The sequence below is a fragment of the Xenopus laevis genome, chromosome 6L (genome assembly GCF_017654675.1).
Source record: "Xenopus laevis strain J_2021 chromosome 6L, Xenopus_laevis_v10.1, whole genome shotgun sequence".
NCBI classification, from domain to species: Eukaryota; Metazoa; Chordata; class Amphibia; order Anura; family Pipidae; genus Xenopus; species Xenopus laevis.
The window spans coordinates 85,940,585-86,012,673 of record NC_054381.1 but is presented as its reverse complement, the minus strand read 5'-3'; positions in this window follow the sequence as shown (position 1 = coordinate 86,012,673).

Genomic DNA, 72,089 nt, shown 5'->3' with positions numbered 1-72,089 from the left:
ATGATTTTTTTGTTTGTTGTTTTATTTATAACATATTTGCTCTGAACAATTTGAAGGCATCTATGGGGAATTTAATGCTTAGATATTTGAATTCAGTAGTGTTTATGTTGAAGACAATCTTTTGGTGCTTTAACTTTTTTTTTTTTTGCATGTTTCATTACCCAGGAGTGAATTTAATTTAGATTTACACAATTTTACAAAGTTTATATTCCTATAGCATTTTTACTTCAGAAGTCATTCAGATGAAAATTTCATTTTTTGTAAATTAATAGCATTCGGTACAGGTATATCCATTATGGCATTAATTATATACAGTTTATTAGCATGATGCTTAAATAATTTGTCTAGGGCTTGTGTGTCTTACATAATGTATATTTGTTTTTTTTTTAATGAAGTTAACTGATCTTATAGGCCTGTACGCTGTGTCTAGTGTTCGAAGTTGTGTAATCATTCATATTAATCCTTTAAGCAGTGATTATAATTTTTTTTAACTAAAGGGATCATGCTGAAGGGATTAGTACCGCAATGAAATACATGAAAATACTGTTCTTTGGTGCTGTTTCTTTCAGTGGAATAATTGGATGAAATGCATTATTTAATGTCAGATCCAAAGTTTGCAAAGGTTTACAAATGACTTACATATCCCGATATGTTTATGAGGTGATCTGTAACAAAACATCAGATATTGATTCATACATGTATTATACAATACATTTTTGAAGTTGCAAGGGAAAAATAGTCCCTTCAAAGATGCACATAAAGCTGAGTCTGATAATCCATAAATCCAGCAAAAAATCTGGATCTTTGAATTGTTTCAGTGGATTTTTGAACTTTAGATTTTTCAAGATTCACAAATTTGCTAAATTTATTACAAATATAGACCAAGGCATATTAAGTTGCTGTTCTTTACCTATGCCACTATTTAGAGTGTCATTATAACATTCGGACTGGACCAGTGAAAAAAACCTGGTGTGCTCTACCGACAAATGGGTGGCGGCTCGGGGGCCCTTGATATCATAGCCCCAGTGGGCCCCAGACACCCCAGTATGATGCTGGTAACATTTTTAGTATAGGCTATAATTAAATAGATAGAAAGTTAATTATGGTAATTATTTGAAATAAAGTGCAATGTACCTTCATGTCAATTCTGTGACTATGGAAACTGAAACAAAATGGCCACTGTACCTAATTCTGCAATGTTAGCATTACCAATTCTACATGAGAGAAAATACACAGGGCACTTAGAAACCATAATGCACAAAAGTAAACTCACAAACCAAGATTCACACTGAATTTAGTCTGAAGAGTTGTAACAAATAATAAATCAAGATGTTTGTAAATAAAGGCACAAACTTACAATCTCAATGTCCAGTGATTTCAAAAGTATCTTTTAAATAAAGGTCTATAAAGTGTTTTATTCAGAATATTCTTTTGTTTTTATGCAATATTTACATATGTAGAAAACAAAAATTGCAGGGAAAGTAACATAACTAAATAATGCATTTTAAAAAGTACATTTTGTTTAAGGGGGCAATTTATAAAGGATTGAGTTGGAGTTTTCAAGTTTATTTTCTTAGTCAAAATTCACATTTTCGAGATTTATTATACCCGGACCCTGGAAATAGCTCAAATTAAAAAATACAAAATCTAAAACCTGTCGAGGTCATGTAGGAGTCAATGGCAGAGGTCCCTTGAACCATATGAAGATGTTAATCGCCTTCATGATGTTTGAGGTTTTTTTGGAGGATTTTACTCAAAAACTGGACTTATTCAAGCAATTCAAGTTTTTTCCTGCTGAAAACTTGATTAATTCGAGTTTTTGGCTTTTTAACCCCGAAAAAGCCGATTAAATTTTCTCCCATTCAAGCTTTTCCTTAAATTAGAAACCATTTGAGCTGCAATTTCATACAAAGTACTGCGTATAAAACTCTAAAATTCGACCTTTGATAAAGAATCCTCTAAATATTGAGATCTGGATGTATGATTATAAGATAATGCTACATGATGTGTGCTTGCCTCTCTGTGCAAGTTCTAAATCTTGGCAAATATATAGGCATATACATCTGTCCGTGTATTTTTTTGTGATCACATCATTTCATGTATAATAACACATAACAAAATGAATGCAGTGCCAATTTCATAGATACTTTCAAAGTAAAACAGTAAAACATGTAATGGTGTTGTTCACCTTTAGATTAAATTTTAGTATGATGCAGAGAGTGATAATCTGAGATAATTGGTTTTAATTTTTTAGTATTTGTGGCTTTTGAGTTATTTAGTATTTTATTCAGCAGTTCTACAATTTACAATTTAAGCAATCTGGTTGGTAGAGTCCACATTACCTGCTGAATAAAATGCTAAATAACTCAAAAACCACAAATACTAAAAAATGTAAACCAAATTACCAGGTAGTATGGCAGGCTGGGTGGCACGGAGGACTTAATTTCAGTGACTGGCTGGGACCAGGCTAGTCAACCTCTTCTTGCAAAAGCACGAGTGTGCATGCATATCATCTTGGCTTTACAAGAATTATTATTACCTCACTGGTATACTAACAGGACTTGATATTATATTAAAGCTGGTTTATTTATTTTATTATTCATAAAAATATTTTATTTATTTATATTATTTATTTTGTATGGGTATACAAATAATTTTCCCATAATTGTGGTCTCTATTTGTCACTTACTGCTAAGGCATTGCACATCCTGAATGGCACCATACATAAGAGTTTACATTCCCCATTTTTAGATAAAACCTATGTTTTAATTAATACTGACAGGCGTGTAGAGGACTGCAAAAAGGCCCACAAGTGCTTCACACTACCTAGTAGCTTGCCTGGGGGTAAGATTAGAATGCTTAGCAGTGGAGGGAGGCAAGAGAACTGAATATGAGATACCAAGGTACCAGGTAGAAATATTGTCAAACAGGTCTGTAAACAGGTTGGCAGCACAGGTTTATGAGTGATATCCAGTTAAAGTCATAATGGGAGATCCGAGATCAGGTAAATATTGACACACAAGGATACTTGCTATCCAAGCAATTGGTCAGTTTCTTAGAGCCTTTTAGGGCACAACTTGGAAAAAGCTGCAAGGGGAAAATGTATGTACTGGTGTCAAAATGCAGCTGTATGTTGTAGACAGCATAAATGCTGATGTAAGCTGTGCAACCGATTATCAAGTGACATGTCTGTTTACAATTACACATCGTTGCAAATTAGAGTCTGAAGAAATCCAAGTCTATTACTGGTATCCCACATGCCTGCTTTCCTCAAATATATTATATTGTATCCCCCTGTGAGATATGCTTTTTCTTAGCTAATTTCTATTTATAGAATCATTATTATTCTGCGCATACTCTGGGTATACTTTCTTGTTAATGTCTGTGTACAGATGGATAATGTGATGAGTTCTAAGTGTACTGTCTGTGTGATGGTGTTTATATATAGTTTTATTTGTATAAATATGTGAGTATATATGAGTATGGTTGTTTTTAAAGGTCTGTGTGCATTATGATGATGATAATAAGTGATACTAAGTGTTGGTAGATGTGCAACTTAACTTAATGTATGTATCACCATAATGGAACTGCCAATTAAAGTCAGCGGAACAAAATTAGGTAGCAAACATTTGGCATGGGGAATACTTCAAACGATAACATCTTTTATGCCATATTTTAAAAGTACTGTGGCAATAAACTGGCAATGTATTTCACAATGATTTTTAACATATCTAAGAGTAATTCCAATAATTTTTTATTTGGCATTCTGCAAATCATACATATTTTAGGTTACATATGGAAAGATATGTTATAAAGTCAAACACTACCACAATTGGAATATAAAAATATAAGGAAAAAACCTCAGACACAACAGTGTTCCAATGTTCGGCGAGGACATTGATGAATTGTCTCTGTAGATCATTTCTATGATGAAGAACGACATCTACAGCAGCTGCTGCAAGAAGTCAATGATTGTTACATCTGTGCAATATGTGTTTCCAACAGCTTCTATCTTAGAATCATCTCAAACTGATTTCAAAGTCTGAATTTGACAGCATAGATATCCAATTTTTTTGGTTGGAGAGCAACCCTTTTATTATCAAGTAGAAAAAGTTTTTGCAGCTACTGTATAAAAGGATATATTTTGCATTTTTTATATGTTCATTAGATATTTTGTTACAGAATTTATTCATTTGAATGTAAAGTAGCAAACTTCTAAAATGTATTAGGTAAGTCCCATGCATTAATCAATATTCTTTGGATGGCAATAATTGTGTTCCATTCTAAGCTAAATAAACCCGAAGTTCCTGGCCCTACTCACTAAGACATTATTAGGAAGATGGGTTACTTTACACTGTTGAGGCCTAGTGAAACAGTATACCCAATTTTTGGCAAATTATATTTACACTTGTCTGTAACCTTTGTTACAGTTAAAAAAAAAAAAAGTTATTTGTAAAATACCTTTTATTACAACAAATATACTTTATGGTTTGAAATAATACTCAGACAGCTTTCTATGTGTTCTATGTTGTAAGTTGTGGGCTTCAATAACTGCTTTGCAAAAGTAAGAAGTTGTTCCCTACACCTCTTCAAAGCTGCAGTTTTATCTCTAGGTGCATTGAAATGTTTATTTAATTTAAAATAAGAAATCACACCTTATTGTGCATAATCTATTCAATTTGTCAGTGAAACAAGGATTTTTGTGCTTTGGACTACTAGGGGGTTATTTATCAAGGTCCACATTTATCTGTTAGAAATTCAAGCAACTCTGATTAGTGGAATAGACCATATTTATGAAGAAAAAAGCCAGAAAAAACAGGGTCACAAACTCATCAGATATCAGCAGACACTGGGACCTTCCCCGTTGACTTATACAGGACCTCAAGAGCTTTTAGATGCTGGGATTTCGGATTCCGAGTTTTTAGACCATCAGACTTTAATAAGTCTCGAAAAATTTTTAGTTTTATTTTTCCTCTGGAAACCACAAATTATTCGATGTTCGAATATTCGGACCTTGATAAATAACCCTCCCTAGACTTGCATATGGGATATTTTGACTGCTGATTTACTCTTTAAATCTCACTATAGAAATAAGGTAGGGTAGAGTTATCTGCCATTTATGAGCAGTGGCCTGCCTGTAACTGACAACCATTTGTCATAGTATTAGAGTGTTGTACCATGTTAGCCATAGATCAATTTGGAAAATATATATAATATATAATAATACATATTTTTAATTTAGTAGATTAGAAAATGCTATGCGACAGTTTAAGTCTCTGCTCTGGGCATGGTATAATCTGTCATTAACAGAGTATTTTACATAAAATAACACCCACATACACCAGAAGTAAAAATGCCTTAGGAATTTTTGGGACTGGGACAGAGACTGCTGTAGAATATTAGGACTAGCATGTCATCTTGTACTTCTGTTCTAGGGAAATGGTGGTCTGCTAAAGATGTAATATAGGAAATTACCCATCTCAGCATTTTCTACTGACTTTTCTTTAAAGTTATTTTAGTTCATTTTATTTATTAAATAATTTAGTTATTTATAAGTTTAAAAAAATAAATGGTAGCATACCAAAAAAATTAATCAAACGCATATTGTGGTAATGCTTCTATGTTTTTATTCTGATGTATAATGAATTCAAGTCTGGTTTTAGGCCTTAAAATCACAAATAGGCAATGGGTCTTGCCATCTCCAATGCCCAATAAAGTTCTTTCAACAAAGAATGATTAGTAACTGGTTAATTTTACAGATTACCTTCACAGACCATTCAACCAGTCAGGCAGGATAGCAAGGATTTTCATCCTAGGCTTGGACTTTACTGTTTCAAGATAAGACGGTACTCTTAATTTGCTTGAAAAAGGAGTCAAACACACTTAGGGGGTTATTTACTAAAATCCAAATTTATCTCATATTTTATTGGGAAAAAAAACAACCAAACTCCCATGCCCGGTTTTATCTTATTTATTAATAAAAAAAACTCATTTTAATTGTATCGTGAAAAAAAATCGATACATTCATCATCTTTGACCTACTGTAAGAAAACTACCTGTGCGCCGGGGTCGTCCGCCACACCATCGGCGGGGACACCCGCCGCATGGTACTTAGCTCCAGCGCCATGTTGGCTCTAAGGCGCGCACCTCTTAAAAGCGCAGGCGCACTGTCGTCTTTGCGCCAGCGCATTTTTGCGCGAATTTTGAGCTATTTAAGGCCCATTCAGTGTACAGCCCCTTGCCCGTGATAGAACTTGTTTCTAGTGGTTTCCTGAGCCTTGTGCATCTGATCTGTATCTTGTCTGTCTGATTACCCATGTTTGACCCAGCCTGTTCCTGACTATTCTGCATTCTGTATCCTGATCCTTGCCTGCCTACGACAACTCTTCCTGCTTAACCCCTTGATTGACAACCCGGTTTGACCCTTGCCTGCCTGACGATTCTTGATATCTGCCTGCCTCGACCCAGCCTGTCTGACGATTCTCTTGCCTGCTCCATTTTTACCGTGACCTTCGGCCCAAAAGACTCTGCTAACAGCCGTGCCCCTTTGCCAGCCAGAACATCTCGCCTTGTACCCCTCGTTAAGTCCAGGTGGCACCCAAGAAAGATGAGGGCTCCTCCCGAAGCCCAACGGTGGTCACACTACTGGTGAAGCCGAGCCGAGACCAGGGTGCTTGGCACTTGTTCTGGTATTGGGTGCCGGTCGTGACACCTACATTATCTTGTACCTTATCTGCTTGTCTCTTGCAGATCCCCTTGTAAATGACTTTAATACCTTACACACAGATTGATAATCCACACGTTTTTTTTAAACACTAAATTTTGGTTAATTAGTTCAGACACCCTAATTAGAACATTCTTATAAGAGTATGGGTGAGTAACCAAAGTTTGCAGAGCTATACGTGTGTATATTCAATGACTAGTGTCATGGAGAGGTGCTGACAGGGTGTTACCGAAAGAGCAGAGAAAGGGTGCAGACAGTGATGGATATGTGGTATTGGTGTGACTAACAGCTGCTAGTGTGATACAGAAAAATTTCAGGAGTTTTAAAAAACATACATTTAAAAAACATACATAAGGGGAATCTAATGCTGTGGGGTTAATGATGCACACAAGAATCATCCGTAACATAACGATTCGAAGGGATAGGTCCTTGTTGATTCTAAACATGACTCAAAGAATGATACTATAGTAATATAAGCAACATTGTTTATTGTCATTATTGATAACTGAGTAATATTACATTGTATCTTGTTTTTATTTTTAGTTCAGATTAAATGTCTTAACTAGGATTTTATAAAAGTTCTGAATATGTAGAAGTAGCATGCTATGTATGCATTGCTTGTATTTTACATTTAGCCTTAAGGGGAGTCGCTTAGTAGTGATGATACTGACATGTCAGAGATTCGTTAGCTGTCTTCCTGCCATTCTATGGGCAAATTCACTAACCGGCAAAGTGGCTAACGCTAGCAAAAATTTTCCAGCGTTATGTCATTTTGCCAGTTCGCCAATTTACTAAAAGTGTCCCTGGCAAAAAAAAGACTAGTGTAACTTTGCAGCCTAACGGCAGGCGAAGTTGCACTCTGGCGAAGGGGCGAAACTACGCAAATTTACTAATTTTTTTTTCTCAACGTTACCTTTTTCTCCAGAGTTTACTTGAGGTAGCTTGAGGAAAGGCTATTGTAAGCCTAAAACGTTGCTGTGTTGTATTTTTGTCTGAGAAAAAAGCCCTCTGAATAAAGAAAAATTACTTTATTTGGTGCTGTCTACATTCAAAAGTTTCAAAATTTCGGCTGGGAGTGGCTGCCTGAGACGTGCACCTGATCCAAATTCTATCCTGTGGGTGAGTGCTGACTTCTTATCTGCTGTACATTTTTACTGGATAACATGATACAACAACTTTACCTGCAATTAGTAACACAAAGAGACCCCTGCAGCAAGGAACAATTAAGAGTTTTGGTAGTTTTCACTCTAGATCAGTTAAGGTAATTCTGCAATGTAAGGTAAGTTGCTTTAGCACCAGAATAATTATGAAGGAGCAAGTGGTTGCAGTTAGTGATGGGGGCGAATCTGTCCTGTTTCGTTTCGGCAAATAATTTGCGAATTTTGTTGCGTCTGATTTTCCGACTGCAAATTTTCATGAAAACATTTGCGGGCTGCAAAACGTGGAAATTTGCTGTGAATCCATGCCTGGCGAATTTCTTCGCCCATCGCTGATTGTAGTAATACTGTATACAGCTGAAAGGGTTAAGCTCCCACTAGCAGTGAATGCAGAGTGTAGACTGGCTGCCTTAATGAATCAGGCAAATACTTCCAATGCTTAGTCAGACAGAACACAACTAGTTCTGATATATCTTCAACAAAGTATCAAAGTACTGGGTATTTATCTAGGTAAATACAACAGCTAAAAGTAAAACTTAGATAATAAAAGAAAGACTTGTCTCAGCAATGTAACAGCAGGGATATACACACAGGGGCAAATTTACTAAAGGGCGAAGTGACAAACACTGGCAAAATTTTGCCAGTGTGGCATCTTTTCGGGACTTTGCCGATTTACTAACGGGCACTGGCATAAATTCACTAGTGAAGGAGATTTACTGTAGCGCTACTTCGCAATCTAACGCCAGATGAATTTTCGCTCTGGCAAATGGATGTAACTACGCAAATTCACTAAGATGCGGATTTTAATGAACGTTACCTCTTGCACCAGACTTGCCTTCGCCACCTCAGACCAGGCGAAGTGTAATAGAGTAGATAGGAGTTCCTCAAAAAAAAAAAATGTAAAATTTTTCGAAGTACCAAAAAATGCTGGCGACATTTCAGTTTTTTCAGGGTAATAGGTTGCAAAAGATCGTAATTTTTTTTTTGTGTACCCGGCTTCCCCCCTACATTTCCTTACATATGGCACATAAACTATACACTGGGCACATGTGCAGGTCATTATAACAACTTTATTTTATTTTATTAAGGTTCCCTGGGCTTGTGTAGTGTAACGTATTTGCAGCAACATATACGTCCATTGAAATTTAACTTCCCACCGTATGCAAATTAGCCAACACTTGCGCAACTTCACTTTGCTTGCTGGATAAACGCTAGAGGGTCTCAGTAAGGCCGTCTTTAAGTTGAGAGAATATTTGTAAGCTAATGTTTGTACAGTTACATAGTTAGTTACATAGTTAAATTGGGTTGAAAAAAGACCATCAAGTTCAACCCCTCCAAATGAAAACCCAGCATCCATACACACACCCCTCCCTACTTTTAATTAAAATTCTATATACCCATACCTATACTAACTATAGAGTTTAGTATCACAATAGCCTTTGATATTATGTCTGTCCAAAAAATCATCCAAGCCAATCTTAAAGGCATTAACTGAATCAGCCATCACAACATCACCCGGCAGTGCATTCCACAACCTCACTGTCCTGACTGTGAAGAACCCTCTACGTTGCTTCAAATGAAAGTTCTTTTCTTCTAGTCTAAAGGGGTGGCCTCTGGTACGGTGATCCTCTTTATGGGTAAAAAGGTCCCCTGCCATTTGTCTATAATGTCCTCTAATGTACTTGTAAAGTGTAATCATGTCCCCTCGCAAGCACCTTTTTTCCAGAGAAAACAACCCCAACCTTGACAGTCTACCCTCATAATTTAAGTCTTCCATCCCTCTTACCAATTTAGTTGCATGTCTCTGCACTCTCTCCAGCTCATTTATATCCCTCTTAAGGACTGGAGTCCAAAACTGAACTGCATACTCCAGATGAGGCCTTACCAGGGACCTATAAAGAGGCATAATTATGTTTTCATCCCTTGAGTTAATGCCCTTTTTTTATGCAAGACATAACTTTATTTGCTTTAGTAGCCACAGAATGACACTGCCCAGAATTAGACAACGTGTTATCTACAAAGACCCCTAGATCCTTTTTATTTAAGGAAACTCCCAACACATTGCCATTTAGTGTATAACTTGCATTTATATTATTTTTGCCAAAGTAACTGGTTAGTTATCCATAAAGTCAGCATCAGTGTTACACATGTGTTTATCATGTATATGCATTGCCTTCGCCATAAGAGGAGGCTATAGTCCTCATACATAGCTGCATATGAGGTTACACCGCCGCAAGAATGGAGACATCATAATCCGCTGCTCTTTCGGTTTGTGTTTCCCCATCTTTTGGTTCGCTGCACCTTTAGCTAGTTAGTTATCCTCCTGAGCTAAGAATTTTTTAGCATTTGAAGCTAATTTTAAGGAGGATTATTCAGTCCTCTTCATGGAGCTCTTGGTTTATGCGTGTTCACTTAGTCATGGCATGCCACACACCCCCAACATTCGACCTTTGATAAAGCAGACCCTTAGGGGCAGATTTATCAAGGGTCGAATTTCGAGGGTTAATAAACCCTCAAATTCGACCCTCGAAGTAAAATCCTTCAATTTCGAATATCGAATTTGAAGGATTTAGAGCAAATGCTTAGATCGAATAAAAATCGTCCAATCGAACGATAAAATCATTCAAATCGAATGATTCTAATGATTTTAAGCGATCGATCAAAGGATTTTTATTCAATTAAAAAAGAGCTCAGAAAAGTGCTGGGGAAGGTCCCCAAAGACTAACATTGCAGCTCGGTAGGTTTAAAGTGGTGAAGTATGGAGTCAAAGTATTTTTTAAAGAGACAGTACTTCGACTATCGAATGGTCGAATAGTCGAACTATTTTTACTTTGAATCGTTTGAATCGAATTTGACCCATTCGATGGTCGAAGTACCCAAAAAAATAGGTCGAAATTCGAATTTTTTTTATTCGAATTCTTCACTCGAGCTTAGTAAATCTGCCCCTTAGGGGCTGATTCACTAAGGGTCGAATATCGAGGGTTAATTAACCCTCGATATTCGACTAGGAATTAAAATCCTTAGACTTCGAATATCGAAGTCGAAGGATTTAGCACAAATACTGCGATCGTATGATCGAAGGATTATTCCTTCGATCGAACGATTAAATCCTTCGAATCGAACGATTCGAAGGATTTTAATCCAACGATCTAAGGAATATCATTCAATCAAAAAAAGTTAGGCAAGCCTATGGGGACCTTCCCCATAGGCTAACATTGACTTCGGTAGCTTTTAGCTGCCGAAGTAGGGGGTCAAAGTTTTTTTTAAAGAGACAGTACATCGACTATCAAATGGTCGAATAGTCGAACGATTTTTAGTTCGAATCCTTCGATTCGTAGTCATAGTCGTTGTCGAAGGTCGAAGTAGCCCATTCGATGGTCGAAGTAGCCCAAAAAATACTTCGAAATTCGAAGTTTTTTTACTTCGATACTGCACTCGAATTTAGTGAATCAGCCCCTTAGTGTTTTATGACAAAAAAGTAACAACCTTTTAGCTGAATATAATATCACCATGGTCAGTGTCTATAAAAACAATAGTAGAAACAACTTTTTTCTCACAGTGGATCCATACTGAGCTACAGAAATCATCACCATACATTCATATATAGTATATAATAAAGGCACTAACTGTGTTAGTAATGAAAAATATTCCTCTGAATGTAAAGTGTGATCTATTAATTTTTGTTTCATTTTGCAATGATTTGTATAAATTGCAGAAATAAAATTATGATCAAGTTTTTTATGCTACAATCATATTTTTATTTTGTCAATTAAATTTTTTTCAAAACAAAAGTCCCCCAAAAATTTAAAATGACCTAACCACTTGAACCTGCTTAGATGCGGGTTTTAGAAAGGGGAAAAAAAATCATAATCAAATTTGTGATTTTTCTTTTTGTTATTTCTGTAAACTGTGGCAAAATAAAACCACATTTTTTTTGAACCTGCAAAGAAGAATGCAAATGGCCTGTGGATAAATGTTTACTGTATCCCATATGTATTCCAATTTACCACTAGTTCAACTGATGATTGCCTTGGAGAAGTGTCCCATACTTTATGTTTTGACGTACCAAAACGTCAAACTTTGATGACCTTCAGATTTTTCAAATGACAATTAAAGCTTAACATATTTGGAGGTACCTAAAATAAAATAAAAAAGCAGAAAAGAGAATAATGAAACTAAAAGTGAAATCCCTGCTACAACATAATCAACAAATGTACCAAGGAGTTTGAAAATGTTATAGTGTAAATCATCAACATTGTCAGAAAGCTCCAAAGCACTTTTAAATGGCAAAACATTAGTGCTATAACTTTCTAAAAAACAAAAAAGTATAATGAGAATTAAAATAACTCTACTTTGAAATCTCTGTATTAGAAGAAGTGAACATATTGTGCAAGCCGCTAATACACCTAGTAAAATATCACATTCTTACATTTTAAATGAGAAGGGAAAAAAATCCATCACTTTAGGTCAGAAATATAGCATTCTAAAAAGGTCACATGCATACAAAATGCCATTATGCATCTGCCAAAATCAGTTTTCTGCTACGAATGTAATTAGCAGAAACTAACAAGTTTCAGATGCATCTAGTTATATAGCAAACTGAATTTATATGTCACTTATTTTCAGTTGATTGGAAAAAGTAATATAACAATGTGATATTTGTTTTTTAACAATGTAAAATGCTCAAGGATGTATGTATTAAAGGCAATGCTGCATAAAATGATACATCCTTACAAGACTGTCATTCAAGTTTCCAGGGTCTGGCTACACTCTGCTTCTGTCATAGGGCAGTGGGTAAGTAGAGGGCTCCATTGCAGCCTGTTAGCACTACCACTTCCTACCTTAGGGTCTATTTATCATGCTGTGTAAACATTACGGGTGATGTTGTTCCCAGCAACCAATCAGATATTTGCTTTACCAGCTTTTGTTTTCTAACTGTTGAAATCTAATTGCTGATTGGTTGCTTCACTCAACTTTTTACACAGCATGATAAATAGGCCCCTTACTTTAGGTATAGGGGTTAAGGGAAGGGGACCTTAAAGGAAAACTATACCCCCAAAATGAATAATTAAGCAACAGATAGTTCATATCATATTAAGTGGCATATTAAAGAATCTTACCAAACTGGAATATATATTTTTTTTTTTCAAAATAAAATTTTTTATTGGTTACACACACTCCACAGTACAGATTAAAAGACATAATGCAAGCAACAGGTCACAGCAGTACATAAGAGAACATAGTAGCATGTCTACAGTCAAACCAGTTTCCGAGCTACCACAATGACGTGACAACAGCTAGAGCAAATGGAGAATGAGCTCGGAGTGGTCGACACAATGCTATCTAAGACAATCCTAAATTCAACAATCGACTCTCCAAACGAGAAACGTCTGGGTAATATCAAATGAGTACATATGTGACAGTGTAGACAGAAGTCAGTGGGGTGGAAACCAATATGTATTTTTGTATATCAAAAGCTATTGTAGCAAAAAAAAACAAACAAGTAAAACGGAAAGGATAGAAGAAGTCAAGAAAAGAGAAAAAGATCAGAAGGGAAAGAATGGGAAAGGGGAAAAGAGAAAGAGAATTGTCCAGGATTATTCACGGAAAAATCAGTAAATGTCCCTTAGCAACAACAAGACCATTACCTGAGTCAGCGCAGCCGAAGCCCGGGGGAAAAAGCTAGTGAGAGAAATCCCATATAAATAAAAGTAAACATTCAACGGCCCGAAAAAGTCACCTTAGCCTACTCTGACTTCAGGTTTGGAAAAGCCGCAGGTACTGGTCAGAATGTACGAATTGGGTCCAATAAAACCATTTTTTCGTGAAATTCCTCGTTTCTCTTTCCGAGGTAGGTCTCAGCAGCTCAAATCTATAGACTTCCATCACCTTGTTACACCAGTCTCTTATAACTGGAGGGTCAGTCCGTTTCCAGTGTAGTGGAATTAGCGCCTTGGCGGAATCTAGTAATATTGGTGTCAAAGATTTTTGTAAGTAGACCAGGAAAGATGTGTATTGTGTAGTAAAGCTACGAGGGGATCGTCCTCAATGTCAGTCCCGGTAATCTCTAAAATGGCATTCCTCACGGCTATCCAGAATGGCTTCAGAACGGGGCAGCTCCAAAATATATGCAATAAAGAGCCCTGATTGACCTTGCACCTCCAGCAGAGAGGCGAGGCTGTCCCATAAATCAAAGCCAACTTAGTAGGGTATTTGTACCATTTAGTATATATCTTATAATTAAGTTCCTGCAGTTTCGTACAGGTAGAGGAGGTGTGCATTAGCTGAGTAATTTTGTCCCAAGAGTCCATAGGTATCTCAAGGGCCAGGTCAGATTCCCATTTAGATTTAAAGTAAAGAGCCGGGCGCCGGGATAATTCAGACATAATCTGATAGAAAAAGGAAATCGCTTTCGGAGGGGCCTTGTCTTTCACCCAGGCAAGTTCTATTGCAGTAGGCTCGGGACGTGGAATGTGCAAAGGAAATATCGAAGTAATAAAGTGCCTAATCTGGCGGTACTTGAACCTATCCAAATCAGAAATATCTTGAGTAGGAATGAGTTCTTCTATATGTTTCAATCGATTCCCGACATAAAAAAAGCTGGCCCCCGAATGCAATTGTCGCTTCCAGCCTTTATAATAATCTAGATCTAGACCAGGGGCGAATGCAGAGTTACCAAAAACTGGGGTATGTAAAGGGGGGGTATTAATCCATTTACCAGTCTTGACCAGGCCGTCCCAGGTGTCCAGAGTGTACCTTAGCTTTAGATCGGTTTTATCTCTGAATACTCTTTGAGAGTGTGGCATCCATAGGCTAGCCCACAAGGGTGTGACCATGGAATCTTGCTCAATTCTAGTCCACAATTTGGACTGTCTATGAAAGGACCAATCCAGACATCTGGTTAAGACAGCAGCCTTATGATAGTTAACCCAATTGGGGAGACCCAGTCCTCCCTGTTTTTTGCTCGCTGAGAGCTTTTGACGGGCGATTCTAGGGTTCTTGTTCGCCCAGACAAATTTACTAGTGATGCTATTCAAATTCCGAAACAGCAATTTGGGGGGGGGGTATGGAATTGTTTGGGATAGGTACAAAAAACGCGGGAGGACATTCATCTTCAGTACGTTTATTCTACCTATCCAAGAGAAAAGTGGCTTGGACCAGTTCTGAAGGTCGCGAGAGATAGCTTGTAGCAAGTCCTTATAATTGTGTTCAGTAGTTTGCTTAGGGTCTGAGAATATTTTAAGTCCTAAATAAACAAAGTGAGAATAAGCAGGTTTTATCGGGAAGTTTTGTAAGATAGCCGCGAAATCAGCAGGAGGATAGGAGATATTGAAAGCCACTGATTTCGACAAGTTTATCTTAAAATTGCTAAATTTGTTATAGGTTTGAAGCTCCAGTAGCAAGTTAGGCAAAGAAATTCGTGGTGTCCTGACAAAAAATAAAAGATCGTCTGCATAGGCTGCTATTTTATGCTCCCTAAGGCCCACTCGAACACCGTTAATATCTGGGTTGGCCCGAACTCTATTAAGAAAACTTTCTAAGGCAAGGATGAAGAGCAAGGGTGAGAGCGGGCAACCCTGGCGCGTACCGTTCCTAATAGCAAAAGCATCCGATAAATCACCATTAATCTTCAATTTGGCTGTCGGGAGAGTATACAGATCAGAGATCCACTTTATCATATTAGGGCCTAGGTTAAATTCCAGTAGTGTGGCGCGAAGGAAATCCCAATCAACCCTATCAAACGCCTTTTCAGCGTCCGTGGATAACATTACTAGAGGGTAGCCAGCAATCTTGGAATGATGCAATATACTAAACAATTTGTTGGTGTTGTCTCTGGCCTCACGACCAGGGACAAAACCAACCTGTTCTGAGTGAACCAAAAGGGAGAGAATTTGATTGAGCCTCATGGCGAACACTTTGGCATATAATTTAATATCGGTGTTCAGTAGGGAAATAGGACGAAAGTTGCCTGGGTCTAAGGGGTCTTTGCCTTTTTTATGTATCAGTGTGATGTGAGCCTCAAGGGCTTCTTGTGGAATGGAGGCTCCAGTGGATACGGAATTGAACGCAGCGAGTAAATAGGGAGTCAGATAGCTTTCCATTTCCTTGTAGTAGGAGATGGTAAAGCCGTCGGGTCCCGGAGCTTTGCCAGATTTAGTGGTTTTCAGGGCTAAAGCGATTTCCTCCTTAGATAACGGCGAGTCTAAAAACTCACGGGTCTCATTGTCTATCACAGGAACATTGGAGCCGCGGATATAATTCCTGCAAGCTTGTAGCCTTTCAGTAAGGGTAGGGCCAAGTGTTCGGGTTTGAGGTAATTGATACAAATTGATATAGAATTGTCTAAATACTTCAGCTATTTCAGCCGTAGTGGTAGCTAAGCGGCCCTGCGGGGATCTAATCTGTGTGATATGATTGCGAAGCTGTTTTTTCTTGAGCATAGCTGCCAACAGTCTTCCGCATTTATTACCATGCTCAAAAAAAAAATTTTTGTTGAACTCAATGGCTTTGTTGGAATAAAGGGAGTAATTGTCCCGGAGTTCCTTTCTCGCTTGGGTAAGGGCTTCAAAAATGTGGGCAAGTTTAGATTGCTTATGTTGCGCTTCGAGAGCATGGACTTTGGCTATTAAGTTAGTGAGTGCAGCACGATGCTCTGCCTTTTTCCTGGCACCAATTTTAATTAGCTCCCCCCTGATCACGCATTTGTGTGCCATCCATAAAGTCCAGGGACTAATCCCTTCGGTATTGTTTTCAGCAAAGTAGAGTTTCAGGGATTGGCCTATGTCAAGTTTAATCTGTGGATCGCGTAAAAGGGTATCGTTGAGTCGCCACGTGGAGGATTTACGTATAGGCAATGAGTGCAGGAGAGTACAAGTAATCGGGGCATGGTCGGACCAGGAGATGACATCTATCGTAGCATCTTTAAGGAGTGTAACGTCAGAGTGACGAATGAAAATATGATCTAGCCTAGAATAGACATTGTGCACTGGAGAATAAAACGAGTAATCCCTAGTTGTAGGATTGATGAGGCGCCATGTATCTATTAGGGTGTGGGCTCTGAGTTGTTTTTTAAAGGTTTCAATTTTTTTATGTGAGATGCAGGAATGCCCTGAGGAGGTATCCACTAGCGGTTCCAGGGCCACATTAAAGTCCCCTCCGAATATAAGTGTACCCTGTTCAAATTCTGTAAGGGCCTGCAGCGTATCTGCTAAAGCTTTGTGTTGTTCCGTGGGTGGAAGGTAGGCGGAAGCGAAAGTGTAAGTAGCATTATTAATCAACCCTTTTACCATATTAAATCTACCCAAAGGGTCAGCTCTCGTGTCTGTAAGGGAGAAGTTTAGGGAATCAGCAAATAATATCATAGTGCCCCTAGACTTGGATGTATATGGGGAACTGGTGAAAACAGCCGAGAAGCCTCGAAATTTAAGAGCTGGGACCTTAAATTTTTTAAAATGAGTTTCCTGTACCAGCATGACCTGTACCTGGAGCCTTCGCATGTCCCTGAGCAGATTCTGGCGTTTAAAAGGTGAGTTTAATCCCTTAGCGTTGAGGGATCCAATGCGGAGTTCATCCTTCATCAGTAAAGTATCGTATGGAACGCCGCATCCCCCGGGCTTCGGCTACCCTGAAGCCTGCAAGGGAGTAAGAGAGAAAATTATACAAAGTCAAACAATCCCGGACAGAGGAGAAAGAAAGAGAGAAGGAAGAAAAGGATTTCTTGTAACATCCAAAAAGAGAAAACATCAACCATACTGCAGACGTGATGTGCCCCAGTGTCACGTCTGAGATAAACCCCATGGTATACCCTCGAGGGGGCATGAGTGTGGTTGCCAGAGGTACAGGAAGTCCTGTCTCCGACCCAAGCATCATGTAACTGAAAAAACACAGGGCCCAACTTAATGTGGGGCCTAGTAGCATAACTAAACATCACAAAAACTCAAAACCGGTAGCGATATCAGAGAAGTTACCCAGAGGTGTCCCTGTGGAACCTCTAATCAATGATTTACGAGCTTTTAGGAGAAAAGAAAGAGAAAAAAAAAAAAAAAAAAAAAAAAAAAAAGGGAGGGAAGGAGCAGAGACAGGAGCTAAAATACATTCAGCAGACAGAAAACATGAATAAACAGTTCAATAATCAGCATGTCCAAGCAAATTGAATAAACAAAAAGCAATAAGGCAGCAGAAAAAAAAAAAAAAAAAAAAAAAAAAAAAAACCCCTATCAGGAACAGAAGCAGGCTGCCAACTATGAGCATGACCAAAAAAAAAAAAAAAAAAAAAAAAAAAAAAACTGAGTGAAAAACCAAGACAGTGCATACAAAAATAACATAGTCTCACATATGTAAGTCCAAATAGCGAGAGAGATATGCATGGAACCCAGGGCTTAGAGAAATGCGTCCATATGAAGACAGGAGCAAAGGGTCCATAGAATAGCCGAGGTGAAAGTAGGTGATGTTCCGTCATCGAAAAGCAGTTCCACACTGAGATTAGCGGTCGAAGTGCCCAGTATCAGAAGGGTCAATGCAGCAGGCTCGCTAAGAGAGGGGGGAAAAAAAAAAAAAAAAAAAAAAAAAAAAAAAAGGGAGGGGGGGGGGAAGGAAAGCAGGAAATCAGCAATAGTGGCTCCAGGGAGGACAAGTATCCTCCGAATCTTCTCAACTGGCGACTGATTTGCGACAAGTAAGGCTCCAACTCAAAATCAAAGTATCATCGGAATGTAAAGTGACCCAATTGTAGATGGAGGATCAATCCAGGCCCAAGCGTATGGGCAGCGTTCAGTCAGCTCTATCCGGAGTGCTCGCAGGGGTATGCCTCTGCCGTTTAGCAGATTTCTGCCAGTGAGCTATATCCAGTAAATCCAAAGAATCCCCGCAGTAGGCCAGGTCTCTCCATTCCTTAAGATCCAGTAATGGCAGGCCAATGCGTTCACAGAAAGCCTCCAAGTCATCAGGTTCTTTAAGGCTAAATACCCTCTCATTCTTCCTTACAATCAAGGCAAAGGGAAAACCCCATCTGTATACAATACCCTTGTTGCGTAGGGCTGTAGTAAGGGGTCGAAGTGCCCTCCTCTGTTGGATAGTGAGCCATGCTAAATCCTGAAATATGGAGACGTCATAATCTTGAAATTTAAAGCTTTCAGTATTGCGCGTTTTGCGCACAATGTCCTCTTTCAATGTGAATTTGTGAATACAGCAGATCACATCTCTAGGTTTTTCAACTCCCAATCTAGGGGTGCCCAGGGATCGATGAACTCGGTCAAGCTCAATAGGGGTAGTTATGTCCCTGTCTAGAATGGTATTAAAGAGCGAACATACCGTTTGGCCCAGTTCAGCATTGGGTACGGTTTCTGGGATGCCGCGTATTCTCAAATTGTTGCGGCGCCCGCGATTGTCCAAATCCTCCATGTGTTTGCGAAGCATGTATATGAATTTGTGATGGTCATTCACCCGTTGCGTCGTGTTGTTATGGGCCTGTTCCACCACTTCCAGCCGGGCCTCTATTTTACCGGTCGCCTCTCCTATGGCACGTAGTTCGGCTTTAATGTCTGCCATATCAGCCCTCTGCGATTCCCGCAACGTCTTTGCCATGGCGCGCAGGTCTTCCTTAGTTGGGAGGGAGGATAAGATCGCCCGCAAGTCAGAAGGGGCTGAAGACGAGCTGAACCCGGAGCAGGCCGAGCCAGTGGGACTGGGGCTTCTGGTAGTTGCACGCGCCATCTTGGGATCACGTGTTCCAGTACGGGCGCTAGATCTCCTACCCAGAAAGGGAGACATTGTGCTTTGAGCGCTATGCGTACTAGTTTGGGAAGATTGCTCACCCTTCTTATGGTGTTTCCCCATGTCTTCAGAAACGTCCGGAAAAGAAAAAGGGCTCTGTATTAAGCTTTATAGAAGGCTTGGGTCGGGAGCTCAGACAAAGTGCGTCCTCTCAGCACGCCATTACGCCACGCCCCCTGGAATATATATTTAAGTAAATATTGCCCTTTTACATCTCTTGCCTTGAGCCACCATTTCATGATGGTCTCTGTGCTGCCTCAGAGAGCACCTGACCAGAAATACTACAACTCTAACTGTAACAGGAAGAAGTGTGGAAGCAAAAGGCACAACTCTGTCTGTTAATTGGCTCATGTGACCTAACATGTATGGTTTGTTGGTATGTTTGTGAGTACAGTGAATCCTACGATCCCAGGGGGCGGCCCTTATTTTTTAAAATGGCAATTTTCTATTTATGATTACCCAATGGCACATACTACTAGAAAAGTATATTATTATGAAAATGGTTTATTTACATGAAGCAGGGTTTTACACATGAGCTGTTTTATGAAATATCTTTTTATAGAGACCTATATTGTTTGGGGGTATAGTTTTCCTTTAAATGGGTTAGAAAGGCTGGTCAGACAGTTTAGGTTAGGGAGGGGTATGTGGAGGGAGAAGGGGAGGTGGAGTGGAGAGTTATTACAAGGAGGAGTTAAGGAAATTGTACCCAGGACAGCAGTGCTGGGAGCAACATTGTCCCCTCCCACCATTGTTTTTGTGTATGAGAGGTTGCTTGTTTAGTACCAGCAGGGGCATGGAGTAGGGAGGGAATGCTTGTCAGGTGGGAAGGGGTTTGTATTCCCCTGTTTTGTTTAGTACATTTCAGTACCTCATTAGGTAGTTTTCCCAAGAGGTAGTGGTACGGAGGCTTACTCGCCTTCACTTTCCCAGCAATGCACGGCTGTGCCTGGTGGCTGGCATGGCAGGTGATCCAGGGCCATTCCTGCCATGAGGCAAGGTGAGCACCTTGCCTCAGGCGGTAGTGAATGGCCAGTTACAAGGGGCAGCAAAATGCCGCCTCCTGTAACTTTAAGAGCCGAATTTCCAGTTTTTAAACAAGAAATTTGGCTCTGCTAGTGCAGAAAGCGCAGTACTTGCTCGCTGCGCTAGCGATGCAGCCCCCTTTGACCCGCTCTGACACTAAACTTTTAAGTGCGGAGAGAGTGGCGGCATCGGGGTCGCTGCCTCAGGCAACACTAGTGTAGCATTTTCCCAGGTATTCCCAGGGTGATGATTACCATGTTATTTATATACCTTCCTGTTGCATATTATTGTTATATCTGAACTGGAACACATAGACCTGTGGCAATAATTATACCAGTAGGACAGGGCACAATGTAAAAATAGGTGCAGTTTGCCATATTTTTTGCAATTTAAAGTGTGGCCTGAAGGTAATCAACAACGACTCTTCTAGACTATTTTTCTCTGCATTAAAACAATACTGGGCCACTGAACATTGTGGTGTTCTTAAAAAATATACATTAATACATTTAGCTTTATGTCACAACCTAACATTTAACATTTAAATATTACCATGGGGTCAGAAACTCTAGTTTTGTGCAAGGTACGGTCTGCAGAAATAAATATAAATGTTTATTTTTACAGAGATCTACCTTATTCCACAGTATTACGGCAAGAAACGTGTTAGTCTTTTCTGCACACCCACCGCATAAAATTTTCCACTGTTTGTCTCAATAAAGCTGCTTTTTTAAGAGATGGGCCATGTCCCTGTATGAATTCCGGATCAGCGCCCACCAATGCGGCGTTACAGTTGCACATGAAGTAAACTGGCATGGAGTGACTGATGTCTCGTGAGGGCATTGGCTGGGAGGACACGGAGAGCAGGGTGAGCTCCGATGCGGTCTGCATCATTTCCTTTACTTAAAATAACATTAGTATGCATACCAAACTATAATTCACTGAGAATATGTAAGGGGGCTGTATATTGTATTGTGAACTTTTTGTTCTTATTTTATAGTTTATAACACAAAAGCATTTCTTACTAATACTAATAATAAAGATAATGGTGAGCAGCATTTATTAGCATACGTAAATTGCCATGACAATAGCATGTTCTTTGATTTATAAAACCAGAAGGCTTTTTGGATTTCATCCACACAAAATACTCATTTGTAAAAAAAAAAAAGTGCTTAACAGTATGTAAGGTTTTTATGAGAAAAAGACAATTTTACAAGAACAAACACATCCTCTAACACCTTCAATACATTAAAACCCACATGTATTTTACTTAAATGATGCTTTTTGACAGAAACCTGCTTTTGAATTCAAGTCATCTTTCCCTCTGCAATGCTTTTAATGCACCTGCCCGCTGATATCCGACTAGTGACAGACAATCACTTCACAATAGCACAGTCCAGCTAACCATTTTTAAGAGCTGTTTATAATATGGTGCTTTTTCATTTTTATTAATTTTTATCAAGAAAAATGTGCCATTCCCAAACAGATGATTTTACCTGAAAAGTAGTTTTGTTCATAATCCATGGTAATTCAATAAGAAACAGATGTGGGCAGAAGTCTCATAAGTTTCAGATAAAGCAGAAATACCACATACAGCTACTGTCAACATTTTTGATATACACTAGATTGTACAGTGATACCAGATAATCATTATTTATACATTCTAGGGCTCAGTTACAAACACAAAGTACAAATTTCTGAAATGGCTCTACACTTGTGTACTATTCACAAATGGGCTTTGCTCCCATACACACTCCCTGTAAATTTGTTGTAGCACCAATGCCGCTATGTAGCCTATTTGGATGTAGTGTAAGACTGGGATGTCCGGGGCCCATTGGGGCTGTCATCTGGGAGCCCCATCCAATTCACCAGCTGCAGTTCCTCCATAGAATACTGGCTAGCGATCACCCCTGCAGGTGCACTGTGTGGACCACATTTCCTTATGGCAGCTGCAATCTTCTGCGTCCACGTGTCCTGTTGTTTCCCCTGGTTTTTTTGCTGGTTCAGTCTGACCCTGCTTGGATGCCTTGTGTGAAAAGACTACTAACAAACTAAGGAATTTCGTCTCCACCTACTGCAATTTGTTCTTACTGCTGCTGTCTGCATAAACACACCTGCATCTATATCTCTCCCCACCACTTCAAAACTAAAGTCACTCTCCTAACTCCTGGTCATGGGGCGCATAAAATATAAAATTCATACCCTGTGCTTCAGAGCCGTACATTTATCCGCTACACTCTATACACGCTAAACTGCCACCCTGTCTCTGAGCTTAACCTGGAACAATTTATTGACCATACAGTTCACCAGAAGAATCGAGCATCAAACCTTTCTCAATGAACCCATAACACATCAAATGCTCTAATCAAAAATACTAACTCTATTCTCCAAGCTCCCTAAAAACATTTCCTATAGGAAGTATTTAGCTAAGCTTTCTCAGAGAAAATTTTAGCACTTATTCTTACTGTCTAATTTATAACAACTGAAACCCAGATATTAAGTATATCTGATGGTATAACAGAGGATTTTCATTTTCTACAATGACATATTTAGTATTGTATTGTTACTCTAGCATTTGTCACATGATCATACTATATTTATACTATATTTTTAGTAGTGGAGTATTTTCTTACTGTAATACTTACACTTAACATGTAACATGTTCCTTACACATCAGTTGTAAAAACTGATGAGAATGATATCACTATCACTTGAGACTATTCTTTTAATTTATTCTGGTAAACAGTGATACATTTTGATGAATACAAATACACTAGCATCATAGATCTGTTTATGACTATATTTTCACATATGTTATAGAAATGAAAAGAAGTAAAACCCCTCTCTATTCAATTGACCACCAATTAAAGAAAATTCAAATATTAGTGCAGCAGTGTCAGAGTTTATTAACAGTTTCGTTAACGGTTACTAACCCAGTGTTGCTTCAATTATTGGGCAGCCATTGCTGGGTTACCCAATAAAGTGCTATGTGCTAGGTGCTAATAATTCATTAGCAATTAAAAATCATGTAACAGGATTAATTAATATTGTGCTATAAAGTGCTAGTGCTTCAAATGAAATTAAGAAGTTAACTTAAATAACCAGGATTAAATTGACCCAGGTGAGATTAAAGTTAATTCATTATTATATATCACACATTAAAATCCATTCATTATAGAAGATTGTAAATAACTGATTAACTGTTAAAAAGTAAACTTTACTAAATTCATTAAAATTGCTGCAAATCAATTAAGGTAATCTTTGAAGACTGCATAAAAATTGGTGAGTAATAATTAATCCATACACCCCCGTTAAAGTTATAGGGTGTTAAAAAACGTTTGCATAAAATTATTCAAAGGAGACCAGCATTGAAAGAGAAAGGAGGAATAGGAATATTGTTAGAGGTGGAGAAGTCCCAAGTTCTAGCTGCCTGTATTTTTCTAAGTCTGGGACCCCACACGGAGGAGAAAGTAGGTCACTGGGGACTGTAGTCTCAATTTTACCTTGCTATCTTATAATTCGGAGAGCTAATCTTCCCTATAAAACTACAAATCCCACAGTGCCATTGGATAACAGGTAAGATTATAAAAGAAGAATCAATGCGGTCGCAAAGGTTTAAAATCAATAGGAAATTATTTTGCAATAGTAAAAATAAGGAAAGCGCCCAGGAGACTTCACAAAAAGCGCTTCCCAGTGTGCCAACATGTGTTTCGCCTGCTGGCTTTGTCAAGGCAAAATCTAAAAGTGACTCGTTTGGTGTGGTATCTTTATCACTTCCTGAATACAAAATCTCGCGATACTTGAAAATGAGATCTCGCGATGAGGTCTCGCGATACTTGGAAATGGGATCTCACGATGAGATCTCACGATACTTGGAAATGGGATCTCACGATGAGATCTCGCAATACTTGAAAATGAGATCTCGCGATGAGATCTCGCGAGAGTTACATTGGGGAAGATATGTGTATATCGTTGCTAAGCGACGGTCACATTTCAGATGTATTTGGTTAAATCGATATATAACTCACTGGTATCTATAACAACCACCGGTATTTATTGAGGAAGAGATGTTAGTAAAACTTATTATTATTTATTACCAAGATTATTTAAATAAAATGTTAGTAGAATAGTGTCTACTATTAGAAGGAATTGATATGTTAAACCAAATACCTGAATCATGTTTATTGGAATAGTGTCTACTATTAGAAGGAATTGATATGTTAAACCAAATACCTGAATCATATTTATTAAAGAAAAGCATTAAATAGTATATTTTCATTGATCCCATTGGGTGAAACTGAATTTAATTTGAAAATCCAATGTGTTTCCCGTTTGAGTAATTCTTCATCAAACGGGAAACACATTGGATTTTCAAATTAAATTCCTTCTAATAGTAGACACTATTCTACTAACATTTTATTTAAATAATCTTGGTAATAAATAATAATAAGTTTTACTAACATCTCTTCCTCAATAAATACCGGTGGTTGTTATAGATACCAGTGAGTTATATATCGATTTAACCAAATACATCTGAAATGTGACCGTCGCTTAGCAACGATATACACATATCTTCCCCAATGTAACTCTCGCGAGATCTCATCGCGAGATCTCATTTCCAAGTATTGCGAGATCTCATCGTGAGATCCCATTTCCAAGTATCGTGAGATCTCATCGTGAGATCCCATTTCCAAGTATCGCGAGACCTCATCGCGAGATCTCATTTTCAAGTATCGCGAGATTTTGTATTCAGGAAGTGATAAAGATACCACACCAAACGAGTCACTTTTAGATTTTGCCTTGACAAAGCCAGCAGGCGAAACACGTGTTGGCACACTGGGAAGCACTTTTTGTGAAGTCTCCTGGGCGCTTTCCTTATTTTTACTATTGCAAAATAATTTCCTATTGATTTTAAACCTTTGCGACCGCATTGATTCTTCTTTTATAATCTTACCTGTTATCCAATGGCACTGTGGGATTTGTACTTTTATAGGGAAGATTAGCTCTCCAAATTATAAGATAGCAAGGTAAAATTGAGACTACAGTCCCCAGTGACCTACTTTCTCCTCCGTGTGGGGTCCCAGACTTAGAAAAATACAGGCAGCTAGAACTTGGGACTTCTCCACCTCTAACAATTTTCCTATTCCTCCTTTCTCTTTCAATGCTGGTCTCCTTTGAATAATTTTATGCAAACGTTTTTTAACACCCTATAACTTTAACGGGGGTGTATGGATTAATTATTACTCACCAATTTTTATGCAGTCTTCAAAGATTACCTTAATTGATTTGCAGCAATTTTAATGAATTTAGTAAAGTTTACTTTTTAAAAGTTAATCAGTTATTTACAATCTTCTATAATGAATGGATTTTAATGTGTGATATATAATAATGAATTAACTTTAATCTCACCTGGGTCAATTTAATCCTGGTTATTTAAGTTAACTTCTTAATTTCATTTGAAGCACTAGCACTTTATAGCACAATATTAATTAATCCTGTTACATGATTTTTAATTGCTAATGAATTATTAGCACCTAGCACATAGCACTTTATTGGGTAACCCAGCAATGGCTGCCCAATAATTGAAGCAACACTGGGTTAGTAACCGTTAACGAAACTGTTAATAAACTGACACTGCTGCACTAATATTTGAATTTTCTTTAATTGGTGGTCAATTGAATAGAGAGGGGTTTTACTTCTTTTCATTTCTATAACACATTATTTTGGTAATCACACCTCTTTCGTTCGGAAAACGTATTGCTTTTTTAGGAAGGTACACTGAACAATTCTTTCTTTATATATTTTCACATATGACTTGCTAAGGAAAGAGGTCTGGCTAATTTATAACCACAATAAATCTTGCATACAGAATTACTTGATAAGAAATTATTGAGTTCATGATTGCAGTAAAAATGTAAACCACCTATTGAAGATTTTAAGGGTTTCAGTTTACACTGACTTTTTAAAGTCAATGTAGTGGCAGCTCCTGGCTATCTGCTGACATCTGTCTACATCTGAGAATCAGTTTACATTTGATAAACGTGCAGATTATATTAGCATAAATTTTTAAGGGTATGTAATTATTCATGAAAAAAGTTCAGATATATGTTAAGATATATTTTATTTTACCATGAAAGCAGGCTACATAACAGGTTCAGTTTAACTTTTCAGTTAAAAATATAAATGTTAACATAAATATAATGTTTATGTTTTGCAGCCAAGCATTTATACAAGTATACAGTGTCATAAGCACCTGACGGCGCGTCTTCCCTCTTTGGAGCTGAAGACAAGATGGAGGCACCCATAGCTACCACATTGGTAGCAGTGTCGCTGGTGCAGCGATGCTGGTGTCAGGACGCTGGTGCGATGACGTCACACAAACCGGCGCCTTTATATGGGAACAGAGAAGCACCACATAGCCAAATCAGTTCTAACCACCTCACTTAAATCCGGGGGCCTTGGAGTTTCAAAACTCTAAATAGAGAGCTTCCAGCTTGATCTACTTTTTCCTCAGCTACAATTGGGAGTCCAATAGAAAATGCAATGTCCTTGGGCACTAACAGGCCTCTATACTATATATATATATATATATATATATATATTGAGAGACTTTTTGGATACGAAAACTCACTTGTCACTATTTTTTCTGACAATAAAGGAAAAGGCCCCCCAAATAGGGATGGGCAAATTTGACCTGTTTAGTTTCGCCAAAAATTCGCCACTGGCAAAATGTCTATAGGCGTCAAAACTATTTTGTTGCGCGGCAAATTTTTTGTCACACAACGCCATACAAGTCTATGGGCGTCAATTCCATAGTGAAACTAGTCGAAAAAATTCGCCCATCCCTACCCCCAAACTAATGTTCATCTTTTTGAATACTGTCAGCTCCGAGACTTTGTAAAACCCTATGCTGCTGCTGGTAAACTGGGCTCAGACACAGCCTATGAATATTTGGCTAAACAAGGTTTTCCACAAAAAGGCCTTATCTCCAAGATCTACAAGACCCTTACAGAACTTGTGGCAGATACTCCACATGAACATTTATGACTAAATGGGATAGAATTTTGCAGCACCCTACGTCCATTGAAGATTGGGTCCAACTCTGGGAAACATTAGGAAAATGATAACATGCATCAGACAAAAGGAGAGTATTTATAAGATTTTTGTGTTCTGGATTCCTTATTTTTCTTTCATACTATTGAGAACCATACAGAAATGAAACCCAAAGGATATTTCAGCTTAGTTGTATACTTAATAATGCCATTATTGTCAAAGGCTTGCTGTTTTTTTTTTTTTTTTTACTAAATTGTATTAGTGATGGGCGAATTTCTCCCGAAAAATCATGAAATTGGAAAGTTCACGAAAAAAAGTGTGAAATTAGAACATTTTCACAAAAATTCAAGCAATTTGAATGTTTCACAATAAAATCGAGAAATTCTAACGTTTTCACTAAAATCTAGCAATTTGAACGTTTTCACAAAAAAATCTAGCAATTCAAACGTTTTCACAAAAAAATCTAGCAATTCAAACGTTTTCATGAAAAAAACGTAAATTGACGCCGGCAATTTTCATGGGAGATTAGCGGGAATTTCCGCAAAACACGGAAATTTGCAGCAAATTCGTGCCAGGCAAATTTATTCGACCATCACTATGTATAAGGTTTAGAAACAATTTGCTTTGTTTTATTTGAGATATTGTGCAAGGACTCCCAACAACAGTATTTCCTTTCTTCACCTACTTTGTTACTATTCATATTCTATCCCATACTATGTTTTATACCTCAATCTTTTACTTAAAATCCAATAAAATATAAATTACCAACACATTTGATAAACAACACTAGCAGGTAAAAACATCAGCAACACATAGTTAAGTGGAAGTTCAGAACAGGTAATTGTAGGCAATTGTAACAGTCTAGTGTTACAGTATATATCTATGGAAGGATCTTACTGAAAAGATTGTAGTGTAGATCCTGCTCTGCCATGCCACTCAATCCATGCACCGACTTTCACTAACATTCAGAATAAAATTCAAACTAATGACCCTCACATTAAAAGCAGTTCATAACTCTGCAACACCCTATACCTGTGGCTGAGTTGTTATCTGCCTGGTAGATGGAGCTGCCTTGAAGGCAGCCTTTGTTCCCTATTTTACTCCACTGCCTGAATGTATCTCTACATACTCACCAAATAATTTTTTTTATTATCTCAAACCACCGTTTGCTTTCCTCTTCATAAACATGCATTTGCAGGGCTGCATCCCTTCTCCGGGATTTGCTTAGACAGCCTGTTGTTGCACGTGAAAAATAGTGTTGACAGTAACTTAAACCCACACTTTGTGAAACTGTTTTGCAAATATTTTCTCCACCAGCAAAGTTGGGGTGTAATTCAGTCGCAGAGTGTGCACATAAATTTTCGCAATTTGCAATTTTTGAGATATTTAAAAAGCTCTAATAGTCATTCACATTGTGGGGAAAAATTTGCAATTCTGTTTGCACCACACTTATTCAGCTTTATAAATGTAACCATGCACAGGGCAAATATATTCAAATATATTCACTGTGCGAACCAATCTGCCCTACGCAAAGTTTATAAATGAGCCCCAGTGTATTTATTTGCATATGGACTGTTCTGCTTTTTTTTTTTTGCAAATTGTATCTCCTTATTCTATAAAGCACTGCAGGAGATGATGGCACTTTTTAAATAATAACACACACATATGCACTGGGGAACTTACATGCATTTACAAACAAGTGCAAATGATATAGATATAATACTAATTCTACAACTCTAGAAAATTATTGGGGTATTTTGCACATTGTTCTTAGTTTGATGAAGCCAAAACCATCTACTACCTGACCTGTTATGATTTCTCTCCCACATCCATGGTTATACTGTATTTTTACCAACCCTACTGACAGGGACACGATAAATGAAGTTATATACTTAATCCATCTGGTTTATCAAATTTGATTTCCGTAGTTACTATTTTGTCTTACACACATCTATAAAATTGAGGCAGTTATAGCATAATGCAACCCTTTTTCTTTTCCATGCAATAAAATCAGCAATACAGAACAAAAATATATTTTAAAGATAAAAAAGCATCATTGTTCACACAAAATTTAAATATTTCAAAACCTCAAAAGAATAAGTAAAAAACAAAAGTAAAAGCAGCAACTGTAAGGGCCCGAAGGCACAGTTGGAGTGCGGACCAAGGAGGAGGCAGGTAGTTAACCAAAGTTCGTGGTATCAGAAGGGTGAGGCAAGAGAGTAGTAAGAGTCCAGGCAATAGTTCAATCCAGGCAGCGAAGGGTCAATCCGAAATAACAGGCAAGGTTGGTACACAGGAATCAATCAGAAATAACACACCCAGGAATACACAAAGTTAAACCTATACTTGGGCAATGTCTGCAGTGTCCAGAAGGCTTTATATAGGCCAGGATTGGCGCCAAAGTTTGGGCGCAATGGCGTCATGACGCTGACGCTGGCATCCAGATGCTGGCATTTAGACACTGGCGCACGTTCTGACGTTGGCGTTTATGCGCCGGTGCACGTTCTGACGCCGGCGACCATTCCGTCGCCGGCGACCAATCGGCAGGCGGGAAGACGCTGGCGTCATATCGCTGCGACCAGCAGGATCCACATGGAGAGGCAATGGGTCGCCATTTTGTACGCCGTTGCCATCTTGGATGTGAGTGACTTCCATTTCCATTACAGCAACTACAAGATAATCTATAAGAAAATAGAGTAGCTGCATGGGCTATGCTATGGATTGGTGTCATTGTCCTTCCCATGACTATTTCAAATAGGAAAGTAATGTATACATGAGCAGTTAGATGATTTTGAAGGAAAAAATGATAGCCAAAGAAACAGATAATACAAAAATTAAGTACTAGAGAGAGAGAGAGAGAGAGAGAGAGAGAGAGAGAGAGAGAGAGAGAGAGAGAGAGAGAGATTTTGCCCCAGAAAGAGAGAGAGAGAGAGAGAGATACTAAAGGTTAAATAAACACCAAGGGAACCTATTTTAATTAAATCCAGCAAACAGAAAGAGGAGGAATCAAGTCATAAATATTATTTATTACTAAATATAATGAAGCAGTGCATCCCATTAAACATGCATTTAAAAAGCATTGGCACATCCTGCTGAAGGATTATATCTTAGGGAAAGATTCATCAAGAGCACATTTTTTGGTGTGTAAGACCTGTAACCTTCACAATATCACGGTACCAAGTAAACTCTGATCTACCTTCAAAACAGGCAAAGGATGTAGAAAGTTTCCTGTGTATAAATAATGGATAATGGATACAGTATGTATTTATTTATAGATCCCTTGAACTGAATAAAAACGCTGAAATCCAGTTTTGCATTAATATACATATATATATATATATATATATATATATATATATATATATATATATATATATATATATATATATAAAACAGGAATGCTCTACAATAAGTCTGAGCAGGTCATACAACAAGTACAAATTTAAAATGTTTTACATAAGTACTTACAAATTAATGAAGGCATTGAGACTATGATATAACTAAGGTAAGAAGTTCATGTGCATCCTCAAGGACAAACTCAGAGTCAACCACAGGTTAAACTTTTTACCTGTTAAAACGTTTTTGTTATATCAGAAGCTTGATAGAGTGTGGTAGGAGACCACTGTGAATACAATATGTATGACATTATACTTTAAATTGGCTTAATATAGGAAGCTTCAAGGATCAATCCATGTCAATTAATTTAGATTGTCTAGTAATCTATCAATATTATGCACATATAATATCCATTATAAACAACAAATCTATTTGAAGCCATATTATCTTATATTACCGTATAAGCCGAGTTTTTCAGCATCCAAAATGTGCTGAAAAATTCTACCTCGGCTTATACTCGGGTCAGCGGTACCCGACCCGAGTAGCTAAGATTGCAGTCACTTTTAATCATTCCTATACCAACAGTACACTTGGGGAGAGACTGCAATATCCCACAATGCCCTCTGTTGGTTATATGAAAGAATAACAGTGCGCCCTCTGTTGGTTATATGAAAGAATAACAGTGACTGCAATATCACACAGCGCCATCTGTTGGTTATATGAAAGAATAACAGTGACTGCAATATCACACAGCACCATCTGTTGGTTATATGAAAGAATAACAGTGACTGCAATATCACACAGCGCCATCTGTTGGTTGTATGAAAGAATAACAGTGCGCCCTCTGTTGGTTATATGAAAGATTAACAGTGACTGCAATATCACACAGCGCCATCTGTTGGTTGTATGAAAGAATAACAGTGCGCCCTCTGTTGGTTATATGAAAGAATAACAGTGACTGCAATATCACACAGCGCCATCTGTTGGTTATATGAAAGAATAACAGTGACTGCAATATCACACAGCACCATCTGTTGGTTATATGAAAGAATAACAGTGACTGCAATATCACACAGCGCCATCTGTTGGTTGTATGAAAGAATAACAGTGCGCCCTCTGTTGGTTATATGAAAGATTAACAGTGACTGCAATATCACACAGCGCCATCTGTTGGTTGTATGAAAGAATAACAGTGCGCCCTCTGTTGGTTATATGAAAGAATAACAGTGACTGCAATATCACACAGCACCCTCTGTTGGTTATATGAAAGAATAACAGTGACTGCAATATCACACAGCGCCATCTGTTGGTTATATGGAAGAATAACAGTGACTGCAATATCACACAGTGCCCTCTGTTGCTTATATGAAAGATTAACAGTGACTGCAATATCACAGAGCGCCCTCTGTTGGTTATATGAAAGAATAACAGTGACTGCAATATCACACAGCGCCCTCTGTTGGTTATACGAAAGAATAACAGTGATGGCAATATCAAACAGCACCCTCTGCACATGGTAGTGGGACAGTGGGACAATGCACACAGTAATCCGTTTGGCAATTCTCTGTCATTATCAACTTTGCAAAGAAGTCCGGAAAGGAAAAAATAGTTATCCTCTGTGAAGGGCATTTAGAAGAATATAGTGTTTAAAGAACCCACAATTCAAATTAAATTAGGATGAACAGTATTTATTTCTTTACGAAAGGTATAGTACAGAGGTTAATATTTTTAGACAACTTTGCAGTTTTATTTTTTAAGGAAAATTGTGATGTTAAATGAATGGTCACCATAGGCTAAATATAAACATATTGTAACTGGCTTTATACATAGTTGTGCTGGCGGACTATATCTCCTGCACTCTTGTTTTCTGGCTTATCTTAAACATTGGCATATCTCTTGTTTGCAGAACCAGCCTATCTAATATTTCAAATTCAGTAATCTGCTAGAAAACAAATAGGCATGCAGCTCCAGAATAACAAATCACCCAAGGCAGATACGTTTTAGAAAAAAATGCAGATAAAATTTCCCCATAACAGTGTTGAATAATACTTAATGTCTTAAGGACAATCAGACAGCTTTAAAAGTTTCCTCCTTAAGAGCCATATAAATATACATTCTCTGCATAAATGCATTTGGACTTTACCTAACTAAATACAAGCTAGACTAATTCTTCCAGTAGTGAATTCATTGCCATGGAGCAACTTCTGTCCATTGAAATGAATAACTACTAAATGATGGTCGTAAATAAAATGAAGAACCACATGTATTACAAATTCAAATGTAATGCGAATAAAATATTCCATATTCCAACATTTTATAAACATTTAGTTAGTTACTTTGTTTATTCTCCTTACTAACTCTTGCAGTCGCATACAAGATTTTTGGATTGCCTGTAGCCTCTCTTAATCAGATATGTGTGAAGTAAACATTATACACATTATTTAATCATGCCAAAAGATAAAAAAAACAGGAATGGCCAAAAAAGAGCCCTCAAAGTTCATACAGTACAAGTAGCAGCACATTCTAAACTGAATCTGAATTGGGCATTGTGACAAGCTGGCTGCCTGTACACACAGATTTTGGGAGAAATTAGCTATGGTAAGCAAGTAAGCATAGGCTCAAGAGCATAAAGGCAGCTGCACCACTTCTTCAGCCAAAAACACAGGTTTATTTCACCAAATTCTTCCTAACATAAAGGTAACAGAAACACATTTCATTAATGTTTCAACATCACACATTCAAGACTCTTCCCCACTCTGGGATTCTCACCATATAGGGGGGATTCCATATTCTGGCTTCTCACTAAGCCCTGCTGACTCTCCCCTCCTGGGATATCAGCTCACCTGCCTCTGGTCTGTCACACCGTCTGGCTTTCCTCAAACACTTTAGACCCTCACCTGGTCATGTCTTCCTCTGCTCCTTGCAGCGGCAGGCAGCACCTCCAGCAAGTAGCCTTTCTGTTCTGTGCCTTGCTCTGAGAGACCTTCCTAACATTCTCAGTACAATTAAATACAGCCTTCCTGTGGAAAGTGAGCTCCAATATGAGAACTGGACAAATGTAATGGATTGTCTGGTTTGCCTGTTCCTTCTAGAATAATATAGCTTCCAGGGCCAGTCAACAATATGTTTTAAACAGAGAAACCATTCTACAGTATGTTTAATAACATCTCCTTTGAAGCTTATGTAGGGATGTGTAAAATAGCCACCCCTAGTATTATTGTCAGGCAGTCCCTCCATGTTATAGACACCTAACTGGGTCCTAAAATACAGTTGGGAGGGGTACTGTTTGCTCTTCCTGCTTTAAGCTATGCCCCTTGTTGTTTCCCACAGTGACCAGTAGATGACATTGTGCTAGAATATAAAAGGCTCTGAAGCCATGCTTTCAGTTCCATCTTGTGCTGACTCTAGCCTGTGCAGGAGGCAGAGCTCGAGTTGAACCTAGACAGGTCAGGTCTAGTAAGAATAGGCTACTCACCTTTATAGGTCACTCTAGGAGTGACAGACAGTCAGTATTATTTAGCTGAGCAGCTTGAGGCTCCTACGAGGATTGTAGTGGGATTAAGATCCCAGGGTACTCATTGCCCAGAAGTAGGGACTAAGTGTACAGACCTAGGGTAGATAGATTCCTCTCAGGTTCCACTTATGGAAAAGGCTGAAAACTGGGTGTACCTCCTCAAAGCTGCATGTATTGTTTCTATCTCTGAGGAGAATCATACTGACCAAAGGTGCTGTGAGTACTGCCTATTCATTGTACTGTATGAACCTGCAAATGTTCTGATTTATGTACACTCCACTGAGGATTATATATTGTGCTCAATAAATCTGTTCTATGGTTAAGTTATAAGAACCACTGGCGCCCAATTATTTGCACCCAGAATACAGTTGCAGTTGCACTACACCCTGCTTCCACATCTCTACGAAGGCTCACTCCCTAAGGTTTTAAGGTCTCATCCGGAGCATATGTACTGGGAGTGAAGCTTATAGTAGAGTAAGGTGCACTCAATTTACTATAGCGCTACATTTTGGCGCCCAATGTGGGGCCTCGAAGGGTTAAAACTGTAACACCGCACTGCAGCCTAGTGTGACAGGCGCTGCAGGTGCGGACTCAATAGGAAAAAGGCCAGGAAAGAGGCTGGAGACTTTTGTGGTTCTTCTCTCCCGCACAAATATTCTGGTGCAGTCACAGTATAGTATTGAGCCATAGTGAAAATGCCTACTATACTGCCCAAAGAAATGGAGGGCCATTTCCCCTCAGTTATCCCAGGCTTGATAACGTCTGATGGAGTGTATGCCTGGGTTATTAAGGAAGGTATCAACCCTTGCCGAGCGATGGTGATAGATGGAGTTCACCCACTCCCTCCTGTGTACCTAGCTGTATGGCCCTTAAGTATGTTCCCAAGATTTATAGGGTACCGGTTCATAGCCCGTGCCCCTTCAGGGATTCAGGACACTGTGCGGCTATTGTGGCAAGTGGAAAATGAGCTCCCTGATGATGGTGAGGGGCCCTCTATGATTTTTCCCCATGGATTGCCGGATGGCTGCCCCTGTGTCTATGCAAGCCTGCTAGCACAGTCCCCCAAAAAGGAGAAAATGGTTGTGATAACCCCTTCTGCTGTGTATCTGTGGGCTCTTTTAGAGAAAGTGGAGCCATGTCAGGCCGTTGTAGTTGATGGCATACCCGAGCGTTGCCCTCCAGACAGTGTGGATCACGCTCTTATGGATAACCCGTTATTTGTCGGGCTTGAATATGTCACTCAGGGGCCCTCAATGGAAAAGGGAAAGGTCAGGTTCCTATACTGGGTCCCTGATGAGCCTTGCAAGGAAACTTGGCCCTCCAGAGTGTATCCCATAGGAGCCCCGGGTGTCTATCAGGACTATTTTACACCGCAGAACCTTAGTGACGCCGTGCAGCTGAACTTTGTAACCCGCCTTCTGAAGACGAAGAGAGTGTTACTGGGTCCGTTGGCAGAGTAGATTACCCAGAGGAGTCCGGGGTCCCCACTGACGAACTACCATCTGAGTGCCCGGTAGAATCAAGGGAGAGTATGGGACTGTACGCCTGGCGCAACTTCACATCTTAGTGAATTTGCCCCTAAGTGTACAGACCTAGGGTAGATAGATTCCCCTCAGGTTCCACTTAGGGAAAAGGCTCAAAACTGGGTGTACCTCCTCAAAGCTGCATGTATTGTTTCTATCTCTGAGGAGAATCATACTGACCAAAGGTGCTGTGAGTACTGCATATTCATTGTACTGTATGAACCTGCAAATGTTCTGATTTATTTACACTCCACTGAGGATTGTATATTGTTCTCAATAAATCTGTTCTATGGTTAAGTTATAAGAACCACTGGCGCCCAATTATTTGCACCCTGAATACAGTTACAGTTGCACTACACCCTGCTTCCACATCGCTGCGAAGGCTCACTCCCTAAGATTTTAAGGTCTCATCCAGAGCATATGTACTGGGAGTGAAGCTTATAGTAGAGTAAGGTGCACTCAATTTACTATAGCGCTACACTTATATCTCCTTTTGAGCAGAAATTAAAGGCAAAGCTCACCTTTTTGCAGATTTCATTAGTCACCCATTAGTCAGTCATCATTAGCATTTGGGCAGTAATTTACTGCAGCTTGTTCCTATAGTATCATTATTTCCTATTTCTGTCTTCTTGCCATGCATTTCCATTCTAAGACTTGTAAAGGTTCTTTCTGATTGCTCCTAAAATATCTTTACCGGTCCCAATTTCCAAATCAATAACACAAAGTAAAGAAGACTTTATATTGAACTAGGGTTTAAGTACTGTACATGATCAAAATGCCTATGATCTTATACTTCAAAGCTATGTTGTAATGCCTCAAAGCTTATCGTCATCTGTAGAATCTTATTTACTTTCAGCACCAGTGTCGGTATTTAAATACTCAGCTGCCAATACATAAAATAAAAATGTTTTCTGAAAAACTTACCAAAACTACTTCTTATAGGCATTCATATAAAAAAAACACCCTTATACTGTAACAATCATCTCTTCAGACATCATTCACAGAATAAAAAATACATTGATTAAATATGTATATACCAGGAGATATCCAGCTGTATCTATGTGTGAATGAAGACATTTTGACATAATGACAAAATGTGGAGGGCATCAAACAGGAGACATGAGGGGTCATTCTTGACCCTGGGACATGCAAGTGAGTGCAGTACAGTTAAAGGGGACCACAATCTGCTATACTATTATCCTACTACCTAAAGATGTGCAAAAACTTTATTAAGAGGTTCAAAATAAATCACCAATGAAAACACTGCTAACCAATAATGTAAAATTGCTTAAAAATAATAATCCTACTTACTGCCATTATGCCAGTCATCTTGCTATATTCTATCTTACTGATTGTAAGTAAGTGGCTTTATGATTTTACAGTGTAATCACACAACAGAAGGGAGTACATACAATGTTTTGTGATGAAAAACTCTGCTTAAAATGACTAGCTTTAGCTAGATGTGTGTATGTCAGAACATAGTGACTGATTTACACAGATCAGGTGGAAGGTTCTTTAGAGTACTCTTGCATTTTTTGAGAACTAGGGAAAAGCTTTATAAAGTGATATTGCTTTAGCAATAAAATCCTGATGTTCAGCATTCTGGGATTTGTAGGACTTGTTATGACTAATCTATATATTGCGTGTTTAATTCTAAAAGTATTGTCCTGCAAAAAGACTGCTTCTTCTAAGTTTGTGGAGGTATGTACCAGTGCTATCTGAGTTATATATTCTCCAAAATGAGTGCACTCAAACCACAAAAAACTCCAATGCCTAGGTGCAGGTTAAAAAATGTCATACAATATCAATAATCACAAACCGCGCTCCAAGGACTTCAAATAAACACAAAAAAAGTTTATTTCAACGTTTCAGCTCCTCTACTTGAGCCGTCTTCAGGAAGACGGCTCGAGTAGAGGAGCTGAAACGTTGAAATAAACTTTTTTGTGTTAATTTGAAGTCCTTGGAGTGCGGTTTGTGATTATTGATAATATATATATCTATATATACTCTATCTATCTATCTATCTATCTATCTATCTATCTATATATATATATATATATATATATATATATATATATATATATATATATATATATATTATCTGTTTGATGAAGGCATTCACACATAGAGGTAAAAAATTGCCTGGGCACAGTGTACAAAAATAAATCCAGGATTAAACCACTGCTATCACAGGACTTAAACAATTAGAATTAAGATTTTTAAGTGGGAGCTGATATTTTAGCTGGACTTCCTGCCATTTTAAAAATTGCAGAATATGGTAGTGACCCCTAGATAAAAAGTGTATGGCAGAAAAGGAAAGTTGACTGTTATTTTTTTGTCTAACTTCATAACTGATGAATTAGCTAATGAAAGCTTCATTTTCAATAAGCTGTGTGACCCTACTAATGCATGGGTTATACAGGATGAAATTCAAAAGAGATTTGATCATGTAAAGGTAAACAAAGGTCTAGGACAGAATGGTATTCATCCCAGGTTACTAAACAAGCTTGGCTCTGTGATTTGAAACATCTTTACTAATTTTTTTAGTATTCATTGAGGTCTGTCATCGTGCCGAGAGATGATTAATTGCTAATATAGCAATTTGAAACAGCGTAGGCGGTTCATCAAGGAGTGTAGAATGCACTGCCCAGTGATGTTGTGATGGCAGATTACATTAATGACTTTCAGAGTGGCTTGGATGTTTTCTTAGACAAGTATTATATCAAAGGATATTGTGATATTTAAGTCTACAATTAGTATAGGTATTGATATGTATAGTTTATATATGTGAGTTCATAGATAGGTTGGTATAAGTGTGTCTATTTATGTCCACTAGTGTTTGTTTGGAGGGGTTTGAATTTAATAGTCTTTTTTCTACCCATCTTAACTATGTAATTATGTAAGAATAATTGGCATCACCAATCATCCCTCAGTGGAAAGAAACCCAGTACAATAAAAAAGTACAAAACTCAAAATATGAATAAACATGATTAAATTCAAGCAATAAATAATGTGATGAATTAGTGCATTAAAATTCAATATCATACTATACAGTAATTTAGGTTCATACTGAACTACAAATACTGTCAGTATAAAAGGACCTCAGAATCTCAGACAAGCAAACTAGTGTTAAATATAGATTTGTATATTCAAAGAGGAAGTAGAGCCCAGCCTAATGCATTGATCTCCGTCTATTTTAACTTCAATATAATATGGGTGATTCCAGTCATGTAATTCAACAATAAAGTGTATACTGACACAACAGTTTAACTCAGTATTCATTTCAATATATTGCAACAAACCTCATTTGACATATAGGGGCAGCCATATAGGGGCAGATTTATCAAGGGTCGAATTTCGAATTTCAAAAACTTCAAAATTCAAAAAGACCAACCAAAATTAAATCAAAGTTTTTTTGGCCGAGTAGGTCCGTTTTTGATTGAATGGTCCATTTTAGATCTAATTCAAATTGAAGTAATATTGCATTTGAATCGAACGATTCAAAGTTTTTCCCAAAAAAAACCTTAGTTCGCCAATTGACTCCAAATTGGTTCTAGGAGGTACCCCATAGGCTAAAACAGCAATTCAGCAGGTTTTAGATGGCAAACGGTCGAAGTTGAATTTTTAAAGAGACAGTACATGATAAATTTCAAAATTCTAATTTTCAATTTTTCAAATTCAAATCAAATTTAGACTATACTCTAGTCCACTATACTCTAGTACACAAAAATTAGCTCAAAATTTGAATTGTTTTTGATTTGAATTTTTACTTTGACCTTTGATAAATCTGCCCCATACAGTTAGTACTTGGAAAGTTGCAAAAATACTGTTCTGTATCGCAGTATATGCAGTATATGCAGTATATGTGTGGACCAGCCATTACAAGAGTAAAACTGTTGAAGTTGTGTATAATCAGAGCACTCCCCTGATTAGGTTGTCAGTCATTACAGTATACACTACAGTATCTAAGAAGGGCTTGTTCATGACTAGGAACCACAGGAGGAATTTTTGTGGTGTGGTAGGGTGTAGTTTGCACTGTGTTTGTGTAAGTTAATTGCCTGGGTGCAGAATAAAAAAAGCTATATAACATCATGTGAAACTAAATTCACAGGTCTTGCAAAGTGAAAAAAATTGCAAGGGCACCAACACAGAAATTATATATATATATATATATATATATATATATATATATATATATATATATATATATATATATATATATCTATATATATATATATATATATATAGATATATATATATATATCTATATATATATATATCTATATATATATATATATATATATCTATATATATCTATATATATATATATCTATATATATATATATATATATATATATCTATATATATATATATATATATATATATATATATATATATATATATATATATATATATATATAGATATATATATATATATATATATATATATATATATATGAAAAATAAAATGTGTATTTTTAAAACAGCATGTGCTAGTTTTAATTAGTCCTAGAACAGCCAGTGCCACGTTTAGTTAGTCCTTGTGTGAGTTTTTTTATTTTGTTTTATTTTTTAGCATGTACTCTATTTTCTTTGCCTCTCTTCTTGTAGAAGAAGAATGGCTTTTTCTTCTACGTCCCTCCATGTCAGTACACATGGGCATTGCCCCTCCCAGACCTGGAACATAGCCAATCAAAATGAATCATGACCTATAAGACCCCATGACTTCCTCCTCACCACAGTGATTTTTTTGTCCTACTGGACAGGGAAGTAGGATATCCCTCCTCACTCTTTTTATTTTTTGGTGAATTTTGAGAGAAATCAAACACAGTTTTTGTTTTGTTTTTCTTTTGTATTTTTTGTTTATTTTTTTGATTCCCAGGTAATGGAGAAGATTTTACCTGATGCCTCAAGATGCACAATCTGTAAATTATCGCTTATTGGGAAGAAGTGCAAGTGTGGACATACAGTATGCATGGTCCTAGCCCTGTGCTAAAATAACCCCCTGCTATATGCCCAGCGAGGCACAAGATTCAATCTAGTGCTTTCTTGGGAACAGACACAGGTGTAGGCTTCCCACATTGTTACCTGTGAGCTTTTTGGACTCCCATTTTCTTTTGAGTTATGTGAGGCTTTACAGAACTTTACAGAACTTCTGCAAAAGGGCCATGGGTATGCATATGGGCTAGTTATTACAGCCTGAAGCTGGTGAGTATGATTCTTCAGTATCTACTGTGTGTTTTTAAAAATGCTCAGTGCACTGAGAAGTCGGGGCTTTTGCTGGAGTTTCCATCCAGCTTATTAGTCACTATCTGATAAGGTTCAGGTGTGCCTTTCGGCCCCGTTGCTATTGCTGTTTAATATTTTAAGCCTTGTATGGGTGAACCTGCATCCTCTGTGCAGACACAGAAGTTATATTGGCTCATGTTACTAAGGCACCTCCAGGAGTGGCTAGAGGTTGCACTGCTCAAGCAGTATGGCACTTCTTTCCTTCTTATGAGTCTGCTCTTAACAAGCAGGGTTCCACCTGTCTGGATATTCCTGCTGACAAGCCTGAGCTATCTGGTAAGATGTCTGTGTTACTCTGACTTCTTGTATTATCTGAAGTCTTGTGTTGTGAGCTGGCGTCCTCTGTGCAAAATGCAGTATTGGCTCCAGTATTGGCTCTTTTTAAACAAGGTACTTTAAGTACTGGCTGATGAATCCATCTGCCTAAGCAGTGCGGTACCTGAATTTGGTGAGTTTGATTTCTCAGTATCCATTGTGTGTTTGAAACATTCATTTCACTGGGAAGTCTGCATGTTAATAAGCTTAATGTCCCTCTGCTGAAAGCTATCAGGGCTTTGGCTGGAGTTTCCATCCAGCTAATTAGTCACTATATGGTAAGGTGCAGGTGCAGGTGCCTTTGCTATTGCTGTTTAATATTTTAAGTTTTCTATGGGTGAACCTGCATCCTCTTGGCTGACACAGAGGTTATATTGGCTCATGTTCCTAAGGCACTTCCAGGACTGCCATACTGCTCAAGCAGTATGGCACCTCCTTCCTTTCCTTTCCACTGGACTGGATATCCCTGCTGACAAATTTGAGCTATCTGGTAAGCCGCATGTGTTCCTTTGACTTCTTATATTATATAAAGTCGTATGTTGTGAGCTGGAGTCCTCTGTGCAAAATTCAGTTACACAAGGTACTTTCAGTACTGGTTAGTGAATCTCTCTGCTGAAGCAGGTTGGTACCTAAATCCAGTGAGTATGATTTATCAGTATCGACAATGTGTTTGAAACATTCATTACACTAGGAAGTCTGCATGTTAATAAGCTAATTATGTCCCTCAGCTGAAAGCTATCAGGGTTCTAGCTGAAGTTTCCATCCTGCGGACTTTTCATTGCTATCTGGTAAGGTGCAGGGCCTCTTTGCTACTGTTGTTTATTGTCCTCTGTGCAGACACAGAGGTTATATCTGCCTTTTATTACACAGGGTGCTTGCAGGGTTGGCTGGAGGCTTGCACTGCTCAAGCAGTTTGATAGCCCCTTCCTTCCTTACATTGAGTCTGCTCAGTGCGGTAACCTGATGTCATTGGGCCCCACAGCAAATTCATTTTAGGGCCCCTAACATATCCAGAGGTTGTGCTTTTTTACCAATACATATTGAAATTGCTCTTTATTTGGGCCTCTTGTGTCCCTATACCTTTTGGGCCCACCTGCAGCCGCGTGCTTCCTTTGTAGTTACGCCCGAGTCTGCTCCTAAGAAGCAGTCTGCCACCAAGGATCTGACTGGATTATTTATACTGTCTAGCGCATATTATCTGGTTGGGTGCCGGTGTTCCTCTGACTTCTTGTATTGATGTCACCTGAGGTCTTAGGTTGTGAGCCCGAGTTCTCTGTGCAGACACAATAGGTAAGTGTGCTCTTATTACACCTGGTATTTCCAGGACTGGCTAGGGGTTTGTTCTGCTGTAGCAGCATTGTACCCCATTTTTTCCTAGGATGTTTCCACACTTAACAGGCAGTGTTCCGATTTATATGGTTTATTTTTGTGTGATGTAGGCCTTCTCTTAGATATTCTATTCCCATCTGGTGGTTTTTGTTGGTCTGGTCTGTTGCATGAGCATTTGGCTCATGTGGTCTTTTAACCTTGGCACATTTGTTTGGTTGTCCTTTTACCAGGGTTATTATGGCTGCGGGCCTGTTTCCATGGCCCTTAACTTAGGTGCTTGCTTGCCTTATACCAGGGTTCAGGTGGCCGCTAGTTTTTATTATAGTCCTTGGGGGCTTGTGGCTGCCAGCCTTTGCTGTGACCTATGGTGCATAGGCCACCGTGGCTACTGTTCTTGCTGTGGCCCTTGGTGGGCATGTCTGTTTGCCTTGCGGCAATCCTTGGCAGGACAACAGCCATTGGTTTTGTCTTTTCTACAATCCTTGCAGGCATGGTTCTGGTTACACCAGCAGTAGGCATAATTGACTATTTGGTTGGATCTAACATGGGTTGTACCATCAGCTGGTGTTTGCTCTGAGTTTCACAGCCCATAGCTAATTTTGTGGCTGATTGGTATTCAGCAGCTGCAGTTGGTCATATGTTGTGGACCAGGGTTTTGCAAGTTCAACTGGCTTGTGCTCCATTGTTGCATGTGTGGAAATTGACTTTTGTGTCAGGTGCCAGTGCAGTTGGTGACCTTGTCCCCAAGGGTGGCATTCACAATAGCTGGCTTATGTACTATTGCTTGTGTATTAGAGTTCCACTCTTGTGTTTTGCATAGACTGCCGCTGATGGGCATCTTGCCTGCTAGTGTGACAATGGCCTTGCACCCTCTATGTAGGAATACATAATAGCTGGCTGGTCCACCACTGGTTTGCATGTATGGTGGCTGGCTCTTTGTCAGTGGATTGTGCATCATTACTGGTTGGTACCAGTGTTTGTAGGCTATAAGCTTCTGGCATGCCTGATTTTGGATTGTGATCCCAGCTGTTGGTTGGTTCAGTAACCTATTGGACTCAGTCACTTCTATGTATGGTCACAGGTTTGGTTCAGTTTTTGCATAAACTGTAGCATTGTGCAGCTTGAGATGTAGTGGCCTCGGCTTTTGTGGGTGTTTTTTAGAACTGTAATTGGCTTGGGTCCCATTGCTTGCTTGTGTAGCAGTTGGCTGGGGCAACAGCATATCTTACTGGTAGATGGCTTTATGTCACATTTGGTTGGTTCAGCAGCTTATCCTTGTGCTGTTGTATGCCTAGTTTAAATTTGGTGGTTGGTGGAGCTACTGGGCCATACCAGCATGGCTCTACAATGGTTACAATGATATGCTGATTTAGGATAACCCAGAGTTGGTGTTCATCTAGTTAAGTCTTCATTAGGTATTATTAGCATGGAGTTGGTGGATCTTGGGCTGATCTCTGGTGTGGAGTTGACTCCGGTCAGCACTGGTTTGAGCTGCTTCCATTAAGCTGCAGGACTAGGCTAATGTGGGCCAAGTCTTTTTAGGGCCACTCGCTATTGCTGAGGATGGTGTATTTCTTCAGCACTGGTGATAGATGCATCCAAGTTGTGTTTAGTTTCTAAACTGATTGATTTCCTGGTGGTTTCTAGGGTGTTTTAGTTATGAGATGGCCATTGCCCTCATTCTGGTTGTGTCCTAGGGAACCTTTTGTTTTAACACTTGCAGGATTTTGTCCCCAGGTGGGGTTTTGTCGGATAACCATATTGCAGGTATCCCTCTAGTCACTGAGGGAACCTTTTTAAGCAGAATATGGTTATTCTTAATCTGCAATGCTTGATCCTCAAGTGCCGGTCTCTGTAATTTAGTGGTTTGTTTTGTAGCGTTTGTTGTCAATCGTTTACCGTGTCCTTGGACATGTTGTTCTTGTGCCTTTCATCTACCTTTTTCAGGAGATACATTTTATCAGCTCCCCTGTTGGATGGATGTGATGCTGGCCTTTTTCTCAGGGCCTCCTTAGCATCAGTTTGGTTTTTGCCTTATGTTGGTTATTCCCACCCCTTGTTTTTGGGGCATGGCTTGGTAGATCCCATGTGTACTGACATGGAGGGACGTAGAAGAAATAGAGAATTTTACCTACTTGACGTAAATTCCTTTTCTTCTAGTCCCGACATGTCAGTACAGGGTTTCCCATCCCAAATTATTTATTTGGGTTACTATACTGCTATGGTAAAAGTATAAATGTGGTGAGGAGGAAGTCATGTGGTCTTATAGGTCGTGATTCATTTTGATTGGCTATGTTATAGGTCCTACCTCCAGGTCTGGGAGGGGCAATGCCCATGTGTACTGACATGGAGGGACTAGAAGAAAAGGAATTTACGTCAAGTAGGTAAGTAAAATTCTCTATTTTTAGCCTCTTTGTGGTAATGCCTTTCTTAAATTTAGTATTTGGAAATTCATTCTGCTATATAAAGGCAATGTTTCTACATATTGTAATTGTTCTTGTGAACGTGTTTGCGCAATTTCAAAAATCAGGTTTCAAGAAAAATAGTAAATAGTAAATATTAATCAAACAAAAATAGAAATAAAACCACTTCCATTTTGATTAACCCCAGTTAAAGGGTAAAACACTGCAGCAGTGTACCAGATACAGAAACCTCATAACATTTTTTAAACCAGTGATTAGTGAAATTTTCACCAGATTTTGCTGAAAATTTTTTTTCACTGATTCTTGGTCTTGTATTGAATGTAAATGTAATTTCTTTCATACCACACTATTGTAGTTAGAGAGAGGAAATAATATTGGATTGAATTATCTGTGGTAAATAAATTAATGAAGGAACTGTCATATAACTCCACTATGTTTCTGATGATAGTGAATAAATTGTCTGGGTGATATGACCCAGATATAAGTATTAAAGCAATGCTGGTGTAGGAAGTGAAGTACTTACAATTCCAGTTTAGTGAATATTTTTATTCTTCAGTAAATTTGTTGTTCCTGTTTAAAAACTCTGATGCCAAATAATTTTCTGAAAGTTTTGGTAGATTATTATTTCAACCTGGAGTTCCTTTACTTCCAAAGAGAGTCCAGGTGAGAGATATTCCCATTACTATAGTACTGCATATTCTTAAACTATTTTGAATCTCCATTTCCTTTAACTATCCTTCCTGTTTTGAATATCATTTGACACCAGAACCTATAAATTTTCTCAGCATCCAGGGCTAGATTTACATACTGGGTGCCCCTAGGCCTGCTGACATTCATTGCCCCTGTCCCCTCCCCTTTATTCATGCAAAGTTTCATCATCGGGAGCGGAGTACTGGGGATTGGTGCCCGGGAGCCCGTGAAATATAAAAAACTATTTTATCTCCTGCGCATCCCCAGTGTTTCTGAACCAATGTGGATGTGGTTTTGGGCAGAATGCCGCCCCTAAAATCCTGCTGCCTTAGGCCCAGGCCTTGGTGGCCTTTCCACAAATCCGGGCCTGTCAGCATCTTAATTGTGCTTACATAATTAATCAATTGTCTTTCTTTTCATATATTTTTACATTACTCTTGAGAAACATTAGATTGACCGACTTGATTTAGACTTATTTTAATGCATATTATTATTTTATGTTATTTCTGCAAAAACAACCTATTTATGATAATTGTATGTTATTGAGATGATGTTGTCACAGAGTGCAATTACTTCAAATTACAAGTAGTTGTGTCTTATTTAGTTAATATGTAATGTATTTTCACTTATTGAAACCTGTTAAAATATTTTGAGAATGTGTCAAGATACAGAAACAGAGAATTGTTTTTTTTAAAATGTATTCTTTCAAAATTACCAGAAAGGTAAAAACTGTGTTCCTAAGAAATTTGCAAGGTGAAAGTAATTGATTTTGATGAAAATATATACAGAGACATTTATGAATATATCATTTATATCAAATGTATAAATTTGTAGTAGCAGAACACTGGTTATGTAAGTTTTTAAGTTCAGGTTTGTGTGCTGTATTAGACAGAAGTTCTCAAACCTGTCTTTGGGGCCGATTCATCAAGGGTCGAATATCGAGGGTTAATTAACCCTCGATATTCAACTAGGAATTGAAATCCTTCGACTTCGAATATCGAAGTCGAAGGATTTAGCGCAAATTCTGCGATCGTACGATTGAAGGATTATTCCTTCGATCGAACGATTAAATCCTTCGAATCGAACGATTCGAAGGATTTGAATCCAACGATCGAAGGAATATCCTTCGATCAAAAAAACTTAGGCAAGCCTATGGGGACCTTCCCCATAGGCTAACATTGACTTCGGTAGCTTTTATCTGCCGAACTAGGGGGTCGAAGTTTTTTTTAAAGAGACAGTACTTCGACTATCGAATGGTCGAATAGTCGAACGATTTTTAGTTCGAATCCTTCTATTCGAAGTCGTAGTCGTAGTCGAAGGGCGAACTAGCCCATTCGATGGTCGAAGTAGCCCAAAAAAACACTTCGAAGTTTTTTTACTTCGAATCCTTCACTCGAGCTTGATGAATCTGCCCCTTTGTGTGTTTCCAATGTTGCATTATATTAAATAGACCATTTGTTCTGATGTGTTGATTTTAAAAAAAATGTATGGGTAAGGTGTTAACTTGCATAAGTGCAGTTGCCAATAGCAAACATTTGCTTGCATTTTTGTTTTTTGAGCTTATTTATTTGTGGGGGAAAAAAATATGAATTTTACCATTTCTTTTTTGTATGTTCCACCCCAAAACTCAGATTTTTGCCCAAAAGTCACATGACTTGGGGCAGCTGGGAAATTGACAAAATGTCTAGCCCCATGTTAGATTTCAAAATTGAATATAAAAAAATCTGTTTGTTCTTTTGAGAAATGGATTTCAGTACAGAATTCTGCTGGAGCAGCACTGATTCATTTTGAAAAATTTTTTTTTCCCATGACAGTATCCCTTTAAACTTCAGGTTATTGCATGAAACCCAGCCCAGATCAAAAAATCTTTGGGACTTCTCCCATTAACATATGCAACCTCGGCAAGTCTTAGATGGCGGATTTTCGGATTCAGACTTTTCCATCCTCGGGGTATTATAAATTCTGGAATTCATATTTTTTAAGAATTCTGATTTTATACTAAAAAAACACGAATTTTTTTGGATTTTCTGCATTCGGAGTTTAGTAAATAACCCCCTTAGTAGAGTGTTTAATACAAAATTCTAAGTGGTTGCTATGGGGACTATTCTTCTTCAATTTAGCATTGTTATTGATAAATCAGCCACTCTATGCGCTAAGCCTACATACTGAATAATTTTAAAAATAAAACAGAGCTAAAATGAAAAAAATTATAATAAAGGTAGTGATCACTGTGCATCATCAGAAATTAGGCTTAAGAAAATATTTTTTTTTAGAAAAGTAGAGTATGTTTAAATATTTATGTTAGTTATGAATATAATAGGGTCATGTGAGAATCAGTAAAAGGATTGGAGTGAGAAAAACAGGATTGAAAATGCAGTAACATTCAAGACATAGACAGAAAAGCTTTGAAATAAAGTGGGCTGGTGATATATCTGTTGTAACATAACATTCTAATTATATAACATTTATGTAAATATGTATATTTATAGTGTCCATCTGACAGGATTAGTATATTTAAAGTATGCGCTCATGCACACTCACATTCACACATGCTTGCGGTGGGCTGGCGAGCGAGGTGGCCAACCAGGTTGCCTTAGGGTGCCTGGATGGCTTGGTCCAGCCCTGGCACACATCTACAGTTCATTAAAGAAATATTTATGTGCACAACAAATGCCAGACATTCTCCATAAGGGGTTTCCGGATAAAGGATCCTATAACTGTATTCACAATACATTAAAACTAATTACAAGGCTTACAACAAATGTGTCCTCTTCCTTCTGGCTTCAGTAATTTCTTCAATTTAAAATTTAATGTTGGATTTCCAGAACTCAAACTCAAAAACTTGAATAAAATATTTAGGGGGTTATTTACTAAAATAATTTACAGTATTGAATATGTTATTAAAAAAACACAACCCAACATCCATGGCCAATATTAGCTTATTTATTCATGAAAATAAAGTGAAAACCCAAATCGCTTGAATTGTTTTGGCTTTTTTAACAAGGTGCTTTAATTTTACAGACTTTTTTCCTGAATCACTCAAATTTTTCGATTTTTTTTTTTTAGCTGAAAACTCAGAAAAAATGGCTTTTTGAGCTAAACATTTGGATTTTAATAAATAACCAAGTTCAGGAAGAATTAAATAGGAGTTTTTAAAAAATAAGTGTTAGGGATTTTGGCCCAGTTACAATAGGGGTTGAGACCTATTTTGCTTGGAGACTGGCCTTTAGCCTCATTCCCTGAGCAAAGAATTTCTTGGGCATTCTGTGAAATTCATTTAGGGAGTTCCAGAAATTAAATTTGTTTCTAGTTTTCTATGAAAAATCCCACTGCACTGCATTTTGAGTGACCTTCTGTTTATGGCCTGAATTTTTAATTAAGCTTTCTTGATCTCTGGCACCTCACTGAATCTCCCATTCGGTTGATGACCTGGTCAGCAGTGCCTTGTTGCTTTGATTAGGCTTACAAATCTGCTCAATTTTGTGTTACAGGCAGCTCTGTTTGTGCATTTCATTGTAGCTATCTTTCCAGAGCAGCCTGCAAAATACTGATTGGCAGAAGTTTCATACATGTTTCTCAGTTGCGGGGAATCATCTTCTTCTCTGCCAAGGCTTTCTAAATTCCAACTATAGTAATCCTATCCAGACTAGTTCTTTCTAACCTAAGCAAGCTATATTAAAACATTCTCTTCCTTACAGTTTTCCTTGGGCTTCCAAGTAACTGCGATCCTTTCATGCTAACAGTAAGGGAGGAATCCTTCCTTAATGTTCCTATAAAGAAGAAATACTGTCCTGTCTAACTTGATGACTGCTAAGAATCAGAATGCCAAATAGCCTTTAGAATTAAGGCAAAGTAACTCTTTATCAAAAATACATGGAGGGATCAGTTCTGATTTATACATAGTGATATTTGGATTTAACATGGGAAATAGTGAATCTGAACAAAGAATACAGAATTGGAATGATTTGTTGTACATTGATTTTATCTCCATTCATAGAATGCACATGAAAAAAATAAACAAACCATTCATTATGGCCTTTTATATGGGTTGCCATCAATTATCATGGCGTTAGTTACTACTAAGTAAGCAGGGTGCACCTTCCAAGGGGGACCAATTAGTAGCCTCCTGGTCACTTGCCAACAAGTAAAATGTAGTCCCCAATTAAATAAAAAGAGCCTCTGAATGCATGATTGCATGCCTGATCTGCCCTGGTCATTCCCCAATTGTGTCCAAACTCAGTCCACGATTCACTCACTAGTGCTTTTTTTTTATCTTGGAGCCCACTTACTGCAGTATATCTTGCATCAACCTGATAAGGGAATGGAAAAGGGTTACCTATATACCACTAGAGATGTCGCGAACTGTTCGCCGGCGAACTTGTTCGCGCGAACATCGGGTGTTCGCGCTCGCCGGAAGTTCGCGAACGTCGCGCGACGTTCGCCATTTTGGGTTCGCCATTGTTGGCGCTTTTTTTTGCCCTCTCACCCCAGACCAGCAGGTACATGGCAGCCAATCAGGAAGCTCTCCCCTGGACCACTCCCCTTCCCTATAAAAACCGAAGCCCTGCAGCGTTTTTTCACTCTGCCTGTGTGTGCTGAAGAGATAGTGTAGGGAGAGAGCTGCTGCCTGTTAGTGATTTCAGGGACAGTTGAAAGTTTGCTGGCTAGTAATCGTTTTGATACTGCTCTGTTATTGGAGGGACAGAAGTCTGCAGGGGTTTGAGGGACATTTAAGCTTAGGTAGCTTTGCTGGCTAGTAATCTACCTTCTACTGCAGTGCTCTGTATGTAGCTGCAGTGGGCAGCTGTCCTGCTTCTGATCTCATCTGCTGACTGCTGCAATAACAGTAGTCCTTGTAAGGACTGCTTTTATTTATTTTTTTGTTGTTTTACTACTACTACTACTACTACTATAAGAGCCCAGTGCTATTAGTCTAGCAGTGTTGGGGAGTGGGACTGGTGTGCTAATCTGCTGCTCCTAGTAGTTCAGCAGCACCAACTTTAATTTTTTTTTTTAATATTCATTTTTTTTTATTTTACTTTTTTTTATTTTACTACCGCTGTAGTAGTGTATAAGTTGACCTTTTAGGCATTATTTGCCCAGTTTTTTTGGCCGCAGCCACTGAAGCACAGAGGCCAGAAAAAATATGCCATATAAATGCTGAAAATAGTCATTTTTTGCCATACGTTGACTCAACGTATATGGCAAAAAATTACTATTTTCAGCATTTATATGGCATATTTTTTCTGGCAACTGTGCTTCAGTGGCTGCGACCAAAAAAACTGGGCAAACAATGCCTACAAGGTCAACGTATGGCAAAAAATGACTATTTTCAGCATTTATATGGCATATTTTTTCTGGCAACTGTGCTTCAGTGGCTGCAACCAAAAAAACTGGGCAAACAATGTCTACAAGGTCAACGTATGGCGAAAAATTACTATTTTCAGCATTTATATGGCATATTTTTTCTGGCAACTGTGCTTCAGTGGCTGCGTCCAAAAAAACTGGGCAAACAATGCCTACAAGGTCAACGTATGGCAGTTGTTTAAAGAGAACAGTAGATTACTAGCCAGCAAAGCTACCTAAGCTAAAATGTCCCTCAAATCCCTGCAGACTTCTGTCCCTCCAATACAGAGCAGTATCAAGCAGATTACTAGCCAGCAAACTTACTATCATCTGTCCCTGAAATCACTAACAGCTCTCCCCCTACACTATCTCTTCCAAGCACACACAGGCAGATTTTTCAGATACATTTTTGCCCTTGATCCCCCTCTGGCATGCCACTGTCCAGGTCGTTGCACCCTTTAAACAACTTTAAAATCATTTTTCTGGCCAGAAATGTCTTTTCTAGATGTTAAAGTTCGCCTTCCCATTGAAGTCTATGGGGTTCGCGAACCGTTCGCGAACCGCTCGCATTTTTGCGCAAGTTCGCGAATATGTTCGCGAACTTTTTTTCCGACGTTCGCTACATCCCTATATACCACCCCTAGCCCTGCCTCTTCTAAATACAGTGTTACCTAATGCAGGCAGCTTTGTCTTTTGGGGAGCAGTGCAGGTCTTTGCACTCCATTATGGTTTCCTCAATTTTTTTGCACCATGCCCTGTGATTAGTAAATTAACCATAATATCTCAGACCAGTCACACTTGGAGTCTGAGATCATGAATCTCTAAAGTATAAAAACTATATTTTACTATTCTATTGTATAGGTCTGTAGAATTGGAAAGAGTTCCAGTTTAATCTGGCCTCTGAAGTTCATTTTGATAATATGCGTAGCATGTTTATATCATGATCTTTATCCTATGCATATTAATAAGAGATATAATAAGCAAAAATATCTACAAGTCTGTCCGACTTTCTCCCAACCTTTCTGCTTTCAAAAGCTCTCTTAAAACACACTTATTTAGAGAAGCTTGCTCTCACTCTGTTCAGCTACCAAAAGCAATACCATATGCTACATCTCTCACCTGCTTATTTTTGCTTATTTTTGATCTTGCCCACTCCCGCACCTTGTGCCTAATTCTTTCCCCTTTAATTTGTAAGCTCTTTTGCACAGGTCCTTCCTTACTTTTTGTACCAATACTGGTTGTTATGTATGTAACTCTGTATGTTATATCTATGTAATTCATGTGATTTCTTTGTATAAGCACATTGATTTTAGAGTGCTGCACAATAATATATACAGTACAATAATAATAATAATAATAATAATAATAATAATTAAAATAACATTTACGGATTTTACTCTACTGCGCATGTGTAAGTATCAGTCAGTGCTAGGAATGTCAGGAAAAGGTATGTAAAATGTCAGTGAGGTGCTAGTTTTTCCCAGGGCTTCTGTATTCTTTCCTAAATGGGATATGGTAATTAACATATCTCCTCCCCTCCCCAGTGATTCTGTCTTTCCTTGTATTTATAACTTAAATCAAGGAAAACTTTTAATCAATCACTTCATTTGCAGAGCATTGCTGAAGGTCAATTTAGTGACAGTATAAATAATAATACATGCATAAATAAAACAAAATGGTTTTAAAATGAATATGATTTAAAAACAACATATTATTGGAATACAAGAGAACCTACAACTAAATCATTGCTTTATGATTTGTAATTTTTATATGTCAGACACAGATAATTGAAATCATAGTGATGAGATTCATGTGTTTGATGTGTTTATAACTATTCTTATCAATTTCAGTACTCTGCCATATTAATTATATTTGATAAATCTCTTTAATATGTTACAGTACACAATTTTATTAGGCCCTAAAAATTCAGATTAATATAACAGCCATGATGTTCTGCTTACAGTTGCAGATTTGATTTCATATGGAATAAATTATATGAAATGGGTAAAAATACTCAGTTATCAGGAATGACAGCATTATTTGCAGTAAATTGCTGAATGTCTGCAGAACACACAGAAAAAGATAGTAACTAAAAATTGTAATATGTCATGGGTTATAAAAAATTATCAAAAATTGTCTGCTTCTGACTGTGATTTTGTTGTCTCCCTTTTTTTCAATAACATACAAGTGAACCCTGAGGCCGATATTTATCAAATACAACAGGATGTAATGTTCTAGCATGTATTCATTTAAATTACTGCTAGACAAGTTGAATGACAGCCTTGACTGATATAGGAATAATAGGTTAAATAAATAAATGTATGGCATTCGAAAACACTAGATGGAAGGTGCTGTAAGATTACCACTCTCTATAATATAGGAAAAAGGGTAATTTTCATGTGTACCTGTACAGACCTATCTTAATATTTAGTTTGGTACATTTATGGGGTTATTTATTAAAATCTGAATATTAAAATTTAGAAAATTTTTGAAGATTTATTATACCCCAATGCTGCAAAAAGTCTGAATCCAAAAATTTGCCATCTCAGACCTGTCAAGGTCCTGTATAAGTCTATGGGAGAGGTACCTATCTCAATTTGTCAAGTTTTTGTGGTCTGTGCTGGGTTTAGCCGAAAATCTGACTTTTTCAGGGTTTTCGCGCCCAAATTGTTTTATCGAGTTTTTCAGCAATTTAAATTGTTTTTTTTTAATTAATAAATAAGCTTAAATCAGCCATGGGAGTTTGGTTGTGGTTTTTTTAAATAAAATTTGAGATAAATTCAGATTTAAGTAAATAACCCCTTAAAAGTAATATTACATGAGTCATTTGTCATGTCAACAGGGGATACTTTCAGTATTTCAATGGATAACCACTTATGACATATGACATTTTTTATAGAACTCTTCAGCTGTCATTTAAACTTTGGCACAGACAAATAATCTTTACAAAAAAAGTAAATTTTGTCTCATTTAGTAACACTAGCAAAACTGACAACATGCAGCAACCCATAGCAAAAAGGATTAATGAATTAAAATTATGTTGCATACAGAATAATGACAGCAAATATATGCTTGGTTGCTATGCGTTACTGTACTGTTACAGTAAATATTAGTGATTAGCAAATCTTTTTTTTTCTCAAAATGGCAAAATTGCACTGAAATTCCATGCGTTGGAGTCAATAGGTATTTTTCAATATGTTTTTTCTTGTGTCAAATGCATTGGAGTCAGTGGACATTTTTGGAAATGTTTTTTTCTTGCACAAAAAAAGCAATTTTTTCCCAGTGAAATAAAACACATGGCAAAAATTGTAGAGCAGATTAACAAAGTTTATGGCACCCACAAAACCACAAATTTTGATACACAAAAAAAAATTCACACATCCCTGCTAAATAAGGCTTAATAAATTCAAGCCATATGTGCAGGGACATTACTTAATTCAATCAAAGAATACTGTGAGGGTCATTTATCAACACTAGGTAAATTTGCCCATGGGCAGTAACCCATGGCAACCAATCAAATTGCTGCATTCATTGTTCTTCTTGCAGCTGGCTTTAAAAAGCTAATCACTGATTGGTTGCTATAGGTAACTGCCCATGGGCAAATTTTCCCTGTGTTGATAAATGAGCCCCGGCATAACAACCAGAAAAGTAGAAAAAAAGATGTAAGGAATAATTAAAAAAGGAAGATGAAATTGAAGTGTATAATATTAAAGAACAAGAAATAGGAATAGATTACAATAATATATGGATCAGTACCCAGTACCCGTTAAAGTGTTATTGTGTATTCAAAAGTTGAAAGTTCTGTATGTTCATTGACTAAAAAGACCTTTTGTTCCTATGATTTTGAGAGTTTTTATTTCTCCTGTTGAAGTCTTCAAATCTCTCTCTGGTAGGTTAATAAAGTTGATCAGTTTCAGGATTGTTGTAATATATTCTTGTTTCCAGTTTCTTGCTATAAGGAGTCTTAGGGACATATTTATCAAGGGTCGAATTTCGAATTGAAAAAACTTCAAAATTCAAAAAGACCAATCAAAATAAAGTCGAAGTTTTTTTTGGTTGAATAGGTCAGTTTTAGATCATATTAGAATCGTAGAAATTGAAGGAATAGCGCATTCGATCAAAAAAAACCTTTGATTTTTCAAAGTCCACCAATTGACTCCAAACAGGTTCTAGGAGCCCCCCCCATAGACTAAAACAGCAATTCGGGAGGTTTTAGATGGCAAATGGTTGAAGGTGAATTTTTAAAGAGACAGTACATGATAGATTTCAATATTCGAATTTTTGAATTTTTTTCAAATGAAATTTGGACTATTTGCTAGTTGAAGTACACAAAAAATAGCTTGAAATTCGATTTTTTTTTTCATTCGAAAATTCACATTGACCTTTGATAAATCTGCCCCTTACAGTTTCTAAAATATGTACTATTAGGAGTTTTTGGTGAACCTTCAGTCAATCTAATTCCAAGTTAAAAAATGCAATTGTTGTTTTTAGTGATAAGTAATATACAGTTGGGGGGCGTGGCCTGCATGGAGACGGAGTAGGACGCAGCAAGCAGGAGCTCTGTATGGGGGAACATTATATTCTCTAATATCCTGCAGAACGACATAAGATTTACCCTCTACCGGCAGCAAGAACTACAGCGGACTGTTCTCTTATGCGCAGATGGTGCGCAGAACTCGGCAAAGGCGCACCTTACCGAGAAAGAAAGCAGCTCCCCTCATGGCTTCACAAGATGGCGACGACTCCTCTTCAGAGCGCACAGACGCAGAGGCGCAGCAGTGGACTCAACCCTGCTGCGCCTCTGCGTCTGTGCGCTCTGAAGAGGAGTCGTCGCCATCTTGTGAAGCCATGAGTGGAGCTGCTTTCTTTCTCGGTAAGGTGCCTCAACCGCAAAAAAGCTTGCACAATTTGCCAGAACCCCATTACCTCAGCACCCTAATATAAATATAGCCACGGACCAGGACCAGATACCTGGGAGCCACAACAGTGGAGAGGACATGGCGCATGCTAACACACCTGTACCAAGGCCCACATCCCCTCCCCCGCTCTCAGAACCTACATTGTTGGAAGTTCTAAATGCCATAACCACAATCACACAATTGTTGTGGGGAAAATTGATAAGTTAAAAATGGACTTTGCGATTCTAAGGCATGTTGTGCAGAAATTGAGGGAGGCAGAAAGAAGGGTCAGTGAGTTGGAGGACTTGTCAGTACCACTACCAGCACGCATTACCACAACAGAGAAAGGGCACACAGAGTGCCAGGCAGAGCACCCCCTCCGGGAGCCACACCACGCCAAATTATAGCGAGGCTGCTCAATTACAGAGACAGAGATGCTGCATTACAAGCGGCAAGGAAAGCCGGAGAATTATTTTTCGAAAATAGTAGAATCTCAATGTACCCGGATTTTTCTATGGAGGTGAGGAAACAAAGAGCCAAATTCGCGGAGGCAAAAAAGCAACTAAGACAAAGACAGCTTCCATATGCCATGATTTTCCAGGCACGTCTGCGAGTCACAGATAATGGCAAGACATCTTTCTTCACAACATCTGAGGATGTTATAAACTGGCTCGAGCAACAACCACGTGGTTTGCCTAGAAGGGAGCACTGACATCCAAGTGGAATAAGAGAGAGTAGAGAAACAGCGAGGATATACTGAACACTGTCCTATTCCCATTGACTTCTTTTACAGAATCTTTGCCTGTCCGGGACGTTTATATGCTACAGAGTCTGATCACAGTCCTCAACAACAGGACAGGTAACAGGAACAAAATGCATAACAGTATATTTTTTTTTTTTGTAACTTAAATTTTTATTGTCATTTTCTTATTTTTTACAGAAAAAGAAGAGAAAAACATAACAGCAATGGGTACACAAATCATTTCTAGACATATACCAGTGATGTAACCTCAGTCGAGTGTTGGCAATGTTGTATAGAGAAAAAGGGGATCAATAAAAATAAGATATTACATCTTTGGTCATCTTCCTTATTGCTTTTCCTCTGCCTGTGCTATAGTTCTCTCAGTCTCTCCATACCATCAGAAAATTAATAACATTTAATAAACATCATTCGAAAAATCCCATATTTAGGCAGGGGGAATCAATATAGTGCTCACAATATATCAACATCAAAGTTAAATTTGGAGGCAAACAGATTTATAGAATAACAAGAAAAAAAAGGAAAAGAGAAGAAGGGAGAGAGAAAAGAAAAAGAGAAAGACCTAAAATGTGACCTTTTCATTTTATTCCGTCATTATTTAATTATACAGTCTTAAGTAGACGAGAGTAGGTCCCAAGCAGACCATATTTTCAAGTGCTTAGAAATCGTATTGCGAAGAAGAGCTATCCTGTGTTCAAAATTTTTATTACAGTTAAGTTTGGACTTAATCTCCTCCAATGTAGGAAGGGTTGAAGTTTTCCATTTTGCTGCTATTGATATTCGTGTTATAGTTAATATATGGTTAACCAGCTTTTGCTGTGTTGAAGAAAGCCCATCAATAGGTTTACCAAGTAAAAAGGTAAGAATATCTTCCGGTACATCCTGTCTTGTAATTTGTGAAATCAATTTTTGTATATTCACCCATAGTGGACGAATTAGAGGGCAATATCAGAAGATATGAGGTAAATCCCCTGATGCTGCTTTACACCTCCAACAAGTTTGTGGGAGCTCTGGGAATGATTTATGTAATCGCAACGGAGTGAGATACCAATACATCAACACTTTATAAATATTCTCTTTCTGTTTGATACATGTAACACAAGATTTGGCATTTCTCCAGATTGATTCCCAAACTTCTATGGATAGCTCGGTTCCCAACACGGTTTCCCATTTAGTCATATAAGAGTGTTTGTATGTGTGAACAGCAAAAGGATCATTTATCATTTTATAGATTGCAGATATGAGCTTCGTCTGAGGGAGGCCCCTAGAAGCTAGTCGCTCAAAAGGGGTGGGAGGTGTCTCTTTAAGGTACTTAACAAATGGCGTTGCAAAATGTCGAATTTGGAAATACATGTACCATCGTAAAGGAGAAGTAGGGGACTTCAATCTAAGTGCATCATACGTTAAAACGTTAGTCGTTGTTTTATCTAGCGCGTCTCGAATTGTAAACAATGCTGTAGAGTCCCCTGGAGCACTAAGGGCACAGGTAATAGCTGGTTGGAATAATGGATTCCCTAATATAGCTGTCAGCGGGGAGTAAGGTGAGCTCAATTTAAACTTTAAGTTTGCCCTTTTCCAAACTGTTAAGGTAAGTAAAGTAGATTGTAGCATAGGTATCTTAAGCTTGGGGAGGTTTTTGGGAGCCCAAACCCAGGCATTAGGGTGGTATGGTAAAAATTGCACATTTTCTAAATAAGCCCATACTTGGCTTGAGGACCAATTTGACCACGCCAGTACTTGACGAAGTTGCGCTGCTTCGTAATATTTCTGGAGTATCGGCAGTCCTAGTCCTCCTTGGGCTACCGATGTTCCAAGGGTTGTTTTATTAATCCTATGTAATTTGCTGCCCCAAACAAACGCATGGAAAGCTGCTTGTAGATCTTTAAAAAATGATAAAGGTATTGCAATAGGGAGTGTTTCAAAGAGATAAAGGAGTTTAGGGAGAACATTCATTTTAATAGAGGCAATTTTCCCAAACCAAGATATAGCCATTGTATTCCATTTACGTAAATTACTCTTCACCGATTGAGAAAGCGTGGTAAAATTCTGCTTAAAGAGATCTTCATACCTGGGGGTAATTTTCGTGCCTAAATAAGTTATGTAATCTTTTTTCCACTTATAATGGTAGGTGTTTTGTAAATCAGCGATCATAGAATCTGCCATACACAAAGGTAGTGCTTCCGTTTTTGCCACATTAATTTTGTACCCAGAGATTGTACTATATTGCTGTAAAAGCGTTTGTAAGGTAGGGAGGGACTCGTCCAGGGAGGTCAAGGTCAGAATCACATCGTCCGCATAAAGTGCTACTTTAAGATGTTTATCACCTACTGAAAGACCTTTAATATTAGGGTTATTTCTAATATTCGCGGCCAGTGGTTCAATACTTAAAGCGTAAAGTAGGGGAGACAGCGGGCAACCTTGCCTCGTTCCATTAGAGATTGCTATGGGAGAAATGGCTTTGCCAGGTAGTTTTAAATAGGTGCTAGGTTTAGAGTAAAGTGCCCTTAAAGCTGTAAGATAGGGGCCTTGTAATTTTAGATATTGTAACAGTGTAAACATATAAGACCAATCTAAACGATCAAAGGCCTTTTCTGCATCTAAACTAAGGATTATTGCTGGATGACCTTGACGTTGTAAAAGTTCGATAGTGTTTATGATTCGTCTAGTGTTATCTCCTGCCTGGCGTCCCTGGATGAAGCCCACCTGGTCTGCATTAATGAGTTTAGGGAGAAGTGGAGCTAATCTATTAGCCAATATTTTAGTGAATATTTTTAGATCCGAATTTAAAAGGGCGATAGGTCGGTAGCTTGAGCAATTCGATGGGTCTTTACCTTCCTTTGGGATTAGGGTTAAGTATGACTGAAGCTCTGATGAGGGGATGGGTGACCCTTGTAAGTAGTCATTATACAGGGTGACCAGATACGGGACTAAAATATGCTGGTACAGTTTGTAGTATTGATAAGGGTAGCCATCTGGCCCTGGTGTTTTACCATTAGGAAGATTCTTCAAAGTAGTTATGACCTCTTCCGCTGTGATCTCACAATTTAGACGTTTACAGTCATCTTCTTGGAATACGGGTAAATTAGCCTGTTTAAAAAAAGCTTCCAAATGGGGGACAGACTCTGAAGTTCCATTTGGCAGGTTATACAGAGATGTGTAGTAATTATGAAATTGGTCAGCAATTAGGTCAGGGTTATAAACCAGTTGTCCTGAGGGTGTTTTGATTGCTCGGATAGCGGATTGCATTTTCTGATCTCTCAACTTTCGTGCCAAAAGGGTATGTTGTTTGTTACCCATCTCATATAATCGTTGCTTAGTCCAGATTAACGCTTTGTCAACTTCCTGTAATCTAAACATTTTAAGTGCGTTTCGTGCATCAAGAATTTTAGTTAAAAGCGCATCTGTTTTAGTTTGATTATATCTAGCCTCTAGGTCTTTCAATTGAGATAATAGGTCCCGGATATGTTGTCTTTGTGCTCTTTTGTTTGTGGCTGAAATAGCAATTAGAGAACCCCTAATGGTAGCCTTATGGGCCTCCCATAGAGTTGCCGTTGAAGAAACAGAGCCCTTATTTAGAAGGAAAAATTCCGTCAGTGACTTTTCAATATTTTGATATGTGCCCAGATCATTCAACATAGTTTCGTTCATGCGCCAATGTGGACTTCTACCCGGGCACTCGAGAAGATTCAGAGACAGTTGGATTGGGGCATGATCGGACCATGTTATAGGTGCTATATCAGTCATATATGAAGTAGTTAGGCAAGATTGAGAGACCAGAAAGTAATCTAGGCGGACATGAACCTTGTGGATTGAAGAGTAAAAGCTATACTGCCGGGCCCCTGGGTGGTCTATACGCCAAATATCATACAAGGATGCTTGATTAATTAAGCGGCTAGTGTCTCTTGATAAAGCATGAGAAACAGAATCTGGGGATGGATGTGACCGGTCCTCCAATTGAGATAAAGGAGCATTAAAGTCACCTCCGATTATTATATAAGGGGAGCTATAAGTGGATAGCTTTTTTAATACCTTTCTTAAAAATGGTATTTGTCCTTTATTAGGAGAGTAAACATTACCGATTAGTATCGGCTTGTCTGCTAGTTTACCTTCCAATAATATGTAACGACCTTTCGGATCACATATGGTATTGATCACCTGTAGGGGGCAATCTTTATGAACCACTATCGCAACCCCTGCCTTCTTTTGGTCTGAAGAGGCATAGACAGCTGTTGGATAATACTTTGAATACAATTTACCAGGGGTGAGCCTCGAAAAGTGGGTCTCCTGCAACAATGCAATATCTGCTTTTAAGTTCCTGAGTTCCTTAATAACTAGATACCGTTTTGTGATTGAATTCAAGCCTTTGCAGTTCAAAGATATTATATTTACCATATTGACAGAAGATAATTGGAATGCTTCAGAACTTCATCGTTGCAGAAAGCCCACCTCCGACGCCCAGTCCCAAGGGGACCACGCAGATGATTATTACCAGAAAATATAGTATGGTCACAGAAAAGGAGAAAGAGATAAGTTAAGAGCATAGTTCAATTTCAACAAATAGATTTCTAACTATTAAAGTTTAACTGTTAAACAAGGTATTTTAAACAATGTAAATATGTAAGGAAATTCTTGAGTTAATACTTGAAACGCATGATATGTGAAATGTAGCTTCTTTTACCAATAACATGTCCTTGTGATAATTGTAGCTTCTTTAACAATAACAAGTCTTTGTGATAATTTGAAACAGTGCATTTGTACACAGCTAACTGTCCCCTGAATAAATGACATGAACGTGGGGCCAGATCAGCTGCAGAAAGATTGTAACATTTTACAGTATCTATAAAAGCCAGCTACTTTCTGTATTAGCTGGTCAACCTGCAGCTTACTTCTGTATTGCTTGTCCCCTCGCAGCGAGTATAAAACTTATCACATTCCTCTGAACCCTGAATGGTCATTGGCAGATTTTTCTAACAACTTGGTCCTTCGAGCCGGAAACCAACATCTGTCTTCTCAAACGGGAAACGTGACTGTGGTCACTGCAGAGGGTTAATCATATTCTCTCTGTGGACTGAACCGAAAGACCTCCGACAGCTGTCGTAAAGAGAGGCCAGTTGCACTCGTTTGGGGGAACAGTGACGGTTTCCAAAGAACACAGCGACCAGGGTCACTGGAATCTGGTAACGTATATGTTTTCTTTTTGTTGTTGTTGTTACTAGTTGTCTACGTAGAGGTCCCATCACTAGACTGTTGATATTAAGGTGTTAAGTGGCGTAATCGCCCGCCTTTGATAAAGAGACAGGGAGTGATAGTGGGTCCAGTCACCTAGACTGTTGCTACGTAAAGGTCCCGTCACTAGACTGTTGATATTAAGGTGTTAAGTGGCATAATCGCCCGCCTTCGATAAAGAGACAGGGAGTGATAGTGGGTCCGGTCACCTAGACTGTTGATATTAAGGTGTTAAGTGGCATAATCGCCCGCCTTTGATAAAGAAACAGAGTGACAAGCGGACAAGTCCATAGTCTGTGTGAGAAGACTACAGGAATAACTAACTCCGTGTGCACGTTAAAGATAAAGAGTACTCCGGGGACCGCTGAATTTGTTGTTTGAAAGTGTGTGAAAGAGAGTGTTTGGGAGTCAAAGAGGGAATGGTCAACCCCTCAGACAGGCCATAAAGGGCGATACACTGACCGGTGAACGTTTTCGGCAAACGGACTACCTTGCTCCTCAGGTTTTACTTGGCCGAGCTCCAAGCTGTGAGGCCATATCCGTGAGTACTGCTTCACCAGGCGTTTGACTCCACAAAATTGTTTGTCAATTGTTTGTCATCTATACCTACTAACCATGGGAAATAAATGCTGTAAAAGTATCAATGATCTAACTGAGGACGCTCAGTTCATGCGTGATCAGAATCCAAATAATATCAGGTTCTTAAAAGGTAGAAAGAGGATTCTAATTTTAACCCTATATTAGACAAGGAACAGTATAGATTGCTTGTTGGAGAGGTACTGACGATAAAAAATGTACATTAAAAGTTACCTATAGGTCATGTTTTTTTTTTTTTTTTCTCTTTGCTGGGAGGTTTGTTTTTGTAAGTAATTATTAGATGAAGTTTCTAAACCTGACTGTTTTGCCAACCTGACTGTTTTGTCAGCCTGTCAGTTAGAGACTCTAATGCTAACGGCCTCCTGCTGCACAAATATGGCAGCCTCCTCATACAGGAGCATTGGGCATCAGACACGTAATGTAAAAGCATTATGCAAATACGTTATTGTGAAGTTATAAGTTTCTTTCCAATGCAATATTATGAGGAATGTAATAGGAGGGAAAATAAGGAAAGGAATGCCAAGAAAGGCAAGGTACAAGATCAACTATATGTCAGGTAATAAGATAATTAAGGGATTGTGGATTGATATTATTGTAAACTGAAGGAAGTCTTTGACACATATAGTGGTGTGCCTATACCAGATCAGGGCATGGTAAATGATAGTCCTTATGAGCTACAACTAAAAAATGCATTCCTATGAGGATGTCTTTGCAGTTTTGTGAGTCAGCATATGGTAGACCACCGGGTAGCCAGTTTGCAAGCAGTCCTTGAGTATGCCAGACATGCTGAAAGACATCTCCAAAAAACCAAAAAAACGAGGGTTAAACTATGTGTTTTAGTAGAGGAAGATGTGTATGTGGTAAAGCAGGATAGAGGACGAGATAGGCAGAGAGAAGGGGGGGTTCAGACCCCATTGAGATGACAAGCGAGAAAGGGAAATACTGTAAGTAAAAGACGTAGGAGAAATTAGGTTTTTTCATTGTGAGAAACCGGGGCATTTTCCTAGAGAATGCCGAGCAGAATTGAGCAATGGGGATGACAGGAGCCCCCTTGGGGAGGCATGACTATCTGAGAGTATACATTCCCCTATAAATAACTGAGGATAATTCTTAATATAGAAGACATAGAATGTAGTCTCTTATGTAAGTCGAAACCCCAACTCACACTTGAAGTTGGGGGAAAATCCATTACCTTCCTATGTGACACTGGGGCATGTAGATTCCTTATACACCCCCCTGATGTGCCAACTATCCAAAGAACTGAGGAATTTACTTTTCTAAGAATAGCAGGGGGACAATTAGATAAAGTATACTTGTCCCCACTATTAGCCGTAACTGACCCTGACATTCAACAGACTATTCTTAATCAGTTCATTCTCTCTTCCCATTGTCCATTCAACTTACTGGGAAGGGACATGTTGGTGAGATCAGGAAAGTGCCTTATAACCACCCGGATGGTTAATTGCCTTTGGCGACCATCCGCTTAATAGAATAGCAGCCAACCCGAATCAAATACCAATCAAACCTCTTACACAATCACAAAAGATGAGGAAGCTAGAAAGCTAGAGGGAGAGATAAAGCTGCTAGCAAAGGAGTTAAGTCAGAAAATAGTGAACAGTGAGAAACAACACCAAAAGGAAAAACACCTTAGAGACAATTTATCTTTCAGTGCTGAAAATAGCAGCTCTGATACTGAGGAACAAGCAGTTCCCAGCCTCCCAGCCAAGTTCTACCCCATCTGTAAATACAAACTAGAGAAGAGGGGTAGAAGCGGGGGCTACTGCTTCAACACGTCACATTACACACACAGAGTACATTCCATGGGCAGCATCAGATCTTAGAAGGATTTTTCAAGACGTTCCACATCCCCGCACCAATCCACACAAATTTGTACAGGAACTCATGTTTGTCCAACCCTAATTGGACTGATGTTAGTTGTACTCAAACATGTGTGTGGTCCAGGGGCTTACCAACATTTGTTGGTCAAAATGAATTGGGACACTAATCCTGCTGACCCAGCCCAAGTAGGGTTCCGCTTACGTTCTCTGGAAGGTACCAAAGGCACCATTTTTCCAGAAGTTTATTGGGAAACAGTTTTCAAATTTAACCATGATGCTCAAGAGTCTGTTGTCCAGTATGCAACCAGATTTAAAGAGAGGGTCAATGCCTGTGGTGGACCTGCTGTCCTAACAGATGAGGAAAACCTGATGGGAGTTGTTGCATGGTTTAGGACCTACAAGCAGTAAATCAGGCCGTTTTCCAAGATCTCATTAGGAAATGCCAAAGCTGATGCGGCTGCTAAAGCACATTCACATTCAAGCTTTAACTGCATCACCAGACGCAAACTTTTTAGATCAAGGGTTACTCAAAGACATGCAAAATAATGTCAGTGAAGCAGACTGCCACAAATGGGTTTCTTAAGGGGCCCAACTTAAACAGGGCATATATTATTGCCCAAAAAGGAAAACCAATCCTTCCTAATACACTCTTTCACTATGTTGCCATTTTGAGTCATGGGCAAAGCCATGTCTCAACAGGAGGAATGGTAAATAACATACTCATTTTAGATTTTAGATCTGCATGGATTTTATCAAACTCAATAGATGGGAGAACAAGAAATGTTGCCTTGTAATTATAAATGCCTTTTTCAGATCATCGAGGAAGAGGCAGACCAAAGTTTGGCGGAACATGTGCAGAATATTAAATAAACAAGAGCTTACTCCAAATTCTCTTCCAGATACCGGAGAGCCCATCCCAATAGAACTTGTGAAGCCTGGAGGCTACATGTGGGTAAAGGTACCAAGATTGGAAATGATTCACCGCTCCAAATGAGAAGTCCGAGTTAAAGGGTCTTTCAACAATCATGTATACATTGATGATATAGGAGTACCCTGAGGAGTCCCAGATGAATATAAGGCCAGAAATCAAATCACCGCTGGTTTTGAATCCTTCCTCGCCTGGTGGGCAACTATAAACAAGAACGTCGATTGGATCTACAACTACATCTACTACAACCAACACAGATTTGTCAACTTTACCCATGATGGATTCAAAGGTTTAGCAAGTCAACTAGAAGCCACCTCGGTTGCCTGGCAAGATCGTTTAGCCTTGGACATGCTTCTTGCCGAGAGAGGTGGCATGTGCAAAATCTTTGGTGATATGTGTTGCACCTTCATCCCAAATAACACGGCTCCTGATGGGAGTATCACTAAGGCCTTGGAAGGACTGGCTATGTTATCTAATGAACTGGCGGAAAACTCTGGGATATCCAACAATTTCACCGACTTTCTTAAGACTTGGTTCAGGAAATGGAGCGGACTTGTATCCAGCGTGATAATTTCAACTGCTATACTTGCAGCTATTTTGGTAACCTGTGGGTGCTGTTGCATCCCTTGTATTCGTGGCTTATTGCAACATCTTATCGATACTACTTTTACTAAAACCATGTATACTGCAGCTTCACTCTGCTCTTATGACTATGTGGATAATTATAACACAGATATATGACACGAAGGATGAAAAGCTATGCTAGTCCTGATCACTGATGTTTTTCTGTCACACATAATGCATTTACAAGTATAAAAAGGGTGGAAATGTAAGGAAATTCTTGAGTTAATACTTGAAACGCATGATATGTGAAATGTAGCTTCTTTTACCAATAACATGTCCTTGTGATAATTGTAGCTTCTTTAACAATAACAAGTCTTTGTGATAATTTGAAACAGTGCATTTGTACACAGCTAACTGTCCCCTGAATAAATGACATGAACGTGGGGCCAGATCAGCTGCAGAAAGATTGTAACATTTTACAGTATCTATAAAAGCCAGCTACTTTCTGTATTAGCTGGTCAACCTGCAGCTTACTTCTGTATTGCTTGTCCCCTCGCAGCGAGTATAAAACTTATCACATTCCTCTGAACCCTGAATGGTCATTGGCAGATTTTTCTAACAAAATATCAAACTTATTACGTTATAAGTTCAGCACTCAGTCGTTGAACTTGGGGGGGGGGAGTTACCTGTACTCCCAAGGGGAAATTAGTCTCTCGCTGTGTAAATCAAACCAGCGAGATCCATCTCTCTACAGCCAGGACCAGATAAGCCTAAATAGTGCGGCTTGAATTTCAGCAGCCCCACACCCTCCATCTGGGCCTAAGTCCAGTCCGTCAGGTGGGTGGATCAACGTTCGGTGAGGGTGCAGGTGGGGGTCTGGTTTTAGTTGAGCTTATCTTTGACCACTCTGGAGACATTCTGGGTGGCCGTGTTGCAAAAGCTTCCTCAGGCGAAGGTAACGGTGGTAGAGCAAGATTGCTTAAGAACTTATTGCAGCTCCGCATTTCGGTGAGAATGTGTTGCTGTCCTTTCACAACCACAATCAATTTGAAGGGAAATCCCCATCTGTATGGTGTGTTATGTGTTCTGAGGTGTGAGGTCAATGGTCGAAGTTCTCTTCGTTTAGCCAGTGTGATGGGAGATAGGTCGTTATAAATTTGTACTTTTGTTCCTTGAAATTCGATTTGCGTTGAATTTCTCGTTGCCAGGAGAACAGCTTCTTTACTCTCAAAGTAGTGGCAGCAGACCACAATGTCTCTGGGGGCAGATTGACCTGGTCTCCTGGGGCCTAGAGCCCGGTGCGCTCTGTCAAATCGCCATGCCTCTGTTGGCAAATCTGGACACAAGGTAGAAAATAAGGCTCTGAGGTATTGTCTGATGTCTTTAGGTTGAATGCTTTCAGGTGCACCTCTTACACGGAGGTTTTGCCTGCGGTTCCTATTTTCCAGATCTTCACAGTGTGATTTAAGAATAGCTAACTCGTCTCGTACCGTGAGCTGATCATCTTCCAGTGTGTTTTGCTTGAGAACTAAATTGTCAGAAATAGTCTCTAATTTATCCACTCGTTGGCCCAGTGAGTGGAGTTCCATTTTGATTTCATGTACTGCCTCTTTAACTGTTCCTGCCATGGTTGCGGATAGTGAATTTTGTAGCCTTGAGAGTTGTTGCGCGAGTATCTCAGCCGTAACAGGTATGGATGTGTAAGTATCTTCTGACATGGTAGGAGTTGGGTCCATCCAGTTGCCTGGAGTGTGAAGTTGAGTAGGAGAACCTAAGTCGGTCTCATGTTCTAGATTGATATTGTTATTTGTAGTTTCGCATGTCTTACTTGTGACGTCATAATTGGGCTGAGCCGATTTTAGTGAATATACCCCTGAGGGAGAGCTGGAGGCCGATGAAGGAGACCAATCGTGGCCCTCTTCGTCTTCTTCTACCTTACGCACCTTATTAGCTGCTATACATCTGTGTTGCGTAGGCGTGCGGATAGGCAGACCTGTGGGAGATCTTGAGACCAAGGTATCTCCTTGATGTGCTTCTGCTCGTTCGTCTATGTCTCTGTGTTGTTTATCAGTCACAGGATGTTTAAGCAAAGGTGTCAGTGGCTTATGAAGGCGCTTGGATAACTGGTCAGGTGAGGCACGCTCCTGCGCTAGGCTTTCCTCACCATCCTGGGTCTTCCGGTGCTTACCGCCCATCGCAGATTTTTTCAGGAATGGCGTCAGGGTGCTTGTTAGTTCGCTGCCCTTTTTCTTCCCCATATCACCACACACTGATTGCAAAGTCCTCAGGTATAAATTGTCGCTGAACTTGTCCCAAATTCAGGGTAGTAAGATCTAAAACTGTGGAACAAAGCTGGGGGATGATATCTCTTCTTCCCAAGAGGGTTCACCGATTTGTTCCCTGGATAAATGCCAGTAATTCTTGTTTTCAGATGGATCACTTGTCAGTTTGTCCACCGTGGGTATATATTAAGTGTTATCTGTATTTTCGCTTAGTTCACTTTTAAAACTGTGGGCTCACAAGTCTTTGCTTTGTGGAGTGGAAGGGGGGTCTAAGTGTCCCCGTGAATATTTGGTGCGCTCCGTGTAGGGCCTGGGGCCGTGCCTTGGTCAGTTTGGGAGCCCACGTGGCGCACCACTTTTATACTGAGAGAGCCTGTTGATTATAAGGCAAGGTGCAGTATTTGCTTTTGGGCCTTCTCTCCACGAGACCGCGTCCCCCTCAGTCGCCACAATCTCTCTCCAGTCTGACCGGGCCGCACCGGAAGGGAAGGTGCGCCGCGTCTCTATTAGCTCAAAGACCCACGTGGCACCTGACCCCTCCGCTTTGTACTTCTACGATCGGTGATGTCGGGTTGGCTCCCGGGTCCTCTCTCCGCTCGAGCCCGTCTAATTGCAGCTCCCGCCGTCCCTCTCTACCTGATCCAGCCAGGCCGCACTTGAGGGAAGGGTGCGTCTCCGTTAACTTGGCTCGCGCTGCCGAGCTGAACTCCAGACCGTCTCCGGCACAGTCCTGTGGATTCGGTGTATCCTGCCCGGCTTGGCCAAAGTAGGTACTAACAAAATAAAAATAAAATTAGGGTGCTAATGTTAGCTAGTGGTGGGCTTTGCAGAGGAGCTTTTGGATTACGCCGCCATCTTCTTCAGCGTCCAGGCCACGCCCCCCATAACAGTATATTTTAATATGCAGGAACCAATGGTTTTGTTATATCCCCAGGTTCGGGGCTCTTCTGCTGGGTCTCCAGGCATACACTAACCATCAGTACTTTGTTTTTGATTTTTTTGTTTGGGTTAATTTTTTGGGAGCAAAACTCACTCTAATGGTGTGAGGGAGTGGGTGGGGTGGGGAAGGGTAAATTGGGTTTTGGATCCATGTAAACCTATAAAAATACAGCTAGTTGAATATACTTCCTCTTATTAAACTTATAGAGAAAAAAAGGGATTTATGGGCCAATTTACCACTCTCACTAATTGGAAGAATAAACCTGTTTAAAATGGTGATAATCCCCAAACTAACATACATTTTTAGACAATCACCAATAGGGATTAAAAAGTCCATCTTTGCAACAATAAAGTCCCTAATGATATCCATATTTTGGAACAAACTTTCCCCTAGACTAGCCCTCACGACGCTGCAACTTCCCACCTCCCAAGGAGGGCTAGCTGCCCCAAACCCCTATCTATATTACATGGCGGCACAATTGGCAGTGGTAAGACAATGGGCCACTTCACCCAAATCAAATGCAGCAATATCCCTGGAAGCATAGGTCCTAGGCTCATACGAAGAACTTAAAAATATTTTATATAGGGGTACAACCTATTCCGCTAAGATCACCCCATTGATGAAGGCTACGATTAAAGTGTGGAAAACAGCCCTACAATTTTATCCAGAGGCAGAACATCACTGCTCAGAGTACAGTATACCCCCTTGTGGTGTAATCCTCAACTAATGCATCTTAAGCAAGTCCCGGATCCACAACACTGGGCACAATATAACATAAAATACATTGTGGATATTATAGCTGAAGGCAAATTGTTGACTTTCCAGGAGCTGAAAGAGAAATTCTCTCTCCCAAACAAATTCCTATTTAGATTTTTACAATTGAGACATGCTTTTAATTCCTGACTCACTGTATAGACACCACCTCGAATAGCTTAGAACAAGCAGTGCACAATAAAGAGTTGGCCAAAACTTTATCGCACTTCTATAAGAAACTGATTCAACAGTGCAACTCCACTTTAAATAAGGTGTTCAGCAAATGGCAACAGGATATCCCTGACGTAACAACTGAAACTTGGGATGAGACCTTGGATATGCTTTATGAGGGGATAGTAAGCGCTAAAGATAAAATGACACAATTAAACTACCTACACCGGACATACCTTATTCCCCAGAGACTGCATAAAATGCACTCAACTGTTAGCTAGAGATGTCGCGAACTGTTCGCCGGCGAACTTGTTCGCGCGAACATCGGGTGTTCGCGCTCGCCGGAAGTTCGCGAACGTCGCGCGACGTTCGCCATTTTGGGTTCGCCATTGTTGGCGCTTTTTTTTGCCCTCTCACCCCAGACCAGCAGGTACATGGCAGCCAATCAGGAAGCTCTCCCCTGGACCACTCCCCTTCCCTATAAAAACCGAAGCCCTGCAGCGTTTTTTCACTCTGCCTGTGTGTGCTGAAGAGATAGTGTAGGGAGAGAGCTGCTGCCTGTTAGTGATTTCAGGGACAGTTGAAAGTTTGCTGGCTAGTAATCGTTTTGATACTGCTCTGTTATTGGAGGGACAGAAGTCTGCAGGGGTTTGAGGGACATTTAAGCTTAGGTAGCTTTGCTGGCTAGTAATCTACCTTCTACTGCAGTGCTCTGTATGTAGCTGCAGTGGGCAGCTGTCCTGCTTCTGATCTCATCTGCTGACTGCTGCAATAACAGTAGTCCTTGTAAGGACTGCTTTTATTTATTTTTTTGTTGTTTTACTACTACTACTACTACTACTACTATAAGAGCCCAGTGCTATTAGTCTAGCAGTGTTGGGGAGTGGGACTGGTGTGCTAATCTGCTGCTCCTAGTAGTTCAGCAGCACCAACTTTAATTTTTTTTTTTAATATTCATTTTTTTTTATTTTACTTTTTTTATTTTACTACCGCTGTAGTAGTGTATAAGTTGACCTTTTAGGCATTATTTGCCCTGTAGGCATTATTTGCACACTGTTTTCTTCAACCCGCCATCGAGCTGTGTGACCTTGTTCACATTCTGTCTAAATATCCATAATATTACCGTCTCCAGAAAAAACACCGGAGTCACTTTTTTCAAGCAGCCATAATATATTTTACGTAATCCGTATCCACCGCTGTAGTAGTGTATACGTTGGCCTTGTAGGCATTATTTGCACACTGTTTTCTTCAACCCGCCATCGAGCTGTGTGACCTTGTTCCCATTCTGTCTAAATATCCATAATATTACCGTCTCCAGAAAAAACACCGGAGTCACTTTTTTCAAGCAGCATTCATATATTTTACGTAATCCGTATCCACCGCTGTAGTAGTGTATACGTTGGCCTTGTAGGCATTATTTGCACACTGTTTTCTTCAACCCGCCATCGAGCTGTGTGACCTTGTTCCCATTCTGTCTAAATATCCATAATATTACCGTCTCCAGAAAAAACACCGGAGTCACTTTTTTCAAGCAGCATTCATATATTTTACGTAATCCGTATCCACCGCTGTAGTAGTGTATACGTTGGCCTTGTAGGCATTATTTGCACACTGTTTTCTTCAACCCGCCATCGAGCTGTGTGA